This window comes from Lethenteron reissneri, chromosome 21 (assembly GCF_015708825.2).
Source record: "Lethenteron reissneri isolate LAM-NWPU_2019-01 chromosome 21, ASM1570882v1, whole genome shotgun sequence".
Taxonomy (NCBI): domain Eukaryota; kingdom Metazoa; phylum Chordata; class Hyperoartia; order Petromyzontiformes; family Petromyzontidae; genus Lethenteron; species Lethenteron reissneri.
The window spans coordinates 12,358,164-12,430,252 of NC_083799.1; the positions used below are offsets into that span (position 1 = coordinate 12,358,164).

At 51.9% G+C, this 72,089-nt stretch overlaps 1 protein-coding gene across 3 annotated transcripts; it reads right to left on the minus strand.

Moving 5' to 3' along the window:
* Positions 1 to 5,191: 5,191 nt before the first annotated feature.
* On the minus strand, positions 5,192 to 51,740 carry LOC133345249 (vasoactive intestinal polypeptide receptor 1-like). 3 transcript variants are annotated; one of them, XM_061555842.1, is made up of 13 exons: positions 51,117 to 51,740; positions 49,016 to 49,120; positions 35,178 to 35,279; positions 30,577 to 30,680; positions 28,781 to 28,878; positions 27,959 to 28,091; positions 22,190 to 22,343; positions 20,453 to 20,513; positions 11,960 to 12,029; positions 10,999 to 11,090; positions 9,133 to 9,271; positions 6,263 to 6,304; positions 5,192 to 5,789 (listed from the first exon to the last, which is right to left on the minus strand). In XM_061555842.1, exons 2-13 carry the CDS (start codon positions 49,110 to 49,112, stop codon positions 5,544 to 5,546), a joined length of 1,338 nt encoding a protein of 445 aa, XP_061411826.1. In that variant the 5' UTR covers positions 49,113 to 49,120; positions 51,117 to 51,740; the 3' UTR covers positions 5,192 to 5,543. The 3 variants fall into 3 exon arrangements, with proteins under 3 accessions (XP_061411826.1, XP_061411825.1, XP_061411827.1); XM_061555841.1 differs by having other exon boundaries at positions 49,016 to 49,152; XM_061555843.1 differs by lacking the exon at positions 35,178 to 35,279 and having other exon boundaries at positions 49,016 to 49,152.
* Between the last annotated feature and the right edge of the window lie 20,349 nt (positions 51,741 to 72,089).

Here is a 72,089-nt window from a genome sequence, read left to right on the forward strand (position 1 = left end):
CGCTGCGCTACGAAACCGGCGGCCCGAGTTCGATTCCCGTTCACGGCCAACACCAGTGACGATTATCTGAACCGATCCTGGCCCTACCCTGTGTCTACTCAGCCTCAAATGAGTACCTGGTGTGATGTGTGAACATCGCCACTAGGGAGACAAAGGCGGCCGGGCGTGGTGCTGGCAACCTCGTGTGCTGTGCCGGCCTTCATAGGTGCTCGTTAGCAGCACTTGTCCCAACAGTCTGTTAAGTCTATAGGGGAATCTTTGTATTTTGTCTTTGCAATCGTTGGTGACCGGGCTGAAAGAAATGATCAACTCTGCTACATTTTAGGACCCGGTTTCATCGTGGGCGGATGAACCCAGGTTCTCAGGCCATCAAACCCCCATAAGTGACCGGCCAGTGGCGCAGTGGTTAGCGCACTTGATGATAAACGCCGCCACCTGAGTTCGATTCCCACCCACGGCTTACATCAATGGCGAGTCATATCTGCACCGGTTCCGGGCCTCCTTTCACCAACCGGCACCGACCAACGGGGCGATGTATGGTCAGACAATCTGCTTGCCCGAGACACGTGCAGTGCCTTGACGAAGGGAGGGCAGTAAATGATAATTATACATTATTGAGGCTACCTGACGAAATGGTTCTTACCGAGCATGGACTTACACCACCGGGCAGGGTATGAGATACAATGCACTCACACCCGGCGCATGCCACGAAACACACGAGTATAGGCGAAGCGATACAATGGGCACTACACGTGTACAAATGTACAACTCCACTCGATAATAATGCACACGTGTTTGTGCGCGCGCAGCAAGTTGGCACAGCAAGTTGGCACAGTAGTGGGCCCAGGTGGTGCATCGACCAGTCATCTCAGTCAGTCAAAACCATGGCACTGGGTCTGTCCAGTGGCCTCCTGCCATCGGGCGCTCGAAACTCCACCTGGCCTTAACGTGCACATAGCCTGGCACGAGCCCTGTGGTGACGTCCCGCCACTTGTGTGGTGTCAATGAATATGGGCAACGGTGGTTAGGGTACTGCGCCATCAACTCTGCGATCTGAGTTCGGTTCCAGGCCATGGCGACATTCAGTGGCGAGTAATAACTGTACCGGTCCTGGGTCTCTTCGAGGTAGACTCAGCCTTAAATGAGGATCTGGTGCGGCGTTGAAAAGCCAGCACAGGGGAGAGAAAGACGGTCTGCTGTGGTGATGGTCACAGCACGCGCGCCGTGCGGGCCTTAATAGGTGCTCGCTGACAATATTTGCCCCAAGTGCCTGTTAAAGGCTAAACAGTACGGGGGGGGTATGTGTCTTGAGGTGTGTGTGTGTGTGTGGTTCGCACACTGCTTCAACCACTGACAGCACTTCAGCGATTGGTAACCAAGCGGAACGTGGCCCTCCCCGAGGTCGACTCAGCCCAACATGTTTACCTGCTGGAGTGTTTGTGTGTGCGTGATTGTGTACGTGTACTGGTGGCGCATTCACCAGTCATCTCGGCCAATACACGGCACCCGGGTCTGTCCCGCGACCCCCTGCCAGCAGCGAGTCATCGACGCTCCACGTGGCCTTGGAGTGCACCTGGCCTGGCACGTGATGACGTCACCGACACCTCGTGGCGAATGGCGGCTGTTGCTGCGTGGACGACGTTGATGGGTTGAGACGAAGGCGATCGGGCGTGGCTTTGACCACAAAGATCCCCCGTATAGCCTTAACAGACTGTAGGGGCAAGTGCTGTTAGCGAGCACCTATGAAGGCCGGAACGGCACACGAGGGGGTGGGTGGCCAACACCACGCCCGACCGCCTTTGTCTCCCTAGTGGCGATGTTTGCACACCGCCCCAGGTACTCATTTGAGGCTGAGTCGACCTAGGGGAAGCCCGGGACCGGTTCAGATAATCGTCACTGGTGTTGGCCGTGAGCGGGAATCGAACCCGGGTCGCCAGGTTCATATCACAAGCGCGCTAACCGCTCCGCTTTGGCCACACACACACGCACGCCGCACGCACACCACTCTCTCACGTTTCTGTTGCGGCTTTAATAGGAGCTCGCCAACAGCACTTGCCCCAAGTGTTTGGCGATCTCCCTCGTGTTCCACCAACCCTTGCCGACCTCGATGCGAGGCCCGGGTCAGCGACTCTGAAAAATCCCAACTCGAGCAAAGGATTATTCCTTTCTTTTTTTAAACGTAAAATGAAAATAATATTTGATATGTATTATATATATACACACGGGTAGCACGAGGTGCCTTCGTCTGCACACCGCTGTCCATGGTAGTGTGCGTGACGTCTTCACTCCATCATCGTCATCATGGCAGCTGCACATTGTGTTCATGCGAACACCAATCAATGCGCACGGTGGCGTAACTTTCGTGGTCGTAGTCCGAACACCGCCGCTAACTCGTTCTCGAAGTGCAAATGCTTCGCAAAGATCGCTCAACGTACACGGTCGAGTTCGAATGTAAACAGCCTCTCTCACGTTTGACAAGTTCTCCCCCTTGTTTGGGTATAGCAATCAAACACACGCACACACACGCAGAGACGGGACCGCTGGTCCTGTGGTGGTAGAGGCCCTCGGAGTGAGCTGCTAAGCAAGTCGTGGAATCGTGGACGAATGACTTCCAGTCTCCATCTCTCGGCTGATGGGAACCCCAGCGAGGCACGGCCCGTCAGAGGGAACTGTTCCCGAGTTCTCTTCGCCTTGAATCTTCACGGCGGCACTCATTGTGTTGACTCTCCACCACCACTGCTCCCTCCACTTACACTTTTACCTCCTCCACCTCCAATCATCCCTCCTTCTCCTCCACTCCTTCACCTCCACTCCTTTCTCCACAGACACTCCACCGAAATCTCCCATCCACTGTCTGCACCCCGCCAACAGAGGGCAGCACAACACAGGACCGATGCTCCCAACTCGGGCTGAACGATGAATCGATTTCAAATCGAAGTCGCAATTGTGAAACAATGCGATTAGCAAATCGCAATGGCTGCGATTTTTTAGCGATTTGAAAAGTCCTATTACTTTCTTATTGGAATTATTATAGTAACTTTTTTAAATTTAAATTAACAATTGTTCTATGTGTGATTGTTCTGTTTCAATTAAAACATTTTAATAAATACATGTTGGAAGCAATTCATATCTTTCAAGTTCTCATCCTTGCATTATAATACATAGAGCAGTTAATATTTTGATGGTATCGTGTAGTAATGCTCCATCATCACATGTTTTAAATCTATTACACAGTGAATATTGAACTGAAGCTTGACTTAAAAAAATTGTAATCGCAAATCAAATCGCAATTGCAATGTCAGAAACATCGCAATTAGATAGTCCCCAACTCGTTCAGCCCTACTCCCAACTGTTTAGGGCTGAAAGGCTCGAATTGTCACGCCATCCGAAGCGTCACGGGCGCCTATCAACACCACTGCTCGTGCACTTCCTGACACAGCGTGTAATAGACAACAACAACAACAGCAGCAACACACATGACTCGATTGTCTCGACGTGTTTGCCCAGACAATCTCTTCACCAGGTGAGCTCAATCGGGCGAACGACGATCTGCCTCCTCATCTCGAACACACCGACCGGGCTGCACTTTGCGACCACCTCTTCCATGATAGTGGACTTTAAGAAGTCGCCCAAATGTGACCGTGATGACCTGAAATCCATCACTCATGTCGCGCCGTTGAGTATCACGTGGTTTTCAACCAGGTGATAATTAATTCGGGTGACCTCTTATCAAGGTGAGATCTCATCCAGACTAATCTCTCAACCAGATGGGCTCTCAACTAGGTGAGCTCTAAACCAGGAAATCTGTCATCCAGGTGAACCTTCATCCAGATGAGCTCTTATCCAATTGAGATCTCATCCAGACGATCTCTCATCCAGACAATCTCTCAACCAAATGAGCTCTCATACAGCTGACCATTCCACCAGACGAGCTGTCATCTAGTTGACCTCTCAACCAGGTCAGCTCCAGCCATTCCGACTCAAGTTCCTTGAATACGGGCGGGTTGGTGCGTGACCCGACCCCAAGATCAGGAGCGCCCTTCTTCTCAAACTTCCTCGCCCGGATTGTCAACCCGGCAACGGCACGGCGAGGGAACGACCTCCAAGCGGAGCTCGCTCACACGGCGGTGGACTCGTCTTGCTCACTCAGCACAATAGCGGACTCATCGCAGACGCTCGGATGGTGGCAAACTTGCCTCAATCCCTCAGACGAGGGTGGACTGATCGCATTCGACGATGGACTCAGCCCCCCACTCGCTCAAGACGACGGTTTGACGATAGTGAACTCTTCACCTCCGCTCAGATGCTGGTGAACCCATCCTCGTCTCAGGTGATGGTGGACTTCTCGTCTCAGGTGAAGGTGGACTTCTCGTCTCAGGTGAAGGTGGACTAATCTCATATGATGGTGGACTTCTCCTCTCAGATGATGGTGGACTAATCTCAGACGAAGGTGGACTTCTCATCTCAGATTATGGTGGACTTCTCGTCTCAGGTGATGGTGGACTTCTCGTCTCAGATGAAGGTGGACTTCTCGTCTCAGATGATGGTGGACTAATCTCAGATGAAGGTGAACTTCTCGTCTCAGGTGAAGGTGGACTTCTCATCTCAGATGAAGGTGGACTAATCTCAGATGATGGTGGACTAATCTCAGATGATGGTGGACTTCTCGTCTCAGATGAAGGTGGACTTTTCGTCTCAGATGATGGTGGACTTCTCGTCTGTGATGATGGTGGACTTCTCGACTCAGGTGAAGGTGGACTTCTCGTCTCAGGTGAAGGTGGACTAATTTCAGATGATGGTGGACTTCTCGTCTCAGATGATGGTGGACTCCTCATCTCTGATGATGGTGAACTTCTCATCTGTGATGATGGTGGACTTCTCGTCTCAGGTGAAGGTGGACTTCTCGTCTCAGGTGAAGGTGGACTAATCTCAGATGATGGTGGATTCTTGTCTCAGATGAAGGTGGACTTCTCATCTCAGATGATGGTGGACTTCTCATCTCAGATGATGGTGGACTTCTCGTCTCAGGTGATGGTGGACTTCTCGTCTCAGGTGAAGGTGGACTTCTCGTCTCAGATGATGGTGGACTAATCTCAGATGATGGTGGACTTCTAATCTCAGATGAAGATGGACTTCTCGTCTCAGATGATGCTGGACTAATCTCAGATGATGGTGGACTTCTCGTCTCAGGTGAAGGTGGGCTTCTCATCTCAGATGAAGGTGGACTAATCTCAGATGAAGGTGGACTAATCTCAGATGAAGGTGGACTAATCTCAGATGATGGTGGACTTCTCGTCTCAGGTGAAGGTGGACTTCTCATCTCAGATGAAGGTGGACTAATCTCAGATGAAGGTGGACTAATCTCAGATGATGGTGGACTTCTCGTCTCAGGTGAAGGTGGACTTCTCATCTCAGATGAAGGTGGACTAATCTCAGATGAAGGTGGACTAATCTCAGATGATGGTGGACTTCTCGTCTCAGGTGAAGGTGGACTTCTCATCTCAGATGAAGGTGGACTAATCTCAGATGAAGGTGGACTAATCTCAGATGATGGTAGACTCGTCGCGCGAGCTGGAGGCCCGCTCCCCGCCGGGGCTGGACTTGTGCAGCAGGGACATGTGGGTGGTGAGGCCGCCGCTGCTCGTGCCGTTGCTCATCATGAAGGAGGAGTGCTGCTGCTGGTGGCGCTGCTGCTGGTGGTGCTGGTGGCGGTGGCGGTGGCGCCCGCCGCGCTCCAGGAAGCGCTGCACGTGCCAACGCCGCCACTTGCGCCGCAGTTCGCCCTGCACCTGCACGACCACAACGTGAGGGGGTTTGGGGGGGGCATTGGTGACACCGATTCAACCGCGCCGATTGAACTTCGCGGATTCGACCGAACTCCCGCGGGGCTTCAGTTAGGAGGGTCTGGTGTTTTTGGGGACGGTAGATGGGAATTTCGTGAGGTCTGGTGTCGGTGCGTCGTTGGTTCACGTGATCAGGGTTAGGGCTGTCGATAGGGGTTCCTGAGGTTTGGTTGGTTCTCGTTGAGGGATAGTTGTGGGTCTAATTGGATAGGTCCTTGGGCTTAGGGGTGGGCCCAGTGCCTGACTGGCTAGTGTACTCCGCAGTCTCTCCCTGTTCCCCCCCCAAAAAGAAAATTCGCAAGCACAAATGTTGTGCCCAGTGTCTGCATGTCGTCACCCCTGTCCCCACGTCCTCCTGCCCCCGCGCCTGGACGCCCAGACCAATCGAACGGGGGGGACGGGGGGACGATCCACCTCACCTCTCCATTGAGGAAGCAGTAGAGAATCGCGACCACAAACCCCTGCGGACAGACAACAGTGGCAGGTCACTCGGTCGTAATGCTGCGTTGAGACGGGGGGGGGGGGGGGGGGGGCAAAGGGCAACTTCGCTGCGCTACGCATGGGCAGCAAACGACATTTGCTCAAATTTCGATTTGAAGCTTTCGTGACTGCAGGGATTCATCTTCTTGGTTCTTTCGGTAAAGTCACGTAGAATGGAAATAATTAAATAATAAAAATAAAACAATAAAATAATTCTCATGACGTTTCGGCCATTTTTTTCTGCAGGTCTGTCTTCTCGACAGACCTGTTCTCCACCTGAGGACGGCTGCTTGCGTTGTTGCCGAAACGTCGTGAGAATTATTTTAATATGTTTTATTTTTATTATTTTATTATTTCCATTCTACGTGACTTTACCGAAAGAACCAAGAAGACATTTACTCACTTAAAACTTTCATTCGAGGGCATTTCTCCATTTAACATGCACACGCTCGTGTAGTGTTTCCATGTTTTGTTCCCCTAAATGCAGTTGCTCTGGCTCAGACTTCTAATTGCTTCATTGCTGTACTGTTTTCGATTTAAAGCTTTCGTGACTGCAGGGATTCATATTCTTGGATCTTTCGGAAAAGTCACGTAGAAGGGAGATAATAAAATAATAAAAATAAAACGTTATAAAATTCTCACGACGTTTCGGCCACAACACAAACAGCCGTCCTCGGGTGGAGAACAGGTCTGTCGAGAAGACATTTTTTTTTAAATAATGTTATATTTTTATTATTTTATTATGTCCATTCTACTTGACTTTACCGAAAGAAGCAAGAAGACATTTTGCTCACTTAAAACTTTCATTCGAGAGCATTTCTCCATTTAACATTCACCCGTTCGTGTAGTGTTTCCATGTTTTGTTCCCCGAAATGCAGTCGCTTTGGCTCAGACTTCTAATTGCTTCATTGCTGTACTGTTTTCGATTTAAAGCTTTCGTGACTGCAGGGATTAATATTCTTGGATCTTTCGGAAAAGTCACGTAGAAGGGAAATAATAAAATAATAAAAATAAAACGTTATAAAATTCTCACGACGTTTCGGCCACAACACAAGTAGCCGTCCTCAGGTGAAGAACAGAGCTGTCGGAAAGACAGCGTCCTAATGAACACTGCTAAGCTTGGCAGCGTATTTTAAGCTGGGCGGGAGGAGCAGAGCGCCTTGACAAAGGAGTTTACATATCAACAGAGGAAATTAGCATATTGACGCTAAAGAACTGCTTCTACCCGACTACCATACAATAAACCGATGCTGTACTTTATTTCCCTTCAATCGCTATTGTCATGTTGGTGACAGCCCATGTCACTCTTGCAAACAAGACTCTATCCTGGTCTCTGGGAGTTCTCACCCGGGTACAACAAATCCAGTTGTCCAGGACTTGTAAGTCTACGTTCAGATTAGTTGGCCAGGAAATGGCTTCAGTTGATGTGTGATGGATTGCATCTCAGAATATTTTTTTTTTAAACTGGAGGAATCCGTTTAAGCTATTAAGCTATTTTTCGCAGATGTCCAGTAGGGGCAGGTCAGAACGTTACAACAACGAACAAAACGGAAATATGATTACGAGGGCAACGTATAATAAAGGTAAATCAATCGCTTAAAACATATATACAAAAAAAAAAACTACGTTGTATCTTTCAAAGTTAAGCCCAGTGAGCTATTCGCTTCTTTTTCAGAAACGACTTGGCCACTTTTGATAAATAATCTCCCGTTGAATGTTCAGAGTTCACAGTGGCTCTATAAGTGGTCAATGGCCTGGCCAAAGTTTCCCCTGTTTGGCTGGTAGGGCCAATAGCATTGTGTGAGAGCGCCTGACCCACAGTTAAAACTTCACCAGTTCTTCTCAGACTCGGCGCATTTAGCACGACGTCTCCCTGGTGCCTGCTCAGGTGAGGCCTTCATCCAACAGTGGATGAACCATAGCTGCTGTTACTGTTGATGATGATGTAACATAAATGCAGATACTATTATAGGACGACGTTTAGGGCAATGGCCCATCTTCAGAATGCAGAGAGAGCCAAGGGGGATGACTGGTCTGCAGAAGAGGGGTTAACATCGTCACACTCGTGTTGCCTTAACGACTTCAATGATTCGATCTGTGCTGAACATGCTTGTGAAAATACAACTTTTTGAACTTCACATCTCTTCTGAACTCTGACCCTACCACAGGCAATCATAGACCAACACCCCCCTCCCGCCCCCACATACCTATATTCCATTAAAACACATGGCAAAGATAATGCAATGCATGTCCCAATACACTTCTGCCGTTCCAAAGAAATATATAAAACCCTCGAATAGACACACGCGCTCTGCCCAAATTGAGGTCAGCAAATGTCACTCAATGTCGATCAACTCATTTGCCTCTAGCCAAATCGCTCGCCTCCATCCATCCCTCCCTCCCTCCCTCCCCCTCCCTCCCACACACCCACCCTCACCACTTCTCACCTTCCCTCCCACCTGTTCAGCTCACCTCGCGCCGGTGAGCTTAACGGGCTCTGAGGAGCGCTCTCCGTTCCTCTGCCGATACTGCTGTCCGTCTGTCTGCTCGTCTGTCCATCAGTCTATCTCTCCCTCCATCCATCCGCCTGACCGACCTCCCTCCCTCACTCCCACCATCTATGCCCTAATTTGTTATTAAACAGATTATAGTGGAGCGGTGGCTCAGCGGTTCGCATGCCGGGCGATAACAGGAATTCGATTCTCGACCCAAGGCTATCCCCCCCCCCGCCGCTCGCTCCGAGCCCCCCCTCCCCTTCGAGCCCCCCCCCCCTTCGAGCCCCCCCTGCCCCCCCCCCTCCATCCCCCACCTGGAATGACCCGAGCGCCAGCTCGAAGTAGAGGCGCACGCGCGTCGCCAGCTCGCTCGCCTCGTCCGGGAAGAAGGCGAACACGATGTAGTGGACTCCGAACAGCGGGATGAGCAGCAGCGTCGACTTGGCTAGGCGCCTGCGCAGACACGGACAACGATCACAAAGATCTCCCACTCCTCCCACCGCGCCGTGTAGCCAACACGTTGCCGAGTAGCGGCACGAAGGCCGCCGCACACGCGTGAACGCACACGCGTGAACGCACGCGTGGACATTGGTGAACGTACGAACACACGCACGTTGCGCGCGAGTGAACGTGCAGGCACGCACGCACGTGGAGAGGTGACAATACACACAAGCACGTGAACATTCAGGTGTGTAAAATACGCGTGAACACACGCGCGCGTGATTGTACGTGAACATACACACAAATACCACGCAAATATCACCCGTATAGCCTTAACAGACTGTTGGAGCAAGTGCTGTTAGCGAGCACCTATTACGGCCGGAACGGTACTCGAGGGCGTGGGTGGCCAGCACCACGCCCGACCGCCTTTGTCTCCCCGGTAGCGATGTTTACACACCGCACCCGGATACTCATTTGAGGCTGAGTTGACCTCGGCGAGACCGATGGCCGGTTCAGATATTTGTCACTGGCCTTGGCCGTGAGCGGGAATCGAACTCTGGTCAACCGCGTTCGTAACCCGGCGCGCTAACCACTGCGCCACCGCTCCCACTGGTGGCCATTGAGGGCGCTCATGTCGCACACGCGGCGGTGATTTGGGGGGCAACGGGGAGCGGTGGCGCAGCGATTAGCGCACTGCGCTACGAACCCGGCGACCCGAGTTCGATTACCCGCTCATGGTCAACACCAATGACGATTATCTAAATCGATCCTGGGTTTCCCCTAGGTCGACTCAGCCTCAAATGAGTATCTGGTGCGGTGTGTAAGGGGCCATACATAAATGACGTCACGCGATTTTGGACGATTTTTGACCCCCCCCCCTTCGTCACAAAAAGTCAGACCACCCCCTCAAATATGACGTCACAAAGCTCTGCCCACCCCCCCAAACAAAAATAAAACATGCTTCAAATCGCTTTAAACTATTGTCATTGTAGTGCGTATTAAATGTGACGCTGCACTTTGATGTTGTAGGAAAAAACATTTATTAAAAAGTCTATTTAATTAAGTAGAACGTGTTGTCTATATTTATTTAAAGTTGCGCATTTTGATGTGACGTCACATTACTAAAACACCCCCCCCCCCTCGTCACACATTGTCACAAATGTCTGACCCCCCCCCCCTCCCCCTAGGTGCGTGACGTCATTTATGGACGGCCCCTAAACATTGGCACTAGGGAGACAAATGCGGCCGGGCGTGGTGCTGGCCACCCACCCCCTCGTGCTAAGTCTACACGGCGGTGATGTTACCTGGCATGCAGTTGTGTAACTGCGGGTTGTGTTTGCATGTTTGAGTGCGTGTTGCCATGTATCAGTGCCTATGTCTGTATGTGTGTGTACGTGTGTCTGAGTCATCAGTCAGTCAGCCCGTAACACGTGGGTCTGTCCCGTGACCTCCTGCCACTGAGCCTTCAACACTCTCACGTGACAGCCTCGGTGTGCACCTAGCCTGGCACAGGCGCTGTGGTGACGTCACAGTTGCTGCGTAACGAACGCCAGTTGTGATTGTGTGTTGGTACTGGGGAGACAAAGGCAGCCGTGCGCGGTTAGGACCACACCAGCTCTCTGTGCGCGCCGTGGCAAACTTTATAGGTGCTCGCCAACGGCACTTGCCCCAGCGGTCAGTCGAAGGCGACACGGGGGGGGGGGGGGGGGGGGGGTTATTCGTCTGTGCGAGTCGCTTACTTGTAGTGGCTGCTGCTGCTGCCGCCCACGTCTGGGGAGCAAAGCTTCTTCACCAGAATGCGGATGATGCCGATGAAGAACATGAAGTTGATCTGCCGACACAGCAGTCCACGCGCGTCACGCGCGTTAGTCACCCGCGCGCTTGAGACCCATGGGCGTGGGTCCCCTACACGCACGTGTCTAAATGTGGCGGCACGCGTGGCGGTGTTCATTCCTCTGGCTGCTCTCCGTTGCTGTCTACCGCGCGAAGCGCAGCGGCTTACGAATGGAATTGGGCCAAACGTATCGAACGCAGTCCTCTCCTTAGAACGTGTGGGAGACTCGCTGTAGCGACGATCACGTGGCGTTATGGTCACTTGATGCGCGTTATGAAGATGAAGAGCTTGCCGCGTGAAGAGAGGAAACCACAACGGACAACGAGGCGGCGAACACGAATGCAGCAGCAGGATCACCGGGAATGGGAATCAGGCGTGGCAGCTAGCGGTGGCTGCACGTGCAGAACCCGGGGATGTACATCATCAGCACTGTTGTGTAAGGGACGTGGGGACGATGTTCCAGGACAGGAGTGAGCGAAGACAGAGAGGATAAGGAGCGCATACTCCGCACGGGTGGACAAAACGAACACTCCAGAAGAAAAGAGGATGTTGGTGAAGAATGGGTATACTCTGTGCGCGTGTGCGTGTGTGTTGACGTGCACGGTCGAAGTGGATTGCGACCCACGAAAGAACGGCGCTGCCAAACCTCCCCCCCCCAACCCACTCACCCACCCCAATGATCCGTGGATCACACAAATCACTCGAGACGCCGTTGTACGGCAGCAAGAGCAGTTTATGCGAACGCTGTCACAAGAGGTCACGCATTCGTGACCTCTTGACTAGACGTGATGAATTGTGTGTGTGTGTGCACACTCGCGGGATAGCAAAGTGTGTGCGCGCGTGTTCGCTCGAGTCGAGGTACGTACGAGGATGGACAGCAAGATGGGCCCCTTGATGATCCACCACAGCACCAGGTTGCCCTTGTTGTCCCAGCACCTGCGGTCGCAGAATCACGCTGTCCACAGAGGGCTACCCGACGCGTCGAGGATGACGACGGGTCACGTGATCATGGAGCTGCTCACCGCCACGCTTGAGGGCAGTGGTTCTCAATCGGGGGGGAGGGGGGTGCGCGGACCCCCCCCCCCTGGGGGGTTACGTGGCAATGTCCCGGGGGGGCTAGGTGAGGTGATTTATAAATGTGAGAAATTATGCCGTAGATGAAAGTCATTGGTGAATAATTAGGTATGAACTTGGCGCTATAAAAAGAAAACTACGATAAAATGTAAACCACATGGTAACCTACAACAATAGAAAAGACCTATCCAAACTCACTGGTCGTCAACAATGCCGTTACCAAGAGTAACCGGCGAGCGCGAACACATTACGTAACGCGTGCAGAGCGTCCTTTAATTGTATTTATATCCGCTTGCCGGTTAGGATACCCCACAAAATGGACAATTGGTTAAAATATTGATGTTCAATAGTGATGCATTTATTTCTAGCAAACATGTTGGGTCAGGCAATGGTCAGGTACTGTCCTCTGTTGAAACAAAATTCAACAGTAGCCAAAAAAAGGATCGTGTCAGTAGCAGCGTGGTATCAGAATCTGCCCTTGGCCACCTCCCAAGTCGACTCAGCCTAAAATGTTATTTCCTAATTGCGATTTGTGAACATCAGCACTTGAGAACCAATTAAAGCCAAACCTTCTTCTTCTACCTAGCGTTGTTCCCGCTGTGGCGCAGGGTCCGCTTTTCGGCATTGTCTTCTCCATTTGGCTCGGTCCAGGGCATCTTCAGGGGATGCGTTGACCGTCTTCATGTCTTCCTTTATTCGGTCCATCCATCGCTTCTTCGGACGTCCGCGTGGACGGCGGCCCTCTGGCTCAATACGCACGGCAGTCTTGGCCACTGATGACTCTTCACTTCGCATCACATGGCCGTACCACCGAAGCCTTGCCTCAAGCATCTTGTCCGCAATGGGGGCCACACCAAGTCGCTTCCGAACGTCTTCGTTCCTGACACGATCCCATCGAGTGAGCCCGAGGCTCCATCTGAGCATCCTCATCTCCATGGTGTGGAGAGCTTGTTCGTGTACAGTTGTGGCTGGCCAGCACTCGGATCCATAGAGTGCCACCGGTCGGACGATGGTCTTGTATATTTTTCCCTTCAGCCTATCCGGCATTTTCCGATCACAGAGGATTCCGGTGACTTGCCTCCATTTCATTCACGCCGCATTAACTCGTGACCGGCAAAATCCCATCACCACCTCCACGCGGTGCCGGCTGGATTCCAACCAACGGTGAGGGTCTTTGGCGTCAGATGGAGCGACCCACCGGCCAAAGTATTTCTGTGTCGCATCTATGGCAACGTCAAATCAACTTGGAACAATTAAAGCCAAACCATCTCCCTCAAAGCACCGGTCGGGCCTTACTAGGTGTTCACTGACAACGTTTGGCCCAAGTCTGCATGGCTACACGGTGAGGGAGAAGGAGGGGGGGGGGGGGTCTTTGTTGCGTATACGGTGTCTCTGTACAAGCCTCAACACACCGCAAAACGGCAAACATTGACAAATGAGGTATCACCAGAACCATAAAGACGGTCGTAAAGGTTACATGACAATAACATTGACAAATTGGCCATAAACCTTTTGAGGAACTAAAATGAATGCGAATGCATGGGGTTAACCAACTTGAAATATTACAGAAAAACCCCCTCGGGGCCAATTTGAAATCAATCACACGGAATAGCATCGGATCTGCACAAGACCAAGGGTTTCGTGAGCCTTCCGAAGAAGGTTTCTTACTCAATGATGTCTACACAGTCCTGCTTTAGTCATTTTAGAATTACCTATACAACTAATCTAAACTATTTTTAATTTATTTTATTTTACCAGGTAAAGCCCACTGAGCTATATAGCTCTTTTTCAGAGGCGACCTGGCCACAAATGATAGCTCAACGAAGTCGCCTATGATGTGGGAATTTATAGCAGCCAAATATATTAAACGCACGTTGATTCTCAATGTGAAGGAAAAAAACCGTAGGACCCGGAGAAAAATCTACAGCGACCACGGAGAAAACATGCAAACTCCAAATATACAGCAGGCGTCAGGGTCGGAATCGAAACGACGCCTTCCTGTATACCAGGCGAGGCAGATAATATCTCGCCACAGTCATACATATATTGCCCGTTCCATTCAAAATTAGCCAATCGGCCTTCTATTGTTGGCTGTTCCGTATCGCCCTCGGGTGGATCGATAGCTCATTGTTAATCTGCCGTTTTATTAAGGGACTTCTGCTGTGGTGCTATCTGTGGTGTTATCTTGCTGTGGTCTGAGACCGCTTTATTATTGTTTTTTTCTGCCTTGCCCAAGCTTGATAAACATGTTGGTTTTTTTGGGTATTGTTTGCTGTTATAACTTGCTGACCTGCCCCAATACAGGGACATCGGATTCCTCCCCCAGTCTGAATAAAGATTCCGATCCCGTGAATTCTACCTGTTGCTATTTTGTTTTGCGTTGCCATTTTTCCGAATGCCATCGTTCATTTTCATTGTCGGTGCTTATAATTAATTTTCTCGCACGTAAATATTTCCATTGATTTTTAACCAACCGATCGTTAACACAGGCCCTGCATTAATGGCACTGGCCCAACGTGCCAGGAGCCAGGGACCTTCGCCGGGATAAACAGAGGACGATGTTGCATCAGAGGTCGCAACCGGGTACCCGATACCCGTACCCTACCCGATACCCGGCTACCCGTACCCGGCCGGGTACGGGTACCCGTTTGCGACCCTGGTGCGGCCGGGTACGGGTAGCCGGGTAGGCCGTGAGTCACTGGTGAGTAACTGTTTGTCACTCATTTCCCAACGTCTTGTCTCTTCTCACAATTCAAGTTCCTAGAATCAACCCACCCGCGCCTGCAACGTGGCTTCATCCCAGAGGTCGCAATCAGGTACCCGACACCCGTTTGCGACCCTGGTGCGGCCGGATACGGGTACGGGTAAGGAATCAAAACCCGTTTGCGAGCTCTGTGTTGCATTGTTGTTGTTGTTATTATTGCTCAGCAGTGTTGCCGCCACGGAGTCGCGGTTCGCAACTCCGTACTTGCAGTCTCGTCCTCGCTGGGGTTCGAGCTCCCGGTGCGGCAATTGAGACAATGGGGCAAAGTTTCGTACTCGTCGGAACCACCTGGTTCCACCAGCCCACAGGGGATTATTGTGTCCGTCCGCCCGTCCGTCGTGCATTCAAAAATGGGAGGGGTGGGGCTGGGAGGAGAGGGGAGGGTCGGGAGGGGCTGGGTGGGGAGGGTGGGGAGGGGCTGGGTGGGGAGGGTGGGGCTGGATGGGGGGTGGGAGGGGTGAGGCTGGGTGGGGTGGGGCAGGGTGGGGAGGGTGGGGAGGGGCTGGGTGGGGAGGGTGGGGCTGGGTGGGGGGTGGGAGGGGTGAGGCTGGGTGGGGTGGGGCAGGGTGGGGAGGGGCTGGGTGGGGAGGGTGGGGCTGGGTGGGGGGTGGGAGGGGTGGGGCTGGGTGGGGAGGGGCTGGTCACCCCGTGGTGCCCTTATAAAACTCAACGTTTCACCTACTCACGCCGGCCTGTGCCCGCCCTCACAGTCGGCCATATTTGCGGAATACACCACGCCGCCGTTGACCCTGGCCATTGACCGAGCAACCCAACGTTCCTACCAGCTCCCTCCGCAGGAATGTGTTTGCATTGCGTATCTGGCACTCTAGCTGTATGCCAGTCACGTGTTAAAGCTTTCGCTAAATCATATCAAACAAAACTCTCGCCTCTCTATTTCACAGCCTTGATCTCGGTCCGCATTTAATCATCCCGCCAACGAACACTTGGTGTCCATACAGCCTCAGTCATTGTTACCCGCAGAAAGTTGCCTCTCCTTATAAACGAATGCAGTACATTCCAGCAAATCCAACTAAAGAGATCAATGCCTCCCTGCGCTGCGTCGGTCATGAAGTTGTCTTTTTTTGATAATTGTTTTTTTACCCTTCTATCTGGCAACAAAACTGACACCTGTTTTTTACAAGGAGTCATGTTTGCATAGACCACAATACCTGCAGCTATAATACAAACAAAAAACATAACTCTGACAATATATGCACTGTCCTTGAAGTTGTAAAAAAGGGTGTCAGTTTTGTTGCCAGATAGAAGGGTAAAAAACCAATTATCATAATTTTTTACTGGCAAATGAGGTTCCAATCGTGTTGTCTTTTTTTGTTACTATACTTCAACCACGCTCGTTCAATCCTGGCAGGGGGAAATCAGACAGGAGGGTAGGAGCCGGTTCTGCTTTCGCTCGCCAACAGCGTTCGCCCTGAATCGGGAATCGAACTTGAGCCCGCCTGGTTTAAAACCACCCGTACGTGAACCACTGTGCCACCGCTCCACCTGCAGGCTCCTCGCGCCCAACCACGAAGAGCCACATTTGTGCCCTCCCACACAGCCGTCCGTGGCCTACCGCTACGACCGTCGACCCCCAACTTATTATCCAAATAAATGTCACCAATCGACACCGCGTGGCGATATTTACCGCCGTCGCGTAGAGGTCACCTTGATTACCCCCCCCCCCCCCGGCCCCCAATCCCAATCTCCCATCCGAGAGCGTCACTGCCAGTGCGCTCGCGTTAATTGGCACTACCGCTTGGACACCAGCGACAGGGAGCGCGCTGAGCAGCGAGCGAGCGGGCGGGCAGGCAGGCGGGCGGCGTCACCCCGGCTCGGGTGAGATTCGCGTGGGAGGCAGAAAGCCACTGACGCTGCTGACATTTAGTGCTGTCCGCACGGCGTGCCGCTCACCGACACAATAACGCGCTGCTTACACTCCCTCCCCCCCTCAGCCGCCTTGCCCCCCCACCCCAGCACCAACCAACGGCCACTAATGCCCGCTGCGGTGATCACTGCCATGCTGAGAAGGTTACGCTGATGTTGGTGTCAGGCAAGCCAGGTTCTCTCTCAGGCAAGTGGAGGGCTTTTTCATCTCTCAACCTCCTCGACGCATCGCTGCAGGTCAACGAGCTTCATGTCACTCTCCTCGCAACCCCCTACGCGTTGGAATTGCCTCCCGCGTTGTCTCTCATTCCACGTTCTTTTTACTACCTCGCTCCATTCAAACTGTTACACATTACGCCCTCAATAGTGCTGTTTGTTGCTGGCCGTGGCGGTCGGGAGTCGAGGTGGCCGCTCTCTCCACAGCACCATCCGCCTTGCCAGCTCTTCCCGGGGACTCTTTTGTTTACGAACGCGCGCTGATTGTTTTTGAGCTGCCCGCCCGGTGAATTATTCTCAAACTGGTGCCAAAATAATGCAACAACGTACACGGTGATTCGGTCTTGTACCTGAGTGTGCGCACGCGTGTGTGTGTGTGTACGCCGAAGTGGTTAGCGCGCCGAACTGCGAATTCAGCGACCCGAATTCGATTCCCGCTCACGGCCAACACCAATGATGAATATCTGAACCGGTTCTGACCTCCCTCCTCCCCCAGGTCAACTCAGCCTTAATTGAGTACCTGGTGCGGTCTGTAAACATCGCCATTTGGGAAACAAAGGCGGTAGGGCGTGGTGCTGACCACCCATCCCCTCGTGTGACGTGCCAGCCTCGCTCACAGCATTTGCCCCAACATTCTGTTAAATCCATACGGGGGATCTTTGTCTTTTTGCGCGTGCGCGCGCGTGCGTGCGGAACTGGGTGAATGGAAGAGTGGCTCTCTGAGAACAAGAGTGCTCCAGAGGAACGAGACAGAGAGGCACACGAGAGGAGCTGCGGCCACTCTGCCACAATTAACGAGCTGCACCTGAGCGAAGGAACAAAAAGCCTCTCGCCGGCAAGAACAGTTGTCGGCCATCGAAGGAGGGCTCTTGTAATTTACGCATTTATTTCTTTCATACCGCAGATGGATACTTGCTTTTAAGTCCGTTATCATTCTGGCTTGTGCTTCTTCTTGTTGTCCCCGCCTGAATACGAGAGCCTTCCGAATCCACCCCAAACGCATGCTCCCTGCAGCGGCTCCTTTGCACGTACGTATAATGTTGAACATCTTCTGCCACCGTACGTAGACAACCGTGCTAATCGGAGTTGTGGGGGAAGGACAACAAACTAAACGCAAAACGCAGTTCCAAACGAAATGAGTTTTCAATCCAGATTTAAAAGTGCGTAGCTCCGGTGGCTTCCTATTATCGGCAGCAAGAGCGTTCCAGACGGCCCGCAGAAGCGCATCCGAAAACGCGCGACGCAGTGACCGTCTTTGTTCGATGGCAAACCCAAAAGCCGCCGCTGCTGCTGCTTCCGCGTCTTCACCATCGGTCACGTGTCTCACGCCAGCCCGGACCTACGACCAAGAGAGTCTTGAATGCCGTTTAAACCGGAATTGGCCCAACATACGTCTAAAATGTGCAGGCCTTCCGTGCCCTGGCAATGCGAGGCCGAGGACTGCACGTGCAGTTCATACGCGGGGCTTAGGTTTGTCGCCGAATATTTTCTGCGTCGACTGCAGTCGACCTGGACAGAGGACCGTCAAGTAGCCAGAGCGGACAGCGAGGGGCCGAACTGGATTTTGGCCCCACGTCTCAGAAGCTCGTGCTGGGTCGAGCTTGATTATGAGCGCTTTGATTGGAGACCGCCTGGGAACACACCGGGTGTTGTCGGGTTCTACTGAGACGGCGCATTACATGAAGTGGCTGTACATGAATGTATTCTTGAATCGATCTGCGTGGAGACGTTGAGTTGTGTTGTCCCCGTTGTACCAGTGGGGGTTTCTCTGGGTGCTGTGGTTTGCTCTCACACGAAGCTCGATAATGGCATTGGCCAAACATCCAAATCCAGGACCCTCCTGAAAATTAGTCTTGAGACTCCGTGAGTCTGGTGACATAGCCGTGCATCAAGAATAAATCAACTATGGCCCTTTTTCATTCCACTGCTGGATGAAAGCCTTCCTTTGACCTGTTGTTCGTGGAGGATTTTTAACCATACTTCACCACGCTGGCCATTGCAGATCGGTAAAGACGAGTGGGTGCGGGAGCCGGATCACTCGCCAATGATGTTAGCCGTGAGCAGGTATTAAACTCAGTCCCATCAGGTCCTAGAGTAGTGTGCTAACCGCTGCACCACCGCTCTGTCCAGGATTTCCAACAAGAAGCATGTAAAGTGGCTTCGCTTGTTCGCACAAATAAATATTCTCCTTCTCACTTATTCGAAAAAAAAAGAGAATTAGGGGACGTCTAAATATTTGTCCTGGTCTTGAGCGGGATGATTAGAAATATTTTTCATCAATCTAACTGATGTGCGTGTGTGTGCGTTTGTGTGGATGCACGTGTGTGTGTGTGGGGAGCGGCAGTGCAGCGGTTAGCGCGCAGTGCTGCGAACGCGGCAACCCGAGTTCGTGATCCGCTGACGACCAATATCAGCGGCGAATATCTGAACCGGATATGCGCCTCTCCTAGGTCGGCACAGCCTTCACTGAGTAGCTTGTGCTGTATGAGTAAAAGCCAACGCAGGCGAGACAAAGGCGGTGGGCCGACTGTGGTGTTGGCCGGTCCTCACAGACGCTACTCATTTATAACATCGCTCGCTCAGCACGAACGCAACTATGGGGGGAGGGCGGGGGGGGGGGGGTTATTCTGCAGCGTTATGCGACGCATAGGGGCCCAGTCGGCCACAAGATGGCCCAGAATCAACAGATTAGCAAGCCAAAAAATTGTTACGTAAAAAAAAGTATTCATAACAAAAATAACCTGCAGTCTATCATGGACCCATCCCGATTAATCATCTTGGCCATCGTATCAATAGAGCAGCAGCAAGTTTCCGCGATCCCACTCCCTTTGAGCAGATCTTCGACCGATGGGGCCGGCATGAAACCAAGCCCCACGATAACCTGATTGTCAGTATTGTACATTTACACGTTTTGTATTAATGCTGTCACTGTGAGACTGCCTTCCCCTAAACCCAATACACCGTGCATCTAAAATAACAAATGTGTCTTCTTGGTTCTTTCGGTAAAGTTATGTAGAATGGAAATAATAAAATAATAAAAATAAAACATAATAAAATAATGTATTATGCTTTATTTTTATTATTTATAAAACATAATAAAATAATTTATTATGTTAAATTTTTATTATTTTATTATTTCCATTCTACGTGACTTTACCGAAAGAACCAAGAAGATGAATCCCTGCAGTCACGAAAGCTTTAAATCGAAATGTAACAAATGTGGTTATAGCCTAACACATCATTGTACACGGGTTAAAAACCCATCGGGAGGAGCTACCTCAGTAAAAGTGAGTAGGGAGAAAGGAGGGGAGGGGTTCCACAGTCGTACCTTGCAACAGTCTGTTCAAGGTGATACGAGGAGGGGTGGTGGGGGGGGGAACATCGTTTGTCTTTGCAGGTGGGGACGTGTGAGGCTGCCTACCCAGTGTCCTCGTAGACGATGCGGCAGACGGTCCACACCACCACGAACACGGCTGGCGTCCCTGCCGCCCACGCACACGGCAGCAGCAACACCGATATTGAGATGGCTATTTATTCGTAATTACCGCTTCGCTTGTTTACCTCCCACCACTCCCCGTGGGAGAGACCCCTCACGGCGCTCGGGGAGGAAGGCTAATGGCACACGCGCTGTCAAGAGCAGATGAGAAGCTGTTAAAGGAGAGGCACACATCTCGTGTGGTTGATGAGCCCATTACAGTTCAGAGCATAATGTCCCTTTCCATATCTGTCTCCCCGCATAAAAAATCTAGCGTTTTTTATAAAAAAAATACGTATATACACAACCCAATGGCTGCACATGGCCTCCTGAGAATGCATCGTAAAAGTAGTATCGATTCAATACAAGCAAACTCTACTTTGCTAACTCTCTAGAATTTGCTTGCATTGAACCAACGCTGCTGCTGCTACTCTCTAGAGTGTTGCTTGCCTTGAACCAACGCTGCTGCTAAATCTCTAGAGTTTTGCTTGCCTTGAACCAACGCTGCTGCTAAATCTCTAGAGTTTTCTTGCCTTGAACCAATGCTGCGAAGACGCACTCCCAGGAGGCCGTGCGGCCAATGTGATGTGTAAAATAAGCCGCTTTTCTTGACGTGGCTAGACACATTTGGGAGGGAGGCGTTATTCATTTAGATGTTTAAACTTGTGTGATGGTACGCTGCTGGCTGTGAGAATGTCCAACTGGAATGCGTTCATCTCGTGACAGCATAATTGTAATACGAGCGAGGGGGAAAAGCTACGATTACAAAGAAAACACGTTGCAACGATTTAAAAGACTCTGAAAATATTCTCGCGAATATACTGGCTAGGTGTGACGTGAGGCGACACGATGGCACGGAGGAAGGGGGGCATGGGGACGGGGGGGTGGGTTAGATTTGGCTGGAGAGGGATGGGGCGGTACTCGTACTAAACACATTTGCGGATGGGAATGGTGCCTGGGGGGGGGGGGGGGATGGCGACCTCGGAGATGGAGCGATGACATCGGCTCGCGTGCACTTTGCTGGGCGGATCGTGAGATCACGAGGGGTCGTGCGAGAAGACGACGGCTTCGATGAGCCCTTCATCATCCAGCTGTGAATTGGTCACGGCCGATGATGATGATAATGATGATGACCGAACTCCCATTACGAATAGCGAGCAAAACAAAACAAATATCAAAGTGTAATATCCATGCTCTTCGCGAACAGTCTACCCATGTTTAGAGCATTTAGCTATCATTCGTGTCCCGATTGCTTTGGGGAAAGGGCTTGAAAGCTTGGTCAGTGGGTCTTAACTGGTAAAATAAAAAATATATATAGGTTATTGGTGTTACTGGGGTTGCCACGTGCCCTAGCTTTCCCATGGATCGCCCTCACTTTTGGAGAAGCAATGCCCAGACTGAACCCTAGGCATCTGTCAAGATTTGACGAGTTTGGGTCAGGCTTAAGGTTACCACCTGTCCCTGGGGAGTCTGAAAGTCTTCCCGGACATTAGCAGTCCTGGATGTTGTAAGTTGCGTACAAATGCACCAAGACATTGCATGCCAATTAAGTTCCCCCTTCATCAGATATTGTGAAATATTCTTCTTCTCTTGATATTTACAGATTTTAAAAAAGACATATATATACACGAGCTGACAATAAAAAATGTTTATAGTTTACAGTAGTCACACTGGCTCGCTCACCCCAGCCGATGATGATGTACGAGTAGAAGTACTTCTTCTCGGAGAAGAAGGAGACGAGAAGGAGCGTGTGGAGGTAGAGGCCCTCCACCAGCAGCCAGCTGAAGTTGGCCATGATGCAGTACTGGAAGAACACCATGACGACCTTGCACGTGGCCTGCGGCGAGCAGACAGCGAGACACGGAACGCAGGATCCATGGTTTCGCCATCGCCACTCCTCGCGTCCACCCACGCTCGGAGGTTCTCCACGTCCACAAACAGCACTACTTTTATTTTTTATTATACCGGGTAAGGGCCCATTGAGATATATAGCTCTTTATCAGAAGCGACCTGGTCACAAATGATAACTCAGCCAAGTGGCTTCATCACCACTTGGACATTTATAGCATGTGGAGGGGAAAACCGGAGGAATCGGTGCATGATCAAGTTCAAGTTCATTTATTAGGTATAGCCCTGTGAGCCATTCGGCTCTTGAATCGGGTGCAACCGCAACAAAAAAAAAACATGAACAATAAAACATCTTAAAGTGACTATGTGACTAAGTGCAAACAGAAAATCCAAGAAAGGACAGCAAAATATTGCAGAAAAAGCACCGTACACCAACGCTGTGTGCAAAAATCCCAGTGGGATGCAAGTCAAACAACAACAACAACAACCACAAGACAATCAACACGACCACGGGGAGAGAAACATGCAAACAAAACAGCAGGCGTCAGGGTCGGGATCGGGATCGAACCCACGACCTCCTGTATACCAGGCGAGGTAGTTAACATCTCCTAGCCACCGTGATGATGATGAGAGAGAGAGACGCACAAACTCCAAATACAGCAGCAGCAGGCGTCAGGGTCGGGATCGAACCCCCGACCTCCTGCATACCAGGCGAGGTAGTTAACATCTGGCAACCACGGCGCTTGACTCTTCTCCGTAGGAGCACAACTCTCAGCGTCCCCATTTAGACCAAAACACGGAGCTGACTTTCGCATATACCTAACTTTTTATTTTTTGGCGCCTTTGACGCTCATTTCACGTTTTCCGTTCGCGCGTGTTTCGCTTATAACCATTAAACACCTCGTTTGTGAGTTGTGCGATATCCCTTAAGGATCCTGCTGCTGTACTCCTCCTGTGCAATGTTGATGGGTTTTTTTTTTAAATCGTTTGTTGATGTTGTTTCTGCTGTGCACCACGGCACCACGGATCTCCCGTGTAAATCAGCCTGACACGTGGCTAAACGGAATCACCCGTGTAATGAATGGAATAAACGAAAGAAAATTAAGTTGCGACAACGCTATTGCTAACAACTCGTGCACGTGACGTTGGTAGCGTTGTCAGTGCCAGAACCGACCCTCACACCACACCAGGCTCTCATTCGTGGTGGCTACGCTCAGATACACAACCAAGACAATGATCCTCATCTATAGCCTTTTATCAGATAGTTTCATGCAAGTGCTATTGACAAACACCTATGAAGGCTGGCATGATACACGAGCACCCGTGGATTGGCTAACGCTCGCCCAACCGCCTCTGTTTGCCCATCGCTGATATTTACGCAGCGCACACACACGCCCAAGGTACTCATTTACGGGTGGGTTGAACTAGGGGGAGTCCCAACACGGTTGCAAATATAATCGCCGTGAGCGGGAATCGAACTCACGTCGCCAGGAACACACACGCACGGACCTCACTCAACCACAAGTGGGCCCATGAATACCATGGGCAGCAGGACGCGTTCTCGTTCCTTGCGTGCGCGTGTGTGCGCGGTGCTGAAATGTAGCAATTAAACACGCAATTAATTTAAAGGACCAAAGGCCGTGTTTCCCCCACCACCCCCCCCCTTAGTACTCTTCCACCCTCTTTTGTGAGTGAAATATCGAGTCACGCCACCTCCATATTTACCAGCCGCTCTCATTCTCTCTCCAGCTCTGGTTCTAACAAAGTACAAACGTCAGCTATTGTCTCGAAATATCCAATCTAAGCTACGCGCCAGGCTCGGTACATACGTAAAAATAAAGACAAATAACCCCCGTGTAGCCTTTACAGACTGTTGGGGCAAGTGCTGTGAGCGAGCACCTATGAAGGCCGGCACGGCGCCCGGCCGCCTTTGTCTCCCCAGTGCTGGTGTTTACCTAACGCGCCAAGGCAGTCATAGCCAGGTGCGATCAGGGCCACACCAACATACAAAGATAAATATTCACCCGTATAGCCTTTACAGACAGGCGGGGCAAGTGCTGTGAGCGAGCACCGAGCGGGCGGGCGGGCAGCACCACGCCCGGCCGTCTTTGTCTCCCCAGTGGCGATGTCTACACACCGTCAACGTGGTGCTCATTCGAGGTTGAGTAGAACCAGGGGAGGTCCAGGACCGATTCAGGTAATCGTCGCTGCTTTTGGCCGTGAGCGGGAATCGAATTTGGGTGGCCTGGCATGTTGCTTAGGGTGCTGCAGCTGCACTACCGCTCCCCACAGAAACAACAATAGCCACCATTTGTCACTAAGTTACCTTGATATCACCACAGCGTATGTGCCAGGCTAGGTGCACTTGGTTATAATTCAGAACACTTATAATCATCGTGGTCCGGGTTCAATGCCCAGTCAGGGAAGACACACAACAACAACAACAATAGCCACCATTCGTCACTAAGTGGTGGGGACGTCTATCAAGGCGCCTGTGCCAGGCCAGGTGCACTTTGAGGCCACGTGAAGTGTCTAAGGCTCGCTGACACGAGGCCACGGGACAGACTCAGCTGGTGCCATGGGTTGACTGACTGAGATGACTGGCAGATGCATCACCTGTGCCACGTACCGTGCCAACTTGCTTTATTTTAGCTGCCCGGCGCTCTGCTCGTTGTTGTGAGCGTCGCTCCTCCACCTTCCATTGTTGCTGGACGGTGGCTGCCTCCAAATGCCAAGTGAATGTCCTTCATCACCCTCCTCCACAGAGCCTGATCTTGGCATTGCTGGTGCTAGTCATAGGCAACTGCACTCATTCCGAGGTCCTCCCGTAATCAATCGGTCCATCTATGTTCCAGATCATACAGTGCTTAGCAAATTGGAAGCGTCCTGGGCATGCATGCGTGCTTCATGACGCAGCCAACGCAATCTCGCCTGTCGAAGAAGCTCACTGGAGGAAATGTGTCCAGATACATCAAGCGTCTGTGAGCGCCTCGCACAATCCAGTCTGATTAGATCAGGGGTCGGCAACCTACGGCTCCGGGGCCGCATTCGGCTCTTTACGGGCTGCTTCTTGACGATATGTACGTATGTACAGTATGTACTCAGATGCATTGCGGCTCTTGAAATACTGAATTTTGTACCGAATTGGAAAGAAATGGCTCTTCTTGTTATTTTGGTTGCCGACCCCTGGATTAGACCCTGGATGGAATGTAGGCAGGCCAGTCCAAGCGGGAACTGGACTCGGGGCGCCAAAAATCCAAAGACAAATATCCTCCGTATAGCCTTGACAGACTGGTGGGGTGAGTGCTGTTCGCTCGACCGCATTTGTCTCCCCAGTGCTGGTGTTTATACACCGCGCCAAGGCAGTCATACACACATCCAATCAGGGCAACACCAACATACGAAGACAAACCACCCCCCCCCTCCCCCATTATAGCCATAACACATTGTTGGGGCAAATTCTGTTAGCGAGCACCTTAATCACACCTACACACACACACGGACGCACGTGCTTGTACACAAAGTCTATTGCCACACGCGTGGGCCAGCCAGCACCATTTACTATGAATGTCAATACAATATTGACACAGCATAACCTCCGTTCGCAACGAACTTCATTACCCCTTGAACCGATCATTTCCCAACATGCGTTCTCGGCTGGACGGCTTCCCAGATGACGTGACAGCCACGGCTCGCCGCCGCGGTGGCGAGACGTTGACTACCTCGTCTGATATTCAGGAGGACGTGGGATTCCATCCCGACCCTGACGCGAGTAACATTTGAAGTGTGCATGTCTCTCTCCGCGTGGTCGCGTGGATTGTTCACGACTGAGCCCACTTCGTTGAGCTGTGTGTAATCTGTGGCCAGGTCAGCTGCTGAAAAAGAGCTATACAGTTCTAGATTTGAAGCTTTCGTGACTGCAAGGATTCATATTCTTAGGTTTTTTCGGTAAAGTCACGTAGGTAAAACATTGAAATTAATAAAAGTAAAATAAAATAAAAATTAAAATCACGACGTTTCGGAGGCAACACAAGTCTCCGTTATCAGGTGGGACCGTCACAGCCGGTCTCCGTCATCAAGAGCTATACAGCTCAGTGGGCCTTACCTGGTCAAATCTAAATATTGTATTCTTTTGGGTTTGTTTTTAACCGACAGCTGTGAGGCTAAGACGAGGCGTGGGCCGACCTGACACCGCGTGTCATTCGGCGCGAGGCCCGACGTTTTTCTCCTCTTGCCGGGAGCTCTTGCAGGAACGTCATTCGCTCAACGGAACAGTGGAGCGCAACCCACTAACACCCTGAGCAGACCTTCGTAGTGGAATTTCCCAGATGTTCCACCTTTACCAATCGTGTCCGAACACAAATTAAGTCGTTACACGCCGCACGCGCCCTATGATTGGTAAATAAGGTCCCACGTGACGTCGAGTGTGATGTGCGTGTGTGTGCGTGTGTGTCACGTGATAAATAGTGCGCCGAGTGTGATTAGGCGGAGGATCGCCAACTGCATTTTCTCTGGGATTGGAAGGAGCTGGTCAATAGGTGGCAGTACAGCAGATTGGGGGGTTCGTGAACACATCTGTGCGGATCTTGTGAGTGTCATTTCCTCGCGTGTTTCGGTTTTCTCCGTTTCCGTCACACGCTAAGCAAACGGCTCATTCTTTATTAATATAAAAAAACGGACCAAACATCCCGATGCAGGACCGCCCTGGAACATATGTCTTAATCTGCGCTTTCCCCTGGATTAATTATCACATTGAGATTCAACGATAAACCCCGCGGGACATTAAACAGGACTGACGCGTACCCAAACGAAAATTAAACACACAAACACACGCACGTGCACGCACGCACGCCGAAGTGCATGGAAGTGAATTTACGACGCAATTGCCTGCACACGGGATTAATGGATCGCGTCTTCCGTGGCGGCACGGAATAAATAGCGGCGTTTGTGTGGTACGAATGCGCTTTAACGAGCGCCCGTGCAGAGGCGGGCGCCCTGGGGGGAGAATTCAACTCGGCCCGGGGAAACGAGACGGCTGCAGCAGTGGCTGCGTTTTAATGAAAGCATGACGACCACGTGGAAGCTTTCAACAAAACACAATCACCCCCCCCCCCCCCCCCCCGAGAGAAGGCGACATCGCTCTCCACGCATCCGCGCCTGACACAGATCCCTTCCCGCGCGGCCCGCACGGTCCTAGCGCTTTTCACGAGCACCGCCGCTCCCTACACACAGAGTCTCCAAGACAAAGACCCCCCCCCCCCCCCCCAAGTCCCGTATGTCCTGAGCAGACTTTTGGGCAAGCGGTGTTTGCGAGTAGCCGGGCACGGCGCACGAGGAGGGGGGGGGGGGGGGCAGCACTACGCCCGCCCGGCCGCCTTTGTCTCCCTATTTCCGATGTTTACGCACCACACCACGTGCTACGCATTGAAGGCTCCGTAGACTTCTGGCAGACCCGAGAAAATTCATACATCACTCTCCACGGATGTTGGGAATCCAACTCGGGTCGACGGTTTCAAAGCGCAGAAATCACGGAGGGCCGTGAAAGCGGGGAGAGGGTAGAGTGGGTAGAGGGTAGAGTGGCGAGAGGAGAACGCGTCTGCTCACCGGAGCAGGGGCGCAGTTGTCGATGGCTTCGCCCGTGAAGAGGACCCTGTCCTTGATGAACACGAAGATGGCGCGCAGCATGAACGAGGCGAACAGGTGCATGTGGATGTAGTTGCGCGTGCAGCGCAGCTTGCTGAACGCGCGCACAAACACGCACATGCACACACAAGTAGGCACACGCACTGTCAAACTCTCTCGTTCGTATTTGATTGTGAGTACTTGGTGCGGTGTGTAAACATCGCCACTCGGGAGACAAAGGCGGCCGGGTGTGGTGCTGGTCACCCACCCCCTCGTGTGCCGTGCCGGCCTCCATAGGTGCTGCTCGCTAACAGCACTTGCCCCAACAGGCTATACGGGGGATCTTTGTCATTGTGCCCATGCATCTGCCAGTCATCTCAGTCAGTCAATCCACGGCGCCTGGGTCTGTCCCGTGACCTATCAGCGTGCGCCTTCGACACCTCACGTGGCCTCGGTGTGCATCTGACCTGTCGCAAGCACCGTGTGCAAAGATACCTGACCCTAACCGCCCTTGCACCCCTCCTCCGCTCACATTTAATCAACAAATCGACAGCCAACTTGAGTCGACTCGAGGTTGTTGCCTAAGTTGGCTTCATTTCTCCCAAGACTCGAGTTGACGGGAAACTGGAATTGGCTACCGAAAGTTTTTTTGCGTGAGTTATTATCAGTGTATTGTGGCCGGAGCGAGCTGCCGATGATGCTGGTGATGCTGATGACGCTGATGCTGCTGATGATGATGATGCCGATGATGCTGCTGATGCTGATGATGCTGATGCGGGCTGCCCAACTTTCATGGACACTTACCGAAAGAGACAGAGGATGAGCATGGCGAGGGCCAGAGAAGTGAGGGATGAGCTGTAGCCCACAGTGTACGCTGTCTTCAGCGTCATGTAGTCAGTTTGCTGCGAACACAAGAACACAAACAAACACACCTCACGTCACCACACCGCACTGCCGCACACCTCACCGCACATCACCTCCCCGCACGGCAGGTCTGCTTGGGTGTCTCGCTGTGTGTGTGGGGGGAGCAGTAGTGCAGCGGTTAGCGCGCTGGGGGACGAACCCGGCGACCCGTAACGATTATCTGAACCGGTCCTGGGCCTCCTTTAGATCCAATCAGTCTCAATTAGTCCCTAGTGTAAACATCGCCACTGGGGAGACAAAGGCGGTCGGGCGTGATGATGGCACGGCACCCCCTCGTGCACAGTGCCGGCCTTCGTGAGGTGCTCACTCACAGTGTTTGTCTTTATGGGCGCATCACTACATAGTTTTCGTGCAACAGTTAACCTGAGACCACTCGAGTTGGTCTGATTTGGTTCAATGTCTCCCATCAATCAAAGGGCAAAGATGCAAATCGAGTTGGTAACACATTCCCGTGGCGTTGCCACGCTCGTGCAGGTGGTTCGTTTGACTCTTTGAGACGGGCCAACGGGCGCGTTGCCCGGAAATAAATCCAGCTGACAACATTAAACGTTGCATTTTACACCCAGACGTAAAATGCGACGTTCATGCCACCTGCAGCACCTGTGACGGTCACATTTTGTTAACAAATGTTGGCTTGGCGCAAGTCCCGACGTGCGGGGGGGGGGGGGGGAATCAAACCAGGTCAGATCATTCATTTGGACCGCGGCCCAAATAGTTGCGGTCGATAAAAAAAATGGAATATGGGACCCCTTCGCTACCGAGGTGGCAACTCGAGTTCAACTCGAGTTGCGTGGCTCGTTAAAACTAGGCGCAACAAACCTCGAACAACTGGCGCATCTGCAATTAGCATCAACATCGTCAACATCATCAAGTTCATTTCAAGTTCAAGTTAATTTATTAGTTATAGCCCTGTGAGCCATTCAGCTCTTGAATCGGGTGCAACCGCAACAAACAAAAAACAAAAACATGAACAAAAAACATCTTAAAGTGAATATGTGACTAAGTGCAAACAGAAAATCCAAGAAAAGACAGCAAAAATATTGCAGAAAAAACACCGTTCACCAACGCTGTGTGCAAAAATCTCAGTGGGATGCAAGTCAAACAACAACAACAACCACAAGACAGCTTAGATTAAGGCCATCAGTCTAACTCTGTACTACAACAAACTACAACAAACAAACATGGCTAAACCAATACACTTTTCGAAATCACCAAAATAAAGCCATCAACATTGAGTGCTCCGAGCTGAATAAAGATAACGAAGGCAGAGAATGATGCGTATGGACGGATGTTAAACCACTGTGGAGTCTAAACGACAGCCTTCCACTTGCGGCTGTGAAGTGGAGCAACCAACGGATGACAGACTCAACAACTGCACCCTTGCCCACCCAGGGCCCACTCAACGGCCCCAATGACAGCGACCCAATGGACGGCCCTACCGACAACACCTGCTATCCGATTATATCCACCAGGCTCAGCACTGCGTAGCTACATTGGACGTCCTCGTTGCGGCGGCCGCGTCGGCAATTCAGGGTCCGTGGTTTCGATTCATCGCGAGGAGTTGCCAGCGAGGCTGGCTGACAATGCCCGCGCGATGGTGACGCGCTCACTCTCTCTTTCTTTCTCTCTCGCGCTCTGCCACGGAGGGACCTGGGGGTGAGAGTCTGGGAACTCACCCGGTCGGGCCCTTCCTCGTTGTGGAAGACGTAGCCGCACGCGTGGATGTAGGATGGCTGCGGATCGTCCCATCCGTCGCGCGTGCACGTGTGCGTCACCACACCTGCGCGCGGAAAGCAAAGGCAAAGACCCCCGTCCCCGTATATAGCCTTTAACGGACCGTTGGGGCAAGTGCTTTGAGCGAGTCAGCACCTATGAAGGCCCGCACGGCACACAAGAGAAGGGTGGTGGGCGTGACCAATACCACGCCCGGCCGCCTTTGTTTTCCCCCATTGCTTCAGGTAGGCATTTCAGCCTGAGTCGGCCTAAGGGGAGGCCCAGGACCGGTTTTGGATAATCGTTACTGGGAGTTAGCCGTGAGCTTACATCGAACTGGGGCTTGCTGGATTAGTGGTGCTGCACGCTAACCACTGCGTCACCACTCCACACACCCCCCACACACACTGGCCCATACAGACACAGAAGAGGAAACACAACCACACTCGCACACAATCTCACACAGATACAGTCTCGATTTGGCAGCTATGTTAGCTGTGAGAGGGAATTGAACTGCGTATTAGTAGAGCGGTGCGCTAACCATTCACTCACTACGTGACCGCTCTTCGCATCTGATCATAGACACACCGCGTTCACTCAACCTCTCTCACCCACGAGCGCAAATGTTTCACTTGTCGGTACCACCCTCAGATGGCATGTATTTAGCGGTTCCAATTTCTTGATGTAGCCAATAGCAGTGCATTTACTCTGCATGTATCTGATAATATTATTTGGGTCTTTCGGTAAAGTCACGTAGATAGGTTCAAATTTATAAAAAAGAAACAAAAAAAGACGTTTCGATAACAACACAAGCGATCGTCATCGGGAGGGTACGGGTACGGCCGGGTACGGGTACCCGTTTGCGACCCTGGTGCGGCCGGGTACGGGTATGGGTAAGGAATCAAAACCCGTTTGCGACCTCTGGCGCGACCATTCCATGCTCAGATGCCGCTGCCAAAACGCGCAGGGATAACGTCCCACGTTCAACCACGAGCCTCCCCCATTCGATTGCTCACGAAGAGCTGAGTAAAACACTCATCCCACGGGGAAGCTAAGCGCGCAATTCCAGTAGCGCACAGAACGCGTTCAAAGAGGACTTTAACGTTGTAATTGCTATTGCGTTTCGTATACGCGGCAAAGTCTCAAGACTCGTTTAGTCAGGAGAGTCCTCCCGCATTGCGATGTTTGGCCTGTTCCGTAGAAAAAAGCGAGGGGGTTTGGCTTCGTGTGGGAGGAAAAAAAAGCCACGGTGCATTCGGGGGGGGGGAGGGGGAGGTGTCACTTGAATAACAAGTTCTGTTTGGACGGAGCTCACGAACCGACCTTGCTATGCTGCGACTTCCTATGCTTGAACCCGGCAGCGCTGACCTACAACACGTGGTATTCCCTGATAGTCTCTTCTCTCATCCAAGTGTTCACCAGGCTCCAACCTGCTAAGCTTGAGAGAGTCACGTTCAGGGTGACTTGGTCATGAATGACGAGTGGCGGGGGACGTTTAGGAGAGGGAGTGGGGGAGCGGGTAGGTTAGAGTGTTTCGTGAGTTTTCTGCTTTGGTGGTCAATGTTGAGTTGATAACTGATCTTGCACATCTTAGCGCCTTGTATTGTTTTTCTTCTTCTTCTTCTTGCTTTAAAGGTCTCTAACCTTAGATGCATTGCTACAGAAGGATACTGCATCTAAGCTGGACCCAAAGAGTGACCAACGTAGAAGCATAAAAAAGGTTGCATACAGAAGAAGAGCTGGTGATGCAGGCAGTGATGGGAAGGAAACTGGCACTATTTGGACACATGTGTCGGATGGACAACAACAGGATAATTAAACGTGTGCTGTTCGGAAAAATACAAGGAACTGGAAAGAGAGGAAGACTTAACAGAGAATCGCTTGACGACGACGACTTAAGCGATTGTTGCCAGAACAAGGTGGCACTACTTGAGCACACTGCCACAATACAGAGAGGAACGTGGAAACAAATGGATCGTGATGATGAACCCGAGATGAGATTTACTTGTGGAGGCTACTGAATGCCCAAGAGGGTACGACAGCATCGGAGATGGAGCAATCGGATCAGCTGTCGCGCAGGAGCGAGATGGATTGTGGCTTCATGAGGCCGTGAGTGATGGCGAGCGCGTGCGAAGAGGCCTTACTTCACCCAGCAGTGGATAGGCAGCGTCTAATGATGATGATTGATGATTCTGATGATGATTAAGGCTGACAAGGTCCTTTAGGGTTGGTGTGGTCAGGGCCACCCATAGGCCACATTTGTTTCCTTAGTGTAGCTGCTGCTGCTGCTGATAATGCTGTTGTTGTTGATGATGAAACTGCTACTGATAATATTGATGACAAAACTGCTGCTGCTGCTGCTACCGATGATTTACTGAAAAGGCATTACATTCAGTAATGCATTTTTAATGGCAATATTAAAGCAGGAGCACTAACGTTTTGCCACCTCAGGCGGGCGGTACCAATTTCTGGTCTGATTAATTGACTTTGTGCTGTGGAGGGTAGGATGGATGAGGGAGGGTGCGGGTGGGTGGGTGGAGGGGTGGGGGGGGGCGTCTGAGGACATCATAGCTAATCGAACCGTGGTGACAGATCAAGCTCGCAGTGTCGGTTCGTGTCTGGAGGCTGGGGAGGAAATGCACAGGTGGAGTTTGTTACCCACAAATAACTGGAGGCATGCGAAATGGCTGCTCAACTAAGCCTGCCGCCACGTTTCTTGGAGGCTCATCATGAGGTGGGCGGGCAGCCCCTCCCACTACCCAGGTAGCCCCACCCATTACCCAGGTAGCCCCACCCATTACCCGGGTAGCCCCTCCCACTACCCAGGTAGCCCCTCCCACTACCCAGGTAGCCCCGCCCACTACCCAAGTAGCCCCACCCACTACTCAGGTAGCCCCTCCCACTACCCAGGTAGCCCCTCCCACTACCCAGGTAGCCCCTCCCACTACCCAGGTAGCCCCTCCCACTACCCGGGTAGCCCCTCCCACTACCCAGGTAGCCCCTCCCACTACGCAGGTAGCCCCGCCCACTACCCAGGTAGCCCCTCCCACTACCCAGGTAGCCCCACCCACTACCCGGGTAGCCCCTCCCACTACCCAGGTAGCCCCACCCACTACTCAGGTAGCCCCTCCCACTACCCAGGTAGCCCCGCCCACTACTCAGGTAGCCCCTCCCACTACCCAGGTAGCCCCACCCACTACCCGGGTAGCCCCGCCCACTACCCAGGTAGCCCCTCCCACTACCCAGGTAGCCCCACCCACTACCCGGGTAGCCCCGCCCACTACGCAGGTAGCCCCTCCCACTACCCAGGTAGCCCCACCCACTACCCGGGTAGCCCCGCCCACTACCCATGTAGCCCCTCCCACTACCCAGGTAGCCCCACCCACTACCCAGGTAGCCCCGCCCACTACCCAGGTAGCCCCGCCCACTACTCAGGTAGCCCCTCCCACTACCCAGGTAGCCCCACCCACTACCCAGGTAGCCCCACCCACTACCCAGGTAGCCCCTCCCACTACCCAGGTAGCCCCACCCACTACCCAGGTAGCCCCGCCCACTACGCAGGTAGCCCCGCCCACTAACCAGGTAGCCCCGCCCACTACCCGGGTAGCCCCGCCCACTACCCAGGTAGCCCCGCCCACTACGCAGGTAGCCCCTCCCACTACCCAGGTAGCCCCACCCACTACCCGGGTAGCCCCGCCCACTACCCAGGTAGCCCCTCCCACTACCCAGGTAGCCCCGCCCACTACCCAGGTAGCCCCGCCCACTACCCAGGTAGCCCCTCCCACTACCCAGGTAGCCCCACCCACTACCCGGGTAGCCCCGCCCACTACCCAGGTAGCCCCTCCCACTACCCAGGTAGCCCCTCCCACTACCCAGGTAGCCCCACCCACTACCCAGGTAGCCCCACCCACTACCCAGGTAGCCCCGCCCACTACGCAGGTAGCCCCGCCCACTACGCAGGTAGCCCCGCCCACTACCCAGGTAGCCCCGCCCACTACCCAGGTAGCCCCGCCCACTACGCAGGTAGCCCCGCCCACTACCCAGGTAGCCCCACCCACTACCCAGGTAGCCCCGCCCACTACGCAGGTAGCCCCGCCCACTACGCAGGTAGCCCCGCCCACTACCCAGGTAGCCCCGCCCACTACCCAGGTAGCCCCGCCCACTACCCAGGTAGCCCCTCCCACTACCCAGGTAGCCCCGCCCATTACCCAGGTAGCCCCGCCCATTACCCGGGTAGCCCCGCCCATTACCCTGGTAGCCCCGCCCATTACCCAGGTAGCCCCGCCCACTACTCAAGTAGCCCCGCCCATACAGGTAACCCCGCCCACCCAAGTAGCCCCGCCCACCCAGGTAACTCCGCCCACTGTTCGGATAGCCCCACCCTTTAGCCCGCTTCGTGAGTCGACTATGGATGGAGCCAGACGTATTAGAACCGGCGACAAAATCTTGACTTTCAAAACAGATCTTCGTCGGGGGAAGGTAGCAGCAGTCTTTCTGAAGCCACCGGGGGGGGGGACTGTCCCGGACGAACCGGGACGTAGTGGTAACCTCATGCGCGCCGCACCCCTCTTTGTGAAGATGGGGATGTCGGGGCAAGTGAGGTTCACCGACTCGCCCAGCGCTGCTGGCGGCAGGCATATCAATCGGTCCCACTCTCCAGGGCAGCCTGTGGGGCAAAGGGGGCGGAGGGGGGGTGGAGGGGGGGGCGGAAGGGGGGCGGAGGAGGCGGAGGGGGGGCGGAGGGGGTGGGGGGGGGGACAAAACGTCAAGCGGCCAGCAACACACAGCGCCATCATTAAATGTGCAGTCGTATCTTCTTGGTTGCGTTGTGGCCGAAACGTCGTGAGAATTATTTTATTATGTTTTATTTTTAATTATTTTATTACTTCCCTTATACGTGACTTTACCGAAAGAACCAAGAAGATGAATCCCTGCAGTCACGAAAGCTTTAAGTCGAAATGTGCAGTCGTGGTTGTTAGGAGTTATTATTGGAAGCTTGTAACAGCACACATGGTCACCGCCTCCAGGCACCCCTCATTCCGCACCCCTCCCCTGTGTGTATGCACGTAGAACTTCTTTCGCACCGTACGTAGCCAACCGCGTAAATCTTCCCGAAGAACAGCAGCTGCCAGGCGGGGAAGCGATGTGTTCAGCAGAACCGAGCGCGTGATTTACCCTCGGCGTTTTACGATGGCGATTTGCGTTGATATCGAGGGAGTCTAAATTGCGAGCCCGTTTTCACGGCAATCCTGCAACTCACGAAGCGGTCGCCTCCAATGTACGCAGCGCCTCGCCACGCCGTGCGGCTCGCGGGGGATGTTTGACCATACTTCACCACTTTGCTCCGCGTGGGTTGGTGAAGTCTGGTCGCGTAGACGTTGGAGCATTTTTAAATCCTTTATATTAAGTTCACTTGCTTGCTTGCTTAGGACCGTGCAAATCTTTCGGTCGTTTTTTAACCCACTTCCCGTGATCCAATCCAGCTGACATTTTTCACACAGACTCGTTGTGCGTGACAATTAATGTTCGTGAAAATTTTTTTCCAAAATTTTACACTTTTTAGGACAAAAATATTATATTTAATTACCAATTGCTTAATGCTGCCATGCAATTATCTGACCCATAGGTGGCAGCCATCTCAAGCCAGAGGACGAGAGGACTCTAGCCGCCACGCATATAAAGGATTTATAGTGAAAAACTTTGTTTTTAAGGGTTTTACTTGTTATTGGTTTTACTTATTTATCCAGGAGAGACACACTTCGTCGTAGGACTATTATTTAAAAAAAGGGTCCTGCTGCCAATTTTTTTTTAATGAAATATGTTTTCACTCCAATAACGATGATGAGTGTTTGTTATACACGTGGGGGATGAAACCGGAGCACCTGGAGAAAACGCATGTGCGCGCGACGGAGCAAAACTCTATCCCCGTACAGATGGAAACATGTGGCGATTAGTCCACTCGCTGTACGGCCTTCTCCTGGAGAGCCTGGGAACGGCTCCTCCTCGATGTCCACGGGAAGGGAGTTTCACACCATCAGTGCGGTAATCCACCAACCCTCGCTGCTTCCTCCACAGTGCTGGATCACAGGCAGTCAGCCATCACCGCCTACACCACGTGTTCATAATGTATGGCGATCACCAGGCTCAAGCCAGCTTAGCTTCCGACATCTGAAGAGATGGGGCGCATTGCAGGCATTGTCATCACAGGCCTTCCCAATAACAGCAGCTGGTAAACACAGCGTATGAGTGACGTGAGATGTGTGAGTAAGAGGAATCAAGGCTCATTGGATTCCTCCAGTCTAAAAAAACCGATTATGTTGATATGTGTTGATATGTGTCATTCACGGGCTTGATACTAATGTAAAAGCTGCAATTTTCAGTTACAAATCAAACTGTGGAATGTATGTAGCGTATAAATGACACTGCATCTCAAGACCCTGTACGAAAACAGTGGGCAGGCATTTTCACTTTTTTAGAGAGGGTCAGGCACTGCTGTAGTCAGAAGAGATGATGCGGGTCTTGAGCCGGAGTTTAACGGTGGCTGGGAGACGCAGAGGGTGGGGGGGGTAGCGAGCAATAGGGGCAGCAGACGAGAACCAATGACGTCCCACTGAGTGAAGACGCCTCCTGGAAGGACACTGTTCAGGAGGGTCCTGCACTGGGAATGTTTGGCCAGATCCATTACTGAGCGTGGGCGAGTGCACCCGATTCTTCCCGAAAGACGCATAGGGTGCAGGAATTAATTTGCTAACTTGTCCAGTACATCAAGCAAGCATCAACCATGTCCACTTAATTCAAAGTTTCCATGCGAATTAAACTTCACTTGACAAACGCGAGTCTCTACTAATGCGGTGTTGTTCACTAGTTTTCAGAGGGGGGGGCCCACTTTCGCCAACGAGACATCATCGTTGGTGAGGGCCGCTGCACGTTTGACACCATTGGGGGGTTTGACAGCAGCACGATGATGGGGAGCCGCACGAGATGCCACCAGGGGCCGCGACAGTGACCCCGGGGGTCTTGCAATAGCACCGCTCTCATTGGCACAACGCTGCCGGCCGACGCTGTGGACAGCAGAGTACCGTGCAGCTTGCCCCCATTGATATTCTGTGATTCTACGCTCCCCATGTTCGCAAAACCCGCATTTATTTATTGAGTTCCGTGCTTGAGGCCGGGACTCCAAAGAGTTGGAGCTCTCCGCTGATTGGATTATTTGCTTCTCGCGGGGTGGTGGAAGGGGGTTTGTGACGAGAGGTGCGACGGGAACCCCCAAGACTCCCATTGACCAGCGTGGTGAAGTATGGTCATATGAGCCCTCCACGTCCCGCACGGCGTTGGAAGTCGAACTGCCCCAGCAGTGGATTGGCAAAGGGGCTTGGACGTGTGCTGTGCGTGGGAGCAAGGGCGCGGGGCAACGAGACACGGCCAGAGAAGCGGCTACAAAGTCCACGCCGGCGTTTCAGCTCCCCCGGGTGATAGCAACGCGTTGCCTGTGGGTTCAACGAGTCGTGGAATGCACACGCAGTGGATTCATCATCAGCGCTTTCTCACACGGAGACCCACGCACTCCCACACAGAGACACACACACTCGCACCCATACACTCACATTAAGACCCGCAGACTCACACAGAGATACACACTCACATAGAAACCCACATACTCACACAGCGACCCACACACTCCACACAGAGACACACACACTCGCACCCATACGCTCACATAAAGACCCACAGACTCGCACAGAGATACACACTCACATAGAAACCCACATACTCGCATAGAGACCCATATACGCACATACTCATATAGAGATCCGTACAAACACACAGGGCGCCATATACTCACACATAAAATCATAGACTCAAACATGGACTCATAGACTCAAATATAAACCCATAGACTCACACATAAATCCATACACGCACACATACACTCATAGACTCACACATCAACTGATACAATCACACACAAACCCATAGACTCACACATAAACCCATAGACTCATACAACCCACAGTCCATTATCATCACCGGCATCATTATTTGCACTTCCAGCATCGTCACAAGTAGCATCATCGTCGTCGTCATCATCATCATCAAATATTGGCTTGAAATTCAAATTAGCGGTGAATCGCACGCACGCATCACCCGATACGGGATAATCCGGGGCGGTCGTCTCGGTGTCATGGCTCATGATTGATTCTCGACTGCACTTGTCACCGTCAATGTTTAACGTTGACTTGATTCTCTAGCTGAGGCAATGCATTACGTAAACGCGTGTACAGCAGTACCGTGTCCGTATTAACGTGTCCGTGTCAGCTTACGTCGAATGTTAATGCTGCGCCTGCTCTTTGGAGAGTTATGATCACGTAATCAATATCCGGCCTCCCAAAGGTCAATTTCCGTTAGTGTATCTTTTTTCGCAAGCACGTGTGGACACTTACAACAACCAAATATTCTAAACGCATGCCTCTAAACGTGAAAGGAATCCACACGACCACGGGGAGAACACGCAAACTCCAAATATAAAGACGTTAGGGCCGGGATCGAACCCACAACCTCCTGTATACCAGGCGAGGTAGTTAACATCTCGCCACCGTAGCAGGAAACCGAATATCCCTGGGGAAAACCTCCCATAGATACGAGAGGAGTGACCCTAAACACCACCGTGTCCCGGCCACACCTGGACACCCCACGCCTACAACACCTGGCAAGCCGCAGCCACTAACAAGGCTCAAAACCCGCTTAGATTTCTGAGATAAAACGCAATTGCGCACAGGCAGGGCGATTAGGCCACTGTGATAATCATCATCGCCATTGCTAATTTGGAGTGGAGCGGTGGCGCAGTGGTTAGCAAACCGTGTTATGAACACGGCAACCTAAGTTCGATTCCCAGCCACGGCTAATCCCACCACCACCACCGCCGCCGCCATCTCTTGGCCACACCTCGCCGCCCAACCCACATCTACAATGCCTGGCAAGCCCCAGTGGTCAATAATGCAGCCACTAACCAGGCTCCGTCTTGCTTAGCTTCCGAGATCACACTCGATCCTCCGCGCCTTTTAAGACGAAACCGCTCTGCCCGCTCGACGCCGCCGTCGTTCGTGGTGCAACAAAGCGCAGAGAACAACAACAGCATTGCTGGTGATTTAGTTTCGTTCACGATAGGTTGAATTAAACGAAACCAAAAAAAAGTAACCCGTAAAAACAAAGTTTTTCACTATAAATCCTTTATATGGGCCACAACCCAGCTCACATTGGTCTTTGAAACGGGCGGCTAGAGTCCTCTCGTCCTCTGGCTTGAGATGGCTGCCACCTATGGGTCAGATGATTGCCTGCCACCATTAAGCAATTGGTAATTAAATATAAAAAAAATCCTAAAATGTTGAAAATTTTGGAAAACATTTTTTACGAAAATAAATTGTCACGCACAACGAGTCTGTGTGCAAAATGTCAGCTCGATTGGATCACGGGAAGTGGGTTAAAAAAACGACCGAAAGATTTGCACGGTCGTAAGCGCGCAAGCAAGCAAGCAAGTGAACTTAATATAAAGGATTTAAAAAGATGCAGAGATTCAAAGGCAATTAGCAAAACGCAGTTAAACTATAACTACAATAACCCCCCCCCCCTCTGGTCTTCGCACATGCTTGGCTAACATTGATTACATCACCATTGATAATTGTTTTTTTACCCTTCTATCTGGCAACAAAACTGACACCTTTTTTTATACAAGGAGTCATGTTTGCATAGACCACAATACCTGCAGTCATAATGCAAACAAAAAACATAACTCTGATGATATATGCACTGTCATTGAAGTTGATTGGTCCACACCCTAGACATCTTTCCTTAGAGCCTAGTCTCACATGGGTTGGACCAGATGACGCCAAAAGGCGCACAACTCAAAGACAATGCACCATCAGAGTATGAGAGCTCGGGATAAAGCATTTACACCATTGGAACCTCATTTGCCAGTAAAAAAATATGAGAATTGTTTTTTTTACTCTTCTATCTGGCAACAAAACTGACACCTTTTTTTTACAAGGAGTCATGTTTGCATAGACCACAATACCTGCAGCCATAATGCAAAAAAAGTTTTCAGTTTTGTTGCCAGATAGAAGGGTAAAAAACCAATTATCATATTTTTTACTGGCAAATGATGTTCCAATGGTGTAGATACATCACCATTGTTCGATTAAAGACCGGAAGAGGAGGACTTCTTCACATTTCGGCTCGTCGCCTGATGAAGCTGGTTGTTGTAATCACGAACGAAACTTCACAGTACTCGAGTTGTTCATGTTGTGTGTTTACTCTCCAACACACACCGGTGGTGCTGACATAGTTCCCAATTGGTTTACGCGACCAACCTTACTAATTGGCTGTGTCGGGTGGTGGCGGGTTTAACGACACATTCATTTTGACGCGATCTAACTCCAAACAAACTTCTATATTATGGAAGTCCTAATTTGTTTGTAACCTGCTGTATACCTGCTTTGTTTGTGTACACGTAGCCCTCTCTGCGTGTGTGATGCGGCCCTCTAAACTACTTTGGTGAAAGACAAAACATGAAAAAGTGTCTAATTCTTATTCTTTGTATGCTAAACGGAACTAACGACACCCCCCCCTTTCCCAGCACCCCCCTTTCTTCCCACTCCCCCCTCGTCCCACTCCCCCCTCTTCCCACTCCCCTCCCCCCCTCCCGCCACCCTGCCCCTCTCCTACCCCCCGTCTCCAGCCACCCCCCTCTACCCCTCCTCTCTCCCGCCCCTCTCCAGCCACCCCCCTCTCCCACCCTCCCTCTCCCACCACCTCCCCCTTTCCCACCAAACCCCCCTCTCCCACTAACCCCCCCAATACCACCATCCCACTCTACCCCCCCCCCCTTCTCCCACCCCACCTCTCCCACCCCACCTCTCCCCCCCCTCCCACCACCCCCCTCTCCCACCCCACCCCTCTCCCACCACCCCCCCTCTCCCACCCCACCCCTCTCCCACCACCCCACCTCTCCCACCCCGCCCCTCTCCCTCCACCCCACCTCTCCCCCCCCTCCCACCACCCACCTCTCCCACCCCGCCCCTCTCCCACCACCCCCCCCTCTCCCGCGACCCTCCCTCTCCCACCCCGCCCCTCTCCCACCACCCCCCTCTCCCACCCCGCCCCTCTCCCACCACCCCCCCTCTCCCACCCCACCCCTCTCCCACCACCCCCCCTCTCCCACCCCACCCCTCTCCCACCACCCCACCTCTCCCACCCCGCCCCTCTCCCTCCACCCCACCTCTCCCCCCCCTCCCACCACCCACCTCTCCCACCCCGCCCCTCTCCCACCACCCCCCTCTCCCACCACCCCCTCTCCCACCACCCCCCCCTCCAGCCCCCCCCTCCACAATCTTCCCGCTCCCAATCGAAGACGCCCGATGGCGACACCGGTGTGCGGCGAAGCGTGGACGATCGCTCTTCTCCGTCTTCTTCTTACGTACGGCTGCTGCTGCTGCTGCTGTTAGGTGCACAGCAAACGACTCGCACTGTCACGTGCAGGCGGTCTCAAGCCAGAAGACGGCCGCGTCAGGAGTTGTAGCAGGCGGAGCGTATCGTCGCTGTGACGTCACCTCCTCGGTGTTTGTGGATCGGGGCATTGCGTCGTCACGCGTTGCACGGTCTCTGCTCTGGGTGACCGCAGTCGCACACCGCTGGAGGGTTTTACATGTTCCGTTTGTGCGACAAGCAAGGCCGTAGCCGTAGCCATGGAGTCAACATTGGCGGGGACCAAATCTTCTAGGGTGTCTGGGGGTCCCAACCCGTAAAAATATCTAAGTTGAACATTTTTCTGTCTAAAATATAAAAAAATTCACTAATACATGGGATGGACTTTTTTTACATCAATGTCTAATAGTGTATTGTATTACATTGCTCTGTTTTTACTTTTTTATTTTACCATTTCTTGTTTTATTGTATGTAATGGCAGAGATTAGGGATTAATAAAGTACAACCACAATCATATAAACATAAATCTACGCATTGATTTATATGAAGACAAGTCCAGATATTGTGGCCAAGGTTTAGCAAATTATTGTTTTTATTTACATAGCATAGCAATTTTTTTTAGCAATATATTTATTGGGGGGGGGGGGGGGCATTTTGACCATATTTGAATATTGGCGACAAGCGTGTGGTTTAGGGTGGACCATGAGCTTCGTGGGAGACCAAACGGTCGGTGGCAGAGAGTGGTGGCGTGCTCGATCGTGAAAGTCGCTTCTCGGTTCCCTTCGATGCTTTATGTATTTTTGGAGGAACAAACGTGCATTGCGTAATGCATAAAGACAAAGGTAAAGACCCCCCACCACCACCATAACCACCATAACCACCATAAGCACCACCCTATAGCCTTCACAGACTTGTTGGAGCAAGTTGCCTTGAGCGAGCATCTGTGAAGGCTGGGCACGACACACGAGGAGGGGGGGGGTGGCAAGTAGGAGATGTCACGCTCGAGCCGACCGCTGTTGTAATGTTTACGCACCTCCCACCACACCAGGTATTCGTTTAAGGCTGAGTCGACCTTCGTGAAAACCCAGGGCCGGTTCAGATATTCAACGCTGATGGGCACTGAGCTCGCGGTTCCCCGGGTTCGTAGCACAGCGTTGCGAGCCAATTACACTTTGTGCTTCAAACAAAGACAAAGATCCCCCGTATAGCCCGACACAGACTATTGGGGCAAGTGCTGTTAGTGAGTAGCACCTATGAAGGCCGGCACGGCGCACAAGGTGGCCAACGCCACGCCCGGCCGCCTTTGTCCTCCCCAGTGGTGATGTTTACACAGCGCATCAGGTACTCATTTGAGGCTGAGTCGACCTAGGGGATGCCCATTACCGATTCAGATTATCGTCGCTCTTATTGGCGTTGAGCGGCAATCGAACTCGTACTGCCGGGGTCGTAGCGCAGTGCGCTAACAGCTACACGACTGCTCCCAACACGCGCAAATAAACACACACACAACCCGCACTGCAATACAGCCCCTCAATAGAACCACGGCTTGATGAAGGCATTGCCCCACGCGGTGTCGTTTGAACGTACTTCGTTTGACCATACATCAGAACGGGCTCAGATTTCAGGGTTATTGTCACTTGCACAATGATGCTAGTTTAGTTAGTTGGCCTCGAGCAGGAATTGAACTCCCGGAAAAGCTGGGTTCATCGTGCAGTGCTCTAACCACATCGCCATCGCACCGTGCCTGGGCTAAAACGGCAAGGGCAATTGGTACTCGTCACCAAGCCGAGTCTGGGATTCGAGGAGCCAGGTGGGATGTCTCCCACGGACGGGAAGATCCAGGGGCACGAGGAAGGGGCGAGCCTTTGAGCGTGCGGGTCGCTCTGCGCCGACGATTTCTACCCACAAGCCTCTGCTTTCCACGGACACCCGAGGTTCAACAGCGGATTATACTGGTAGGAACGAAGTGAACCAGCCTACAATAGATTATATCGTCCGTCCGTCCGTCCGATGTCCGATTAGGTGTAGCAACATCGCCCCCTACTGCAAACACTTGGCAGGACCCTACAAAAAACTTTAGACTCAGTGAGGCTTTCCTGGCTAAACAAGTGTAACATTCCCTGAGAATTCCCTGAGATAGTTTTTAATTAAAACATTTAAATAAAAAATTAACTCACAGCGGCCTAAAGCCTACAGCTAGGCCTAAAGCCTAGAACTTGGCCTCAAACTCTCCCTTCGTATCGTATTTGTTCGTTCCTACCAGCCCACCCCGCAGGGACCTGTTAACAGGCACTGCCTACATACACAAACAACGGCATGCACAGACCTGTACGCGCAATACGATGTGGATTTACACAGCGAATAGACGCGACTGCGTAACAAGACACTGCGCAAGAAATCGCGAGAAGATGTATATATAAGAGAGACGAACAACGCGCATGTCCTCTGGACGTGTCCCTCCCTCCCTCCAAGCGCCCAGTCAGCCAGGCAGCTCGGCAGCCAGCCAAACCTCGTGAAAATATACTATACCTGTCTTAAGAACGAGGCGGTTGGGTTACAGGCAGAGGTGTGGGGGCAGGGAGGAGGGCGGGAGGCATTGAGCGTGGTAGTTAACAGACAGGGGAAGGCAGTCGACAGACAGCACGGACAGCAGGTGGAAGGCAACTCGCCATTCTGGCGACAGCGGAAGGGGAAATTACGAGTTTAGCCTCGAACAGGCGCGGTCCAAATGGAATGCGAATGTCAAATAAAGTCTCAGACGAGCCGACGCTACTCACGAGCCCAGCAAATATGAACAGGGCTGACACTGACGCGAGCGAGCGAGAGAGAGAGTGACCGAGAGAGTGAGCGAGAGAGTGAGCGAGAGGTGGGAGTTTACATAAAGCTAAGTAAAAAAAAAAATACGAAATGATGAACGAAGCAAAGTGCCGACTACACCGAGCATCTTCTTGTTTCCACTGATCGTAAAAAAAGAAAGTGAGCGAGCGAGTGAGTGAGCGAGAGAGTGAGCGAGAGGTGGGGGTTTACATAAAGCAAAGTTACTTTAAAAAAATTACGAAATGATTAACGAAGCAAAGTGCCGACTACACCGAGCATCTTCTTGTTTCCACTGATCGTAAAAAAAAGCAAGTGAGCGAGCGAGTGAGTGAGCGAGAGAGTGAGCGAGAGGTGGGGGTTTACATAAAGCCAAGTAAAAAAAAAGGAAATGATGAACGAAGCAAAGTGCCGACTACACCGAGCATCTTCTTGTTTCCACTGATCGTAAAAAAGAGAGGAGGAGCGAGGCCGAGATCGCAGGGCGTGCCCACGCTAGAGATCGCCACGCGCTGCTGCAGTGCGCAGCGCAGACGGAGAGCTGGTGGGCGAGACGCGATACGCAAACATCCCTGGCGTCTGGGACTTCTCAAAGTCGAGAGTCGAGTCCAGAGAATTCCTATTTGGGGTGGCGAGGGGAGGCGAGAAGGCGTCTGACGGAGTCATCGCCTTCCTTCTGCTCTCGATCTCTCTCGCTCTCTCTCTCTCTCTCTCCAAAGCGCGCTTCGCCCTGCGCGCGAACATTTACGCGTGCGCGAAACTGCCCTGTTGGTGTCACGACGGTCGTGTTAATGGGTGCACCACGGCAGAGTCGACCGGCAGGTCTCGCGTTGGCCTGCGTAGAAGAGTAGACCAAACACCCTCTCGACCGTACGCAAATAGTGTCAGTGAGTACTGCCAATGGTGATATTGATTCAGGAGAGTTTCACTCAATCGCGTGGCTCTTTCTCTGGACGGTCCGGCACTGGGATGTTTGAGACAATGCCGGTTTGCTCCACGTGGCAGGAAACATGATGACCCCAATAATGCCGCGACTCACACGAGGTCCGCGCAGACGGGTTCGCGGTCCACAATGCGATTCCGCTGCCGTCACGTGGCCGCGTAGTAGCAGCCCACGGGGGTTTGCGAATTTTAATAAATCCGTCCGCGATCCACTAACACTTTCGCCTCCAAGCGTGCGATATCAAAAACACCCACTGCAGGGCACAGACGTTCCCCCCGTCCAGATCGCGCCCGCGGGTCGACTTCCCACAGAAGGACGCGAGCGAGATCCTCCATGGGAAAGGTCGTGAGACTCAGTTGTGAGCTCCTGATGTATAAAAAACTATGAACTCGACGATTTTAATTTGAACGGGTAAGGCCGATTGACCTCTATAGCTCTAACTTAATTTGGAGCTTTCGTGACTGCAGGAATTATTCTTTGGTTCTTTCAGTAAAGCCACGTATCAAGATAAAATAATAAATTAGTATTTCATTTAATTTATTATTTTATCTTGATACTCTATAGCTCTCTTTCAGAAGCGAACCGGCCATCAGAAATTATTGCTCAACGAAACGGTTTATCACGTGCAAACTTATATTGGCCAAATACTCTAAACGCGTGGATGTTGATTCTAAACGTGGAGGGGAAAAAAGCGGAGGACCTGGAGAAAAATCCACGCCACCACGGGGAGAGAGAGACACTGCAAACTCCAAATTTACAGCAGGCTTCATGGTCGGGATCGAACCCACGACCTCCTGCATACCAGGCGAGGAAGGTAACATCTCATAGCCACCACGGCGCCTTACGTTACGTTAGCATAGTTATCAGAGTCCGATAGAAATCACATTAATCGATTCTTTAATCGTGACCCAGAATCTTACCAATTCAGCTAATTACCGGTTGAGTGAATCACCGGCACCGAACCCTGTCGCGTTTTCGATCTCGGTTCAGTTGCGAAGCGCGGGGCTTGCAGCCAAATAAGGCAAAGCGATAGCGGCACGGACAGCACGAGGAACAGCACAGCAGACACGGCGCAACAGGCGCACAGCAAAGACATCGTAGCACATACACAGGTCACCAACAACTACAGGGTCCCGTTCGCCGCTAAGTGGCGTGGACCCCACCACGGCGCATGTGCCAGGCAAGGTGCACTTCGAGGCCACGTGAAGTGTCTGTCGAAGGCTCGCTGGCCATGTGCCAATGAGTTGACTTGACTAAGATGACCGGCAAGAGAAAGACAAAGATCCCCCGTATAGCCTGTGACAGACTGTTGGGGCAAGTGCTGTTAGCGAGTAGCACCCAATGCTGGCCAGAACCGCGCACAAGAGGGTGGGTGGCCAGCACCACGCCCGGCCGCCTTTGTCTCCCCAATGGTGATGCTTATACAGCGCACCAGGTACTCATATAAGGCTGAGTGGACCTAGGGGAGGCACAGCACCGGTTCAAATAATCCTCACTGGTGTTGGCCGCGAGCGGGAATCGAACTCGGGTCGCCAGGATCGTAGCGCAGCGTGATAACCTATGCCTACTATGGCAAGACAAAGACAAAGACCCCCCATATAGCCTCAACAGACTGTAGGGGCAAGTGCTGTTAGCGAGCACCTATGAAGGCCGGCACGGCAAACGAGGGGGTGGGTGGCCAGCACCACGCGCGACCGCCTTTGTATTACTAGTGGCAATGTTTACACACAGGTACTCATTTAAGGCTGAGTCGACCTAGGGGAGGCCCGGGACCGGTTCAAATAATCGTCACTGGTGTTGGCCGTGAACGGGAATCGAACTGGGGTCGTCGGGTTCATAGCGCAGCGCGCCAACCGCTACACAGACATAGTTCAGCCGACACGATACAGCAGACACGATAACGGCACAGTGGTTCGCTCACAGCGTTATTATGAATCTGGCTACCCAAGTTCTTCCAAATTGGCCAATCCGCACTCACCAGCATAGTATGTTCAAACAGCCCCCTACCCCCTCCCCCCACCACCCCATGACCGAGACAGCACGGGGAGGGCTTCACCCAGCAGTGGATTCACACGGGACTCGTGCAATAGGAGCTTGGGAAGCAAAAACAAGAGACGATGATCATGGCAGGGGAGCAGTGCGGGTTGGAGGAGTAAGGGGGGTGTCGCGCGTGGCGTGCGTGGTGGTGTAAGTCGAGTCGGTTCAAGCAGCCGGGCAAGGGGGAGGCGACTTTATTATTTTATTTTTATTAATTTTAATTTCATTTTTTACCTACGTGACTTGACCGAAAGAACTAAGAGTATGAATCCTTGCAGTCACGAAAGCTTCAAATCTAGAATTAAGGGGGAGGCGACTTTGCGAGAGAGACGACGCTACTTGAGCGCGGCATTGACCAGGGGGGAGGGGGGGGCAAGATGGTCAATGTCCACGACGTTTGCGATGGCGTCGAGACGTGAAATCGATGAGAACGGCAGCGATAAAAGAGTGACAAGGACGCGCAGCGCGGTGTCCGTTTGTGTTGCGGAACAAATGGTGAAGGCACAGGCCCTGCAATGTCTCGCTCACACCCCTGCTAGCAGAAGAGTCCTCCAGTAGAAAGGGCTTTGGAGAGCTTCCTCTCGACTGTACTTTGCCATAGTCTTCCACAACGGCCAAACCTCTTGCAAGAGCTTGGACTAGGTGTGCGGGTATGTTGAACTTATTTCGTACCGTACGTAGCCAACACGTTACCCCGATCACACGCAACTCGCCGATTTGCCTACTAACTGTGGTGAACTCATTTATAAAGGCGGAGGGAGCGGGGTGCGGGGAGGGGAGGGAGGGAGGGTGCGTTCAAGATACTCGCATTATTGTTTCACCTGCAGCGCCAAGAGATCAAATCGAACCGGTGACCGATGTGCTATCGATCACACCGCGGGAGCAGCAGCAGCAGCAACAGCAATAGCACGTGATCTGTTCAGAATCAGAATAGTTATATATGCTGCAGAAATCCGATGAGCTATGAAGCTCTTTTTCAACAGGTGTCCAGTCGGGGCAGGTCAAAACGTTACAACAACAAACGATACAAAAACACAAACAAGCAAACAAACACACGTGAAGTCTTTTTCATGTAACAAGCATCGAAATTACTTGATCGAGCCGAGCGTTTGTTGAGCGCGTGTCCGTACCGTGCCCTCGAGTGGCGTTCCACTCGTGGCGCAGCTGCTGGAGGCACGACTCCATGGCCAGCTCCAGCATCAATTTCGTCTCGCACTCGGGGTACATGGCGACTGCTGCGGTGGGGTGTGGGGAGACACCGCAACCGCTACCGGGATGGTGAGCGGAGCGGAGCGCGGAAAAACTGAGCGGGCAGTGCGAACAACGGATGATGGTGGCGATGATGATGGTGGTGGTGGTGGTCATAAATGATGATTTTTATGATGATGGTCGTGAGACGGGGCAGAGAAAACAATGTAGCCGCAGATGATGGTGATGATGATGATGATGTGATCTTTTTACGGCTCAGAAAACTCAAAGCATATAGCACTCAGGAGCGCAGATGATGATGATTGTGAGAAGGAGCAGAGAGCAGTAGGGACCACATATGATGGCGATGGTGATGATGTGATCTTTTTACAGCTCAGAAAACTCAGAGCAGATAGCATTCTGGAACGCAGATAATGATGATGATGGTGGTGAGAAAGAGCAGAGAGCACAATGAATCGCAGATGATGGCGATGGCAGCGACGATGATGATGATGTGATCTTCTTACGGCTGATGTTGATATTAAGCAACAGCTGTAATTTTACATGGAGGTGGTTGAACCAGACGATTGCGTCCGGAATAGAGGAATGCATCGCTGTGATGGTGCCTCCTTCATTTAGATCTCTACGTGAGTCTACGTGTCGCTCTGTGCGAGTCTACGAGTCTCAGTGTGACTCTATGAATCTCCGTCTTTCTCTGTCGTGTGATGGATGAGCAACAGATGTAATTTACATGGAGGGAGGGAGTTGATTGGGTCAGGGGTAGCGGAGTTGCGAATCATCGCTGTGACGATGCCTCATTCGCATTTGTGTCGTTGAACACAGTCGCATGCAGGATAGTTTTAAATTATAAATTTTTGCAGCAGCATCATTATCAATAAGTATCCGCATCATCATCATCATCATCACCAGGTATCCACATTATCATCACCAAGTATCCGCATTATCATCACCAAGTATCATCATCATCATCCAGTATCTTCATCATCATCATCAAGTATCCACATCGTAATCCGGCATCCGCATCTGCTGCTTCTGCCATGGTTTGTGCAGTGGATGCGGCGGTCCAGGGTTGTGTCCCAGCAGCTTGGCTACGATGATAACGATGCACGTATGTCGACTCTTTTCGCACCCCTACGTAGCCACCAACCGTGCTAATCGGAGGTGCAGGGGAAGTTTTCAATCCAGATTTAAAAGATGATGATCATAGGGCACACAGAAGCTCAGATGAAGATAACAGCTGTGATATTGAACACACAATTACATTAATTACCACTATTATTACGCTTATTTAACCAGGAAAGCCTCGCGGAGACTCACTACTCGATTTGAGGATGGTTTCGCCAAATAGTACATGGTGATGATGATCTTTTTAAAGGTTATCTTAATCATCTTTATTCGCCATGTAAATAATGCTACGTGTTGCCATCTATGGGTTGTGCAGCGCTACGGGCAGACGCAATTGATGCTTTTGCTAATAATACTTGAGTCGACAGATGATGACACGGATGATGATAAATTTGACAGTAGCACGCGGCATAGCAGACGATTATGATGAGTTTGATCCATGGAAAAGGTTGTCGCGTCATTCCTAGTAGTGGCCATATACAAACGGTACGAATGACATTTCGTCATCTCAGAGGGAAATGAGAGAGAGCAGCAGATGATGGTGAGAAAGAATGATGAAATGATGATCATGTTGAGCAGACATAACAGCAGATGATGATCACGGTAGTTATCATATGACCACGATGATGACCACGACGATGATGTTCAAAGTACGCGGAACAGCTGATGATGATGATGATGACTAAGAGCAGCAGCGCGCGTGACGCATGTCAGTACAGATAAGCAGAGAGCGCACAGACCAACGGCATGATCGTGGGGGGGGGGGGGGGGGCACACGCAGTACGCACGAGAAGGCAGTACACATTAGAGAACACGCATGGTCATGGTGACGATGACAATAGCCGTCACGGTGACGGTGACAATGATCGTATCGCCATATCGCAAGAAAACGCTCACCTCTGCAGTGCACTCGGCTCTCCCCGCGTCTCGCTCCTCTCCACGGGTACCTCTTCTCTCCACGGGTACCACTTTTCTGGCCGTCTATCTTTCGTCTCCACGCGTATCGCCCCCCCCGTGTACACAACGAACCGAGCTCACCACCCCGTGCACCACTCCCCTAGTTCATCACGATCCGATTTCAACTGCGCCCTTCCTTCAACGCTCCCCACTCTCCATATCTCAGCCCGATTACCACTCCCCCCCCCAGACGCTCGCGCGCCACTCCCTTTAAACACCACGAATGAGAGTTTGCCGCTCACCACCACTCCGCATCACTCCCCACCTGGTCCACCACTACCCTCCCCGTCAGCACGACTCCGTCTCTCTCCACGCGCGCGCCGCTGCCCCTCCACGTGTTCCACTGCTCACGTCCACCACCGCAACTCCCTCGACACCACTCGATCGACGCACGCCACCACTCTCAGTAAACACCACGATCCTAATTCACCCTCCCCCACACTCTCTCTCTCTCTCCCCACCGCGCTCGCTCGCTCGCTCTCTCTTCCCGAACACCACTTCCCCTCCACGTTCACCGCTCTACTTGAGCACCACTCTCTCTCGAATGACGCTCACTCTCCTCCCGCACGCACGCGAGCACGCCAGCCAGCCAGCCAGCCCGCCGGGGTTCACAGTCCGTCCGCCAGGGGGAGCAACTCTGCGCGGCTGATCTCACGAGCGGTGTGCAGGACACACACACACACACACGTGTACACCGGAGACCGTTCTGAGCGCGCTCGACTTTCCCGAGGAGAGAGGTGGGGTGGTGGTGGTGTAGGGGGGGGGGGCGAAGGAGACGGCGGGAGGGATCGAGATGAAATGCAAGAAGGAATACGAATGGAGAATGATGATGATGAAATGAAGGGGGCTGAATGACGATGAGAATTATGATGGAGACGTGGGGAGAAGTTGGAGAGCGGTGGGGACGTGGTTGAGTGAACGACAGACAAGGGAGCGTGGACCGAGAGCGCTCGATGTAGTCTTCGTGAGCAGAGAGACGCACAGATGGAGAGAGATACGCAGAGACAGACGGGAAGAGAAACACACGGGCACACACACATATATATATGCATAGATACACACACGGGGAAGCACAAATCGATACAGAGGGAGAGAGATCGGTGCACTGAAGTATATGTATGGAGAGAAACGCGCGGTGAGCAGCGAGCAGCCGCACGTCCCTGGCGCTCACGACCTCGGTTGCGTTTTCAAGATTCTCAGGGAGACAACGCGAGGGGAGCGGGAACCCGGACCCCGAGGGAGTGCGAGGTTTACAGAGCGGTCAGCTGCGTCAAATCCATCGGTCACTCTCCCCCCTCTCTCTCCCTCCCCCCTCTCGTCATTCCCCCCTCCCCCCTCTCCTCATCCCTCCCCCTCTCGCCATCCCTCCCTCCCCCTCTCGTCATCCCCCTCCCCCCCCTCGTCATCCCCCCTCCCCCCCTCCTCATCCCCCCTCTCCTCATCCCTCCCTCCCCCTCTCGCCATCCCTCCCTCCCCCTCTCGTCATCCCCCTCCCCCCTCCTCATCCCCCCTCCCCTCTCCTCATCCCTCCTCCCCCTCTCGCCATCCCTCCCTCCCCCCTCTCGTCAACCCCCTCCCCCTCTCGCCATCCCCCCTCCCCTCTCCTCATCCCTCCCTCCCCCCTCTCGTCAACCCCTCCCCCGCTCGCCATCCCCCCTCCCCCTCTCCTCATCCCTCCCTCCCCCTCTCGTCATCCCCCCCCCTCTCGCCATCCCTCCCTCCCCCTCTCGCCATCCTCCCTCCCCCTCTCGTCATCCCCCTCCCCCCCTCGTCATCCCCCCTCCCCCCCTCCTCATCCCCCCTCTCCTCATCCCTCCCTCCCCCTCTCCTCATCCCCCCTCCCCCCCTCCTCATCCCCCCTCCCCCTCTCCTCATCCCGCCTCCCCCTCTCGCCATCCCTCCCTCCCCCCTCTCGTCAACACCCTCCCCCTCTCCTCATCCCTCCTCCCCCTCTCGCCATCCCCCCTCCCCCTCTCCTCATCCCTCCCTCCCCCCTCTCGTCATCCCCCCCCCCCTCTCGCCATCCCCCCTCCCCCCTCTCGTTATCCCCCCCCCCTCTCGTCACCCCCTCTCGCCATTCCTCCCTCCCCCTCTCGCCATCCCTCCCTCCCCCTCTCGCCATCCCTCCCTCCCCCTTTCGCCATCCCCCACTCGTCATCCCCCCTCCCCCTCTCGTCATCCCTCCTCCCCCCTCTCGTCATCCCTCCCTCCCTCCCATTCATCTCTTCCCCCTGTGTCTTCACATCCCTCCCCTCCGTCCACTCGCTCTACCCCCACCGCCCTGCGACTCTCCCTCCCTCTCACCGCTGAGTGCGGGGCTCAAATATGTCGCAGCCACGATGGCAGCTATTGCATGTTCCGTCTGCACTGTCGAACTTTCATCGCACCGTACGCAGCCAACGCTGCTAATCGGCGGTTACGGGGGAAGGCCAACAAACCAAACGCCAAACAATCCGTTCTAAAGAAATGCGTTTTACAATTAGATTTGCAAGTGCATAGCTCCAGCGGATTCCTAATATCGGAAGCCTAAAACTCAGCTGCTGCAGTCTACTATTGTTGTATTAATGAAAGGATCAGCAACAGCGAATTATCACAATGCATCCAATCGCGGCGAGGTCGAATCGAGAGTAGCCCCCCTCCTGCTCTCCAGGGGTTCTCTGCCCACTTAAGCCCAACGCGATCCTAAGGGGGTGGATGGGGGATAGGGGGCGGGGGGGATAGAGGGCGGGGCGGGGGCAGATGCGGAGTGCCGAGGCGATGATTGGCGCTGCTGAAGAAGGGTCGTTTCCCGAAACGTGTTGTTGACGAGTGTGTTGTCACGTGTGCGTTTGCACCACCACTTCTTCCACCGCAGCAGCAGCAGCAGCATCAAAACGATTTGTGGCGCTGGTGTTTATACTCACACTTAAGCGGTTGTGCTTTCGCTACGTTTGTCCCCACCTGAAGAAGGGCGCTTGTGTTGCGCCCGAAACGTCGTGATTTTATTTAGTCGTTTTCATTTATTTTATTTGCATTTTTACCTCCGTGACTTTACCGAAAAAAACAAAGAGTATGAATCCTTGCAGTCACAAAAGCTTCAAATCTAGAGCTGGTGTTTGTTTTTCAGTGCGATCCCCCACCCACCCCTCCTACCCCTCCCACCATCCCTCCACCCCTCCCACCACTCCTCCACCCCTCCCACCACCCGTCCCACACACCCCTCCCACCACCCCTCCCATCACCTCACCCACCCCTCTCACCACCTCACCCACCTCCCCCACCACTCCACCCACCCTCCCACCACCTCACCCCTCCCCCCTCCTCATCCGTTCTCGTTCAGTTGCAGGTCGCCTCTCGTTCGTGGCGCTGGGATCGAGTCGGCCAGTCGCCTCCTCTTCCTCCTCGCCGGGCTCCAAGGTTAATCAGGAGTTGGGGACATTGAGCATCGAGGAAAGGGGCGATTACATAATTGGCTTGCATTACATCATTACTCAACTCGCCCGGCCAATTAGGCAGACAAAATGGAAATATTCAATTAAGTGACATCGCAATTACACCTCCTGCCCGCAACGCCGCCGATTGTCGCGTACCCATTCGCTGTTTTTTTTTTAATTGGCAGCGCGCTGTCGTATTTTACCAGACGAGGCCCAATATGCTAAAGAGCTCTTTTCCAGAAGCAACCCGACCACAAATGAGAGCTCAGCCAAGTGGCGCATCACGTGGAAATGGAAATCAGAAGCCAGATACTCTAAACGCGTGATGTTGATTCGAACTGTGGAGGCAAAGACCAGAGGATCTGGAGAAAAATCCACGCGACCACGGCGAGAGAGACACGCAAACTCCAAATATACAGCAGCAGGCGTCAGGGTCGGGATCGGACCCACGATCTCCTGTATGCCAGGCGAAGTAGTTAACATCTCATAGCCACCGTGGGGAATATCTCGCCTGTCACAGAGCCAATCGGAACCTCCCTCTCTCTCCCATAGTAGGTAGCACTACGAGGAGGAGGTTAAGCAGGCGGTTGTGAAACGAGTTATCGAGCCGGCGGATAAAAGAGAGACGTTTCTGCGAAAGGGGCGAGGGTCGGGGGCTGCATTGGTAGCGAATTGATCCGTGAGAATGCGTGACTGGGGCGTGGGTTGGGGGTTGAGGGTAGGGGTTGTAGTGGGGAGGAGGGGGTTCACGTTTAAACACCTGTGGAGGGGCTGTTGTGGAGGGACTGTTGTGGAGGGAGCTGTTGTGGAACGGGGCTGCTATGATGAGGTCTGCTATGAAGAGGGCTGCTGTTGACGGGGCTGCCAGATTGTGATGTTATTTGCGTCATTACCCCCTCCCTCCCAAGTTTATCCTGATTGTGTTATCGGTTTCACGAGGAGACAAATAGTCCACGCGGCAGGGAATTGTGAAACCCTTGCTGCTGATACAAGATATCACTGGGCAACATCTGAGCTCCCCGCAAGTGACCTATGCTCCACGCAATAGCAAGAGGCCGGCCCCCCCGTTGGCTTCCTCTTAGTGACGAAATGCAGCAGTGGGAGTCCACACGATCAAACAAAACGGGTGTTTTGCATTTTGCATTTTACACACAGAACGCACGTGTCAATAGCAGTCGCTTTCGTGAAAAAACAAACTGATCAGTCTGGCAGCGACGAATGCAGACAATAATGATTAACAAAGACAATTACCCGCAATTTTCCACAACAGCGTAGATTGAGTTACGTTTATTTTTATATCAAATCGCTTTATTTTTCATGAAGTGGGGGGGGGGGGGGGCCCGGGCGTTGAGGTGGAGTGTTCTGGCCAACACTGCAACGGCAGTAGCAGCAGCAGCATTTGTAACACAAACCGACGCTTCTGATGAGACCCAGAATCTTGAAACGAGTGCAGAGTTTTGTTCGATTTTCAAATTGCTGCTGCTGTTCGGGAAGGTCTCCCCGCGGGGTTGATTGATGAAACGTTTATTTGTTTTCTAATTTAATTCCCCGATGTGGGCGATCCGACCGAAATTATTAATTTCGACCACTTCCGGTCGGCTTCATCCAGCAGAGTGCCAATGGGCCGCCCATTGCATTGGCGTTGTGTCGCGTTTCAGCTTACACGGCTCTCCGAAGACGAAAGGCTCAAGAGGACGTTTCACTTTTCGGGGTTCGCATTCCACCCTTGACGCAATGGCCAAAACACATTTCGGCGAATAAATCAAGACGAGGAAGGAATAGAGCCCCCAAAACACAAGTGACGGTAAATCTGCCGTGGCTGTTCTTGGCAGAGGCGGATAAACATGAGCCGAAAATATTTTAACACCGCCGTCATTTAACGAGGTGTCCCACAGCTTCATGAATGTAAAAAAAAAATTGTCTGAATATTACATAACGTGAAATTCACGCCACTCAAGCATCTAAATGAAAGCGTATGATCTTTGAATATATGGCATGCGGTGGATGATAGGAATTTCCTGGAATGAAAGGGGCAAACGATTTGAAAGTTTGGAACCTAACATGGCAAATAACTTTCGTAGATGCCTTCAGAACGAGGAGGGTGCGATAGGTGGGACTCGTGGCCAGGATGGAAGAGGGCAGATGACTGACACGGGAAGTGAGTGGCACCCAGAAATTAGATGGTGATGACGATGATTAGAATGTAACCATGTTCCTTAGAAGACGCGTCAACTTCGTAACAAGGTGGTGATGAAACGAAAAAATATGTTTCTTTGTAGGATTTATCAACTGCAAAAACGATGGGAAGACCATAAGCCAGTGGTGGTGACGAGTCAGTGTTCACAACGAGAGGATCTGGCAAAAAGAAAGTAACCAGGGCGAGAGCATGTGGCATAAGTGGAATAATAATAATAATTCCAATGTATAACGTGCACGGTGTTCGCTCGCTCTCGTCGAGAGAGAGGACGACTCAGAGGCGCGAGGAGGAACCACAGACGAGCGGGAAGGGCAGCGACACGCGGTGAGTCGGCGCTACCAACAATTGCCCAAGCTCTGCGGGCCTCTGTACATGGAGGTGTCATCGGCCAATGAATGAGGGTTTACATGTAGGAGCAAACCGGAAATCCCGAGAAAACCGACCACGCAAATGATGGGAGAACACTAAAAAAAATCCGGTATCACCCTACACAGCTAATTAGTAAGGTTTGTCACGTAAATAAAAAATGCCAATTCGTTACTAGAACATGGGCATGTTTTATTTACGTGGCAACCCTTGATTTTTCTGTTTACGTGACAAACCTTACTAATTGGTTGTGTCGGGTGGCGGCGGGTTTAACCACACATTTATATGTACACGATCTAACCCAAAAAAAAACTTTATTACGGACACTATTGGTCGCGAAAGCCTTTGTGTTCAACTGACACTCACAAAGTTTCCGCACATACAGGTTCACGAAACCCAATTGCGGCGCTGCCATCTGCTGGCCACCACCTCGCAGCCAAACGCGTTTTGCAGTCTCCCGTATCTGTACGTGACCCACCAACCCTCGCCTCCTACGCGCTGGATGAGCGGGTGTGACCAACCGTGCGTGGACGAGGAGTGGTTCAGGCGAGTCGGGGTGCGTGGGGGGAGAGCAGAGGTCGCAAACGGGGTTTGATCCCTTACCCGTACCCGGCCGCACCAGGGTCGCAAATGGGTACCCGTACCCGGCCGGGTACGGGTACCCGTTCCCTACCCGTACCCGTACCTTACCCGAAATGAGTGACAAACGGTTACTCACCATTGACTCACGGCCTACCCGTACCCGTACCCGTCCGCACCAGGGTCGCAAACGGCTACCCGTACCCGGCCGGGTACGGGTAGCCGGGTATCGGGTAGGGTACGGGTATCGGGTACCCGGTTGCGACCTCTGAGGCAGGGTGACCGTCTTTTCCATAATAAGAGACGCATCTTTCTCCTGCAGTTTTGAAACTAATTTCTTACAATCAGGTTGGGGTTGCGAGCGTATGAGGATGACTTTATTGACACCGAGCAACAATGTGTCCTCTCCGGAGCGTCGTAAACTCCGGAGGATATGGGGCGATAGGAGTGGGGGGGGGGGAGTTAAGGGGGTGAATGAGTTTATGCGTCTGCTTCATGGCCTTCTCCACGACTCACACTCTGGGCATGACTCACAAAGATGCCTCATTCATCCGCGCGGGATTAATCTCGCCGAGGAATAACCGCAAATCTCACTCGTCGTAAAAAAGAAAAAGAAGCGTGCCAGGCAGGGGGTACACGGACCCAGTCGACCAGGATTTAGGTGGCCAATGCCTCACCGAGACATCACAGGAGACGAGAAATAGACCCTCCTACACGTCACCTTTTCCTACCCTTTACGCACGCAGCACAAAGATCCACTCCCCGTGTCGCCTTACACGGACTGTGAGCGAGCACCGCTGAAGGCCGGAGAGCAGCGCACGCGGGAAGTGATCTGGGCGTAGTCCACCCCTCCCACCATCACCACCGCCGCCGGCTTTGTTTCCCCCATTAGCGATGCTTAACGCACCACACCTGCATCCCACATAATGCTGAGTGGACCTAGGCGAGGCGCGGGACCGGTCTGGATATTCGTCAACCACTGTTGGCCGTGAGCGGGTATCGAACTCGCGGTGCCAGGGTTCGTGAGCGCAGGTCGCGGGCTAACCACTGCGCCACCGCTCTCCCCACGTAACGCCCGTAAGTTGTGGAATGGAATCATTCAGCGGTTGATTGACAGATAATGTTTGTATGTTGAACTTCTTTCACACCGTACGTAGCCAATCGTCCTAATCTGAGATGGGGGGGTGGGGGGGTTCATGTGACCATGCACAACAACGGATTTCGCGATTTACGAATGGATCTGCAGAAACCCGAGAGTCGGGCCGCGGCACGAAACGAGACGCTTGGCGAATAAATTTTGGTTTGTTTCGGAAAGCAATGACGTCACCAGGAATGGGGAGGGGTGTAACAATAAAACGTGTATCTGCTTAAAATAGATTTCTCTCTGTCGAGTTCTTTTCAAACATCGTTCTCACTTTTTCTTTCCTTGGTCGACGTTAAACCATTCCCGCCTCTACACGCCTAGCGCCCTGACAACGATTGTTTGAGGGCGCTTTAGGAATTATTCTTTGGTTCTTTCGGTAAAGTCACGTATAAAGATAAAATAATAAATTAAATTAAATACTAGCATACGACGTTTCGATTGCAACACAAGCAATCATCATCAGGTATAAATGAAATAGAAACACAAATTTAGTATACTTAGAAATGTAATGTAATACAACAGAGAGTCGGATAACATAACAGTCAACACCCTATCTGGTTGATTACGTTCTTCCTGAGAATGCTAAATTTGAGAGAGAGATTAAACACAGAAGCAGAAACATAGACAGACATATAAGCAGACAGATATCACAGAGATACATAGAGAGAGAGAGCAAACATAGGCACAAAGAGAAACTACGCCTCTGTGTCGAGGCCTTAAATAGAGAAAGGGGGGGGGGAGAGAGAATGTCACTTATTAAGATTGTTGCGCAACTTCCTCTTTCTTCGCCAACATCGACGGAAGTGACGTGACGTCGAGTGACGTCACTTTTGTCAGCACGAAGGTGGCGTCCACGTGTACAATTGCGCGACGGGGGAATTTCATCCGAAAATCAAGATCACAAATTGGTATTGAAACAAAAGAAAGAAAAAAAATCCGAAAATCCGAAATGTTCCTCGTGACCTCGCGAGTTGCACGCGACGGACGGGCGGCAGTTTTCTTTTTTTTTTCTCCCCACAGATAGCTGTGGAAAACACATTCCTGCGGAGGGAGCTGGTAGGAACGTTGGGTTGCTCGGTCAATGGCCAGGGTCAACGGCGGCGTGGTGTATTCCGAAAATATGCCCGACTGTGAGGGCGGGCACAAGCCGGCGTTCAAAGTTCATTTATTAGATATAGCCCTGTGAGCCATTCGGCTCTTGAATCGGGCGCAACCGCAACAAACAAAAAACAAAAACATGAACAAGAAAACATCTTAAAGTGACTATGTGCAAACAGAAAATCCAAGAAAAGACAGCAAAATATTGCAGAAAAATCACCGTACACCAACCCTGTGTAAATATCCCAGTGGGGTATTTGCACAGGAGTAGGTTAAACGTTGAGTTTTATAAGGGCACCACGGGGTGACCAGCCCCTCCCCACCCAGCCCCACCCCTCCCACCCCCCACCCAGCCCCTCTCCACCCTCCCCACCCAGCCCCTCTCCACCAGCCCCTCCCCACCCTCCCCTCCCCACCCAGCCCCACCCTCCCCACCCAGCCCCTCCCCACCCTCCCCCCCTCACCCAGCCCCTCCCCACCCTCCCCTATCCACCCAGCCCCACCCCTCCCATTTTTGGATACACGACGGACGGACGGACACAATCATCCCCTGTGGGCTGGTGTAACCAGGAGGTTCCTATACCAGTATAACCGGAGGTGAGAATGGGATGGCACCCGATTGAACCCCCGTGTGAATGAGAGTGAGGAGGAGCAGGTGGAGCGGCAGCAGCAGCAGCAGGAGGAAGAAGATAGCTTTTGTTCAATCAATGGGGAATCGTCCAAACAGACCGCCGCCAAGCTTAATTAGATCACAGTGGAGATGCAAGTCTGGAGCGGGAGGTGCAATAACTTTAGCGCGCTGTCATTTGAATTTATATAGCATCGCCAAAAAAACATCTAATAAAAACCAAGCGTGGATTATACGCAAGGATTCTGTATAAGATATTCGCGTAAACAGATACACGTAACGACAAACACGAGCGTATATACCACATAGGCTTTCGCGACCATTAACATCCATACGAATCTCTGCATCTTTTGACGAATTGCCAGCGAAGGCATCAGCTTCATCCGCTTGATTCGGAGTTTCTCCAATATTCTCGTTTGAAGAAAAGTATCGCGCCCGCAGAGGTTAGTCAGTTTAACACGTAGGCTTTCGCGACCAATATTATCTAACCCAACCCACACCCCCTCTATTATAGATGTGCGTATATGTACACAAGGACACGTGCTGTTAGCGAGCGCCTATTACATCCGGAATGGCGCACGCGGCGGTAATATTTCCAGCACGGTGAACATTATCTCCCCAGTGCTGATGCTCACACATTGCTCTGAGTACTCGTGTAAGGCTGAGTCGACTTAGAGGAGGCCCACGACTAATGTTTAGATGTCACTCGCCACTCGTGTTATCCATTGGCCGGGAGTCGCCGGGCTCGTAGTGCAGTGCGCTAACCACTGCATCACCGCTCCCCCATTCACGTGTAATATGAGGATATATCTGGCTCACTGACGTATCACAACTTGTCATGGTGATTGGCTCTGCCTGTCCTGGTTTACAGCCAATGGGGGGAAGCCTGGGGGCATGGCCCTGACGTGATGGAAAGGTGACAGCTATAAGGATTGGTTCTGCTGGCTTTGGCCACAGCCAATGGGGAGATGAGTCAGGGGCGTGGTCCCGGGATCTGACGAGGGAGCCTGGAAGATTCGATGCAGGCTAACGTTGATTGGCGGAAATGTACCACGTGACCCGGGTATTAAATAGGGGTGGAGACGAACGACACGTGGTCAGAACGGGAACGAACAGAGGAAGGGGGCCACGCGGGAGCGGAGCTCCGAGTTGCCACGTGGCAGTGCGTCTCTCTCTCTATCTGTCCCTCGCACGCTGCCTATTAGCAGCGTGAAGTAACTGTAACATAAGTTGAATAAAAGACGGATTCCAGAAGTCGTCTCAACGAGCTTTATTATAAACGCATTCACACGCGAGCACGTGTGAAAGACGGTCAGGGGCGAGCGCCGTCAGTCAGCGAGCACCTATTAAGGCCCGGGCAGCACCATACGTGACCACCTGGCAGGCATCACGCACGTCAGACACAGTACTCATTTTCGGCTGAGTGTATCTACGGGGAGGCAAATCCCCGATCATGTTGAGACACAATGTTACCACTGATGTTATTATCCACGATCGGGTATCGAACTCAGGTTATCCGGGACTTGATGGCTGTGTATCCGGGGATCGAACCCATGTGGCCGGGACTTTTAGTGACTTTGGGTGCAACGGTGACACGATGTTAATTACCTCGCCTGGTACACAGGAGGTCGTGGGCTCGATCCCGACCCTGACGCCTGCTGCTGTATATTTGGAGTTTGCGTGTCTCTCTCTTCCCGTGGTAACGTGGATTTTTCTATGGGTCCTCCCCTTTTTCCCCTGCCACATTTAGAATCACCATCACGCGTTTCGAGTATGAGGCTGCTATACATGTCCACGTGATGATAAGCCACTTCGTTGAGCGATCGTTCGTGATAGCCAGATCTCTTCTGAAACTAAAAGAAAACTATATAAATTTCGATTTAAAGCTTTCGTGACTGCAGGGATTCGTCTGCTTGGTTCTTTCGGTAAAGTCACGTAGAATGGAAATAATAAAATAATAAAAATCAAACATAATAAAATAATATAATAAAGTAAAATAATATAATAAAATAAAAATTATTTTATTTTATTATGTTTTATTATTAATATTTTATTATTTCCATTCTACGTGACTTTACCGAAAGAACCAAGAAGATGAAAACTATATAGCTCAGTGGGGCCCTTGCCTGGTACAATAAAAAAAAATCGTTTAGCTTTAGTGCTTGCCTAGAAACGAGCGCTGAAGCCTGCTGCCGGCTCTTCTCCTCGAGTCCCCCCGTGTGTCATCCTCATTGACGCGTAAGTCCCCCTTCATTGCTCCCTCGGTGCTGCCGCCCGTCGTGGCAAGCGTGGCCCGGACGGGTCCCCACGCGCCACACGCCTCGGATAAGCGTCGATCGGCGATCGCTGCGGGGTTTGAGTGGAGAATGCGACGTATGTTTTTACAGCGAAAGTAAAAAAAAAAACAACACGCAGCTATCTACCAACAAACAATCGCGAACGTTGGCCACTTTCACTCAGCAAATGTGTAGAGAAGCTCCCACGGACGCACTCGGAGACGGAGGTAAGTTAAGGGCTTTCGCCAGGGTTTATTAAAGCTGTTACAATATTACACAGGGTACACAACTCCCAGGGGCTAGGGGTCCTACTCTGAGTCCGGGTCCCTGCCAGCTAGCTCCGGTCTCTCTCTCTCTCTCTCGTGTCGGATCGGGGACTCTGCCGACTCCACCGACCGGAGAGAGAAGCACCTCTACGGCTACCACCGGCTTCTCCCCAGACTCCCTATTCGATCCCTCTCTCTACCCCTGGTTCCCTCTTCACCCTTCTTACTTTACCCGTTCTCACAGTGACCCCGCGTACGTCACGGAGTATCCCTTAAGTACCCTAGGGGACGTGACGTCATCGCACTGAACGGCACACCTGACGTCACGTCCCCATTTTACTCCTCTACAAATGTACAAGCAACGGCTGGGGGACGTGGCGCAGTGGTGAGCGCGCCACCACGCCATGAATTCAGCAACCTGATTTTCGATTCCTGGCCACGGTTAACGTCGGTGGCGCCTGATATATGACCTAATGCTTGGACACACGAGGTTAACTAAACCCCACTGAGTACATGGGACGGGGAGACAACGACGGCCAGGCGTGTTGGTGGTCATACCATCCCCGTCACCACCTTTAACTGATCTATCGAAACAATGATTTTATTTTACCAGGTAAGGCTAACTGAGCTCTATAGCTATTTCCAGATGCTACCTGACTATCACAAATGATAGCCCAATGAAGTCGCTTATCATCACGTGGAAATGTCTAGCAGCAAAATAACCTAAACGCATATTGATTTTAATTGTGGAGGGGAAACCTGGAGGATCCGGAGAAAAATCCACGCGACCACGAGGAGAATACTCAATCTCCAAATATACAGCAAGTGTCAGAGTCGGGATTGAACCCACGACCTCCTGCATACCAGGCGAGGTAGTTAACATCTCGCCTCCGTGGTGCCCTAATAAGCCTTAAAAAGAGTGATATCTGAACTAGGAGCCAGTCTGCCTATGCGACTAACTCAGTTGATACTCGGCAAAATGGTACCTATTTTCGCGACTCCAGAGAGCTGATGGGATGGTTAGACCACCGACTGGGAGTTGGGTACTCATGGAATTCCAAACATGCGAACCTCGAACATTATCCACACATCGTCAGGCTAGGGCACTGCTCTTCCCGGCTGCACTGTGCAGTTCTCCCGGTCGTATCGCAAAAATTGTTTGGCACGATTTAATTTTGATCACGGACCTCGACAATGCCTGTTGTCTATTTGGAGTTTTCTCTCTGCCCGTGGTGGTCGCGTGGATTGTTCGCTGGAATCATCTGGTTCTGCCCCCCCCCCCCCACCTCCACATTGAGAATTAACACACGTTTAAATTATTTGGCTGCTACTATAAGGTCGCACGAGTGATGATCATATCAGCCACTTCGATGACCTATCATGTGTGGCCAGGTCGCCTCTGAAAAAGAGCTCATCGCTCAGTGGGCTTTATCTGTTTAAATACAAATGAGTTGGTTAGTTTTCGTTAAGTTTGGCTCCACGTGCTCGTAGCTCACTGAGAAACTGCCCTGGCTCCACTCGAGAACCCGGTTGATCAGAATCAGAATATTTATTTATACTGGAGGAATCCAGACAGTGGCTGAAACCTGAATTCGAACCCAGGTGAGAATATATACTTATAGTTCTTTCGGTAAAGTCACGTAGGTAAAAAATGAAATAAAAATTCATAAAAATAAAATAATAAAATCACGACGTTTCGGAGGCAACACAAGTCTCCGTCATCAGGTGGTGATGCAGCAAATCTGGCTGTGACGGTCCCACCTGATGACGGAGACTTGTGTTGCCTCCGAAACGTGATTTTATTATTTTATTTTCATTAATTTTAATTTAATTTTTTACCTACATGGTGACTTTACCGAAAGGACTAAGAGTATGAATCCTTGCAGTCACGAAAGCTTCAAATCTAGAACCAGGTGAGAATCTCAGTGGTGCCGTCTCAGCACTCCGACCCTCTGAGCCACCCAGACCGCCTCGTCAATATTCCATGTATCAACACCAAAGCTACCGTCCGCACTCACCCGTCTTCTTCTGTCAGCTTTGTGAGCCATCAAATGTCCCTCTGGCTGTGTGGCCTCGTGCACGCGCATTCGGCCCAGCGAGCGCGCGCGCTCACTCACTGGCTCGCACTCCGTGGTTCTTTGAAGTTTGCCCGCGTCTCTCTGCTGCTGCTGCTGCTGCTATTAAATGCCCTATCCTTACACAACCTCCTAATACACTACTGCTGCTGCTGCTGTCTTACATTTGAGGATCCAACCAAAACCATCACTTTACCATACATAGCAGGGGTTACCAAAAATATTTCCAAATTCTTAAACAAACACAAGATCCAGGTTCGTTTCAACACAGTACACAAAATCCGTGATTTAATCGCATCTGTGAAGGATGTGATTCCTGACAAGCAATACCCTGGTGTCTACAAACTGAGTTGTGGTTGTGGCAGCAGTTACATTGGGGAAACGAAACGACATGTCTCGGACCGCATTCGTGAAGACAAGGCAGATCTGAAACACGGTAGGACCAATACCTCTGCCGTTGCTGATCATTGTTTTAACGCTGTGGGCTCACACGAAATAGATTTTTCCAAGACGGAGGTACTCTGCAAAACCTACCGGCTACCTTTAGAGATCTGTTCATGAAGCAATCCAGATAGAAAAACACAGACACAACTTCCACCGAGAAGATGGGTACAAACTGAGCAATCATTGGAAGGACGTTATTGACCAGGTAACGTCTTAACTGCCTGTGATGTTTCCATCCTACCTGCCTATGTCAGCTGTTATTTCCGACTCTCTGTGTCTCTCGCTCTCTATGCCTCTCTCTTAGATCTCTCACATGTCCTTTGGATTGCACTCTCATGCTCACATTTCCTTTGAATTGCACTCCCTCCCTAATCTCTTTCTACCTAATCTCTCCCATGAACACAACTGACATGCTTGCGTCCGTGGATGGAATTCCTTTGCAGCTCAGACCCCGCTTGCTTACCCATCACCACATAAATAAAGTCTTGTTGTAACAGCTCTCTCGCTGGTTCAGTAGTTCCACTGCTGGATTATATTTTATCCACCTGAGGACGACCGCTTGTGTTGCGATCGAAACGTCGTGATTTATTTTATTTTATACCTACGTGACTTTACCGAAAGAACCAAAAAGTATGAATTACATTTGTTCATCTGCCGTGTCGTACGCAAGTGTCACCGACCTTAATGAGAGACGTGACACAAATACGAACAACAGAAAACAACTTTAACTGCTTGTGTAGCCGTCCATTGCAATCTCAACAAACCCAACACGGTCGACAATAACACTACTTTTGCCTTTTAAAACCAAACATATATCAGGAGACGTTTCTGGTAATGAACCTTCTCTATACTGCACAGAGAGGCCAGATAGAGCTAACAGAGTTGGATATTGGACTCTAAGCCTGATCAGAATGATACTTTAGAAACGTTTCCTGATGGATATCGATGCGTCTGTGACGGCAGTTCCTCTCAACGAGTACGTGCAAGAACGGTGATGCGACCTTAACATGTCACCTTGACGTCACCGCATCACCTTGACGTCACCGCATCACCTTGACGTCACCTGCAATCCTGACGTTACTGGGACATCAAGATGACACTGACGTCGCCATGTTATCTTGACGTCACAGTGTCATCTTGCCATCACCGTATTATCATGACGTCACCGTGTCATCTTGACGTGAGTGTCATCTTGATGTCACAGTGTAATTTTGACGTGTCATTTCCACGTCACAGTGTCATCTTGATGTCAACGGGTTATCTTGACATCAGCGTTCCATCGTGACGTCACCGTGTTATCTTGACATGACAGTATCATCATCAAGAAAACATATATGGGAGCTCCTAAAATATGTTTTTGTATTTATACGTGAAGAGACGGAACAGAGTTTTTTTTTCTTACATTGGAGCTGTTCTAAGTTTTGCGAAAATTTTGCACCAAAAAATTTACAAGTCAAAGGTAATCCAACATGCTAATCTAAGTTCATTTCCTTTAACATGCCACACTATTTATTACCTTCACACTATGATACCCCATAAACACCACTTTGGCTACCTTTGTTCTCAAAAACTTACGTAAACTCTTGCTGGCAACAACTTCTCTTCACAAGGCAGCAGACGTTGCGGCTATCGCGATTTTCACCTGAAGACGGGCGGCGCTTGTGTTGCGTCCGAAACGTCGTGACTTATTTTGTTTTATTTCTACCTACGTGACTTTACCAAAAGAACCAAAGAGTATAGTCCAAGGTAGGTTCAAGTAACCCCCCCCCCTCTTTGCTCGAGGTCATCTCCGCGGATCCACGCTGCGTTGGCAGCTGCCCGACGCGTGTGACGTCAGGCGCAAGGTGTTGGGTGAATTTCACCCGCATGGCTCACACCACCACCACCAGCACCTGGGGTGAGGGTTTTTATTCGGATTTATTGTGGCACTGGCAAGACCCATTGGGTCATCAATTACACTGGTCAACAAATTTTTTTTTTTTGCCTGGACTTTTGCAGCTGTTTTAGACAAATTTGAGGGTGCTGATTCCAAATTCGATCTCAGATTTGCTCTATCACATCTCATTTTTATGCTATCGGCATACCCCATTTCCATTGATTTTACCCGAAATTAACTCTGTCACTTATGATTGCAAGTTGTTGCGAGTCAGTGACTGCTTTAGTGTTAAAATATATATTTTATGTAGATATCCACATTTATTTAATATTTTTATTCTGCAGTTTTTATTGAAAATGCAATATTTGATATCTCAAAAACCTGATGTGATAGACAAAAACTGATGCCAGATTTGGAATCAGCACCCCAAAATTACTTTCAAACCGTTGGAATACCTTATGCCAGAAAAAGTGTGTTGACCAGTGTTATTGTTTGCGATGGCGACCTGGTTACACAAAAAAAAATTGTGCACGACAGAAAAAATTACATCTGCGAAATAATTATATAACAACAAGTTGCGAATGGCAAGGTAGCGCATCATCAACATGGTGCAAGCTGCACGAAACAACACGAGACTTGCAGAACGAATCGCGTACGCAAAGTTTGCGAAGCAGAGTGATCAGTTGCACTTACATGGGAAAGGAAATCTGAAGTGCTGCGTCTGTGAGAGAGGATTTATATTATCTCCCTTTACTAGACTGTTGGGGCAAGTGTTGTTAGCGAGCGCCTATGAAGGCCGGCACGGCACACGAGGGGGGGTTGCTTGCCAGTACTACGCCCGGCCACCTTTGTCTCCCAATTGGCGATATTTACGCATCAAACCAGGTACTCTTTTGAGGCTGAGTCGACCTAGGGGAGGCTCAGGACCGATTCTGATCATTTATAATCGTCACTGGCGTTGGCCGTGAGCGGGAATCGAACTCGGGTCGCGGTGTTTGTAGGGCAGTGCGCTCAGCACTTACACTACCGCTCCCCACGAGCACACACAAATATAAAGATCTATCATATAGCCTTAACAGTCTGTAGGGGCAAGTGCTGTTAGCGAGCACCTATGAAGGCCGGAACGGTACACGAGGGGGTGGGTGGCCAGCACCTCGCCCGACCGCCTTTGTCTCTCTAGTGGCGATGTTTACACACCGCACCAGGTACTAATTTGAGGCTGAGTCGACCTAGAGGAGGCTCGGGACCGGTTCAGATAATCGTCACAGGTGTTGGCCGTGAGCGGGAATCGAACCCGTGTCGCCGGGTTCGTAGCGCAGCGCGCTCAGCACTTACACTACCGCTCCCCACGATCACACACAATCACATGCGCACACACACACAACACACCACACGATATGAGGTTATCACGAGAATAACATTTCGATTGTTTCGCTACAAGAAGAAGCGTCCCAGCGGAATTCCACCCAAGGGCCAACGCCACCTTCACATCGTGTAGCAGTGACTCGGTGGGGAGGGAGGGAGGGTATATCCCCCGGCCCCTTCCCCCCTCCGCTCTGAAATAAAAGCACGAATTACCCAGGGGGACAACACCCGCCCTTCCGACCCCAAAGCCTCAGCGCCCCCCACCCCCCACTCCGTCCCAGCCACTGTGACCCCCCCAATTCCACTGAGATCATCTGCCAGGACACATCTCACCTAACTACCCAAAGCTTACCTGGCTGTAGCTTACCCAAGGGATTGGGGGTGAGGGGGGGGGGGTAAGGGCGAGACGAGAGATACATTCAACCCCACCTCCCCCCGCCCCTAGATCGACTCGGCCTAAAATGAATCATTAATACTCTCGCGATAGTGGCGAAGGCTGGGAGAGGACGAACCCGGGCGCAGAGAGGGAGATGAGTGAAGCGGTGCAGTGACCCTTGAGACGTGTGAGCGAGTTGGAGTGGGTGGGTGGGAAGGTCTGTGGTTAGGGGGTCGTTAGTGTGGTTGATGAGTTGATACGTGGGTTGGATTGTGGTGGAGTGTGAGTCCGTGTGTGGGTTGGTGGAGTGTGAGTCAGTGTGTGGGTTAGTGGAGTGTGGGTTAGTGGAGTGTGGGTCGGTGTGTGCGTGGGTGGAGTGTGGGTTAGTGGAGTGTGGGTCGGTGTGTGCGTGGGTGGAGTGTGGGTTGGTGGAGTGTGGGTCGGTGTGTGCGTGGGTGGAGTGTGGGTTGGTGGAGTGTGGGTCGGTGTGTGCGTGGGTGGAGTGTGGGTTGTGGAGTGTGGGTCGGTGTGGCGTGGGTGGAGTGTGGGTGGTGGAGTGTGGGTCGGTGTGTGGTGGGTGGTTGGTGTGGGTGTGGGTCGTGTGTGGTGGGTGGAGTGTGGGTTGTGGAGTGTGGTCGGTGTGTGGTGGTGGAGTGTGGGTTTGGTGGTGTGGTCGGTGTGGGTGTGGGTGGAGTGTGGGTTGGTGGAGTGTGGGTCGGTGTGTGTGGTGGAGTGTGGGTTTGTGGAGTGTGGTCGGTGTGTGGTGGTGGAGTGTGTTAGTGGGTGTGGTGGTGTGTGGTGGTGGAGTGTGGGTTGGTGGAGTGTGAGTCGGTGTGTGGGTGGGTGGTGTGTGCGTGGTGTGGGGGGTGGTGGAGTGTGAGTCGGTGTGGGTGGTGTGTGGGTTGGTGGTGTGGGTCGGTGTGTGGGTTGGTGGAGTGTGAGTCGGTGTGTGGGTGGGTGGAGTGTGAGTCGGTGTGTGGGTGGGTGGAGTGTGAGTCGGTGTGTGGGTTAGTGGAGTGTGAGTCGGTGTGTGGGTGGGTGGAGTGTGAGTCGGTGTGTGGGTGGGTGGAGTGTGAGTCGGTGTGTGGGTGGGTGGAGTGTGAGTCGGTGTGTGGGTGGGTGGAGTGTGAGTCGGTGTGTGGGCTGGTGGAGTGTGGGTTGGTGGAGTGTGAGTCGGTGTGTGGGTTGGTGGATTGTAGCTGCTTGTGACGCCTCTTTTCCCTCTCACTATTTACAGAAAACGAATTTATAGTTTAAAAATACACCGCAGCTCAGGTTAGCCTTGGGACTTCACGAACGCCGCTTCTTAAAAGTATTCATGCGTTCCCGTAGTTTAATACAAGCTGATAAAAGTACAATTCACACGCTCTCTAATGTAAACAGCGCGGCACATTCGTCAATACAAACGGCGTGAGCAGGTAATTGCAAGCCTGTACCTTTCTGCTTATGATGTGAGAACGAGAAAATAAAAGTGTCATTTCCCTGGCGTTCTCTTGCGTATTTGAACGTTTGACACTGTACGTATTTATTTCGGAGAGCCACTTTAAGTCATATCGGGGTATTTTTCAAGAGAGTCCTGCTGCTGCCATATTTGGGTTTTTTATTGGAAGATGTCTGAAGCCAACGAAGGATGACGAGTTGTGGTTATCATACACGCATTGTGAGGATACCGAAGCACCCGGAGAAAACCTACGCCTTGCGCGAGGGGCAACACTATATCCCCGTGCAGATGGAAACAGTTGGCGATTAGTCCACTCGCTGTACGGCCTTCTCCTGGAGAGCCAGGCTACGGCTCCTCCTCGCCGTCCACGGGAAGGAAGTTTCACAGCACGAGTGCGCTGATCCACGAACACTGGCTGCTACCTCTCGATACAGCTTGCGGATCGGAGACCGCAGCCACGTGCAGCAGTGCCGCCACCAACGTCACCCGTCTGCGTTACGAGCAGTTGTCGATTGAAACTCAACGCGCTTTGAGATTGCCGTTGCACAAATAAATGCAGATCAGACGCGCGGTTACGATTTCAATGATCACCCAAAATAATTAGCAAATATTGCGAGCCACTACGTGTCGCATTTTTTTTGACTGTTTTTATTTTACGAGGTAAACGTCCATTGAGCTCCATTGGAACCTCATTTGCCAGTAAAAAATATGATAATTGTTTTTTTACCCTTCTATCTGGCAACAAAACTGACACGTTTCTTTTTACGAGGAGTCTTGTTTGCATAGACCACAATACCTGCAGCCATAATACAAACGAAACATTGTCCTTTGAGCTGTCAAGCTCTTTTTCAGAAGCGACCTGGCCATCACAAATAATCCCTGAACGAAGTGGCTTATCACGTGGGAATGTATCGCAGCCAAATACCCTCAACGCGTGACGTTGATTCTAAATGTGGAGAGGACAAGCGGAGGACCCAGAGAAAAATCCACGCGACCACGGGGATGGCATGCAACCTTGAAATATACAGCAGGCGTCAGGGCGGGATCGAACCCACGCCCTGCTGTATACCAGACGAGGTAGTCGACATCTCCTAGCCACCGTGGCGCCCCTTGATCAGGACTATTGGGAAGGAGCGGTGGCGCAATGGTGAGCGCACTGCACTACGCATCTGCCAACCTGGGGGTGACTCATAAAATGAATAAGGTAGAAAGGGGGGTGGGCTAGAGGGAAGCAATATTGCAAACATTGGTTCCTAGGGGATGGGCAAAGAAAATTCATACTTGGCCAACACACAGCTATTAGGGGTGGGGGGGGGGGGGTGTGGACATATCTTGTTTGACAACAGAGTGATGGCTGTGTTATTATTGT

Excerpts from the sequence above, each read along its gene's own strand:
- LOC133345249 (XM_061555842.1), bottom strand. The coding sequence starts at position 49,112 with ATGTACCCCGAGTGCGAGACGAAATTGATGCTGGAGCTGGCCATGGAG. Across the intron at positions 20,514-22,189 it reads GTACATCATCATCGGCTGGG|GGACGCCAGCCGTGTTCGTG; the intron begins GTGAGCGAGCCA and ends CGTGGGCGGCAG. Across the intron at positions 5,790-6,262 it reads ACTGCTTCCTCAATGGAGAG|GTGCAGGGCGAACTGCGGCG; the intron begins GTGAGGTGGATC and ends GTGGTCGTGCAG.